Here is a 72,089-nt window from a genome sequence, read left to right as displayed (position 1 = left end):
AATGAGAAGATGTGTCCAAACATTTGACTCGTAGCGTGTCAAGACTTTCTGGAACAACATAACATCCCCATCAGGTCCCCATGACAATGCTAACATTACTATTGTTCTCAAGTAATAATGGTGACCATTCTCTAAATAGTCAAACATCATGAAGCAAAAATTACATCTGAGGCTCATGGGAATGCCATTTGTTCCAGGATCAAAATTTTGAAGGAAAGTGAAGTTTTGGCCTTGTGATCTTGATCAAAAAAGTCATTAGAGGATCGTGGTATCAATTTTAGCATCAGTCTCTCAGGTAGTTATTAAGATAATGATATATGATAGCTTTGGCCTTGTAGCAGAGATACTTCAGGTTCTACTCTTCTTCAACCCTAATGCAGCATTTCCTTAGCTTTGCCCACAGGAGGCCCTCTTTACCAAGAATTTTTCTTCCAGCCATATTAGCCTTCGATGTGTTTCTTTCGACGAAAATTTCATAAAACTTGCCACCTACCTGCCATCGCACAAATATGACATTGTTATTTGTTCAGAGTAAAAAGCAAACATGACTCGCTGGGAAAATGATCGGAATACAGTGGAGGCACAATAAAGCCAGCTTCAAAATCAGATCAAACAGACTACTGACGTTTGTCTTCTACATCAAAGCAACGTCTTCAAAGTATGGTTAAAAGCAGCTTCTTAAATAAAATGTTAGACAAAGACAGAGGAGAACATTAAAAAAAATCGATACCTCCTGAGTCTTCAGTTGCAATTATGTATAATTTGCTAGAGGCTGTTGGAAGAACACAGTCATTTGTTGCCTACCTAGTATACACAATGAGTTTTAAAAAGAAAAAAGTTGAAAAGATTTCCAATTCCCATCTTAGCTGTCTCACATGTGACTCCAATCCAAAGTAGGAAAAAACCGTTTTATTTTTCTACTCTTCGTTGCACAGGTGTGACCTTTCTTGAACATTCGAGCAAGGATAAATGACGTCTAAACGCACTACTCGCAAAATAGTTTAAGAGCAGTTGACAGTGTTACTGCACTACAAACAAACACAAAGTGTCAGCGATGTTTGCCATGCAAATCTAACATGCGCCCCCCTCTTTGTCTTTCCCGTGTCCCTTTTAATCCGCATTCTTCTGAAGTCTGAGCGCAAAAAAAAGACAAAGGTTTGTTTTCTGTTGGCAGGGTTTCCTGATCTGCTTGCTGCTAATTGACACTCACAAGATTTGTAAGTCAGAGTGAAGGCAAAGATGTCATAAAACTTTCATGATCAAACAGTGCTAGCGTTGGTGGCTGACAGTTTTACTGTGAAGAAGTCGCATCAACGCTGCAAGGCTCAGGTTTAAAAACTTTGTTGTTTTAATGAGTTTATGGTGTGTGTGAACTTCATGTGTGTATATCTTTAATCCTATGCCTTTAAGATGGTTCCCCTAAGCCTTTAGTCCTGTAAAGGAAATGTATGCTTGTGTCTTTTCAGGTGTGTGTGTGTCCGTGTGTGTGTGCAAGAGGAGGGAGGGTTCCCTTCTGCACTAACCCCAAAAAGTCATCTTCACTGAGGCAGCTACTCCTGATGAAGGGGAGCCAGATTTTGTTCCAAGCCACTAGTCTCTCGTTTTTCTCCCTCTACATCTAACCCACTCTCGTACTTGTTCTCCACCTCTGGCTCTTTTCTCTCTCTCGCTCTCTCCTACTCCACCTGCTCCAGCTCTTACTCTCTGAAAACTCTCCGGACTCCTCTGAAGAAGCTCATCTGAGAGTTACTAAAGTACTTTCTTTTTTTATGGTCAGAGGAAGAGGGAGAGTCTCTTTTGAGGCCCTTTGATGCAAAACTTTACATCTTCTTTGCTCCCCTTCACAGAAAGTTAGCATACACATCCATGGAAGCTGTATGCAGCTCTGCAAATAATTCTTCAGAGACTCATCTTTGGTGAAAGACTATCAAAGCCGGGGTTTTCAAAACAGATATTATTATGGATGGATTTCACCGCTGTGCAATATGCACCGACAAGTGGTTTTTTGTTTTTTTTTTAGCCCTGCAGCAAGTATGATGGATGGGTGTGCAGCTGTAAAAAAGACAGAAAAAAAATAAAGTGACACTCAGCGACATTAAATATACAAAGAGTCATGCGCACGCACACATACCCACACATGCAGAGCAAACCTGCATGAGGCGCAGCAGCAACAGTAGAGCTCGACAGTGCAGGATTGCTTCTAATTGGAAAGCCTGCATCCAGAATTCTAATGATGCCAAAAGCCTTTTAACATTCGCTTGATATTCAAAATGCCTCTCTGTAAGTGTTAACCGAGCAGGGTTTCAGAATGTCTCTCTCCCTCTTTATTTTTATTTTTTTGTCTTTTGAAGAAATGATTGTCATTTGACGGATATTACTCTGTGAAAATCAGAGAAGAAACATTAGGAGCAGCGTGGCTCGAGTCCACCTGCAACCTGCGCATGAAAAACGTTTTAGCATTTCTGAAGTTTGAATAAATGAAATGCGGTTGCATTTGGTGTCTGTGATACAATTTCACATTTTTTTTCGCTTTCTTTCTTTTTTATTTATTTTTTATTTTTTTTGCAGTAAATGACTCACAGTAAAAGCCCGATCAACTGGTTACACAGCTAACAGTAATGCGGCTCTCCGTGATGCTTCTCTTTCATACTCTGCAGCGACCTTGCACGCTAAAAGTCTCCACGCTCTTTCTTCTTCCTGACTGTTTTTGTAAGCATGAAAACACTTTTTCACTTGTACCCCCCTTAACACGCCCTTCCTCCCTCTTCGAGGTACAGCACTATTCAAAATAGACCTCCACACTGCATGTATTTGGTCCCTGTAAGCATTAGAACAAGAGCTTTTAAATAATGTATACAAAATCTTGGGATGCCGCTGAATGCTTGACACAGGTTAAAGGTGTAATGGGCGAAGCGGCAGGGGGTCTGGTAAAAATCCTCCTCTCTTCTCTTTAGCAATGAGAGATGAGAAAGAAACCATGAGCGGCGACAGAAAAGGAAAGAACCAACTGGATGTTGTAGCTGTAAATTAGCAAGAGGAAGAGAGAAATCACTCAGGTTTTATTTGTTGGAGAGCATGTACACCTGCCCAGAGTTTGCAATTAGCCGTCAATTAGCAGCAGTTGTTGTTTGGCCATCTGTCCATAAACGCTGCATCTCCCCAGTTATTAGAGCAGACGCTGTAGCAGCAGAATGAAGCGGTTCGATGTCCACTGATACGTGCACACATACGCCCACGCACGCATACACTTAGCTGTTTTTTCTGACCTCAGCAGGAGTGACAGTTTAACTGGCATAGATGTTGGTTTAACACACGCCAGGGATGTTGCAGACGGAGAACGGATAAGAAGGCCAGGGAGGGGTGGGGAGATGTTGGGGTCAGGCCTGCCTCCTCTCCAGTTAATTGGCCTAGCTTGTAGCGTGTGCTTGACAGATTGAATTATCAAGCTGCCTCCATGGTCTGCAATCCCCCCGCGGTATATCCTGGTTGACTATTAATGACCAGCTATAGCAGCCTCCTCTGTTCTGCGAGGCTCTGCTGCTGTTCTCTCTGTTTTCGCCTCTCCCATCGGTGACTCAGAACCTTAAGCTGAGAATGTCTCGGCGTGTGCCTGTCTCCGTCCATGCTGCTCGATGCCTTTTGGTCTTTCAAGTGTAGTTTTCTCACAGAAAAGAAAAAACAACTTTAAAACTAAACTTTTTCTAGTCGAAAAGTTGAACTTTCATTTGAAATTGTACAACTCGGAATCTTAATTACCTCTATGCAGCCAATCACCTCCGTTTTATTTTTCAAGTGGTAAAGTCTTGATGGGAAGGTATAGCCAGGGCGATGGAGCAGATAATGGCAAACAGTGAATGTAGGAAGAAGGTTGATCTACTCACTGTGAATTTAGCGATATAGACAACTCTAATGAAGAATCAACAGGGGTGAAATAGAAATAGCAGAACAAAGTTGCTACGTAGAGCAGAGTCCATTAGGATCTGTGTCCTGAAGGCTATTAGATTGTCTAAAACAAACACAGGCGTTCAACAAAGGTTAATTTGAATATTCATGCACTGCCTGAGTGCTTTACCTTTTATTTCATTTCTGTTCTTTCTGTTCTGTTCTTGTTATTTAGTTAATAGTTTAGTGACATAGATGGAAGGTGAACTTTATATGAAATATGTAAAATATATTCAGTCCATTTATATTGGCTTTGTTGTGGTGGATGAATGTGTTGGTTAAGTTTTATTTTCTTGGTAACTACATGACCTGCTATTTTCTAAGTTTTTTAAACTTATAAAATCATTTTGATTGTTCATCACTACATTATAGAAACATGTAAAAAAATCTAGTAGTGGAAAAGTGCATGGAAACAAAAACCTTTGTCTCTGTCAAAACATTTGGGAAAGACTGTACTGTGCAGAAGTGACTCACCACACATTTCTCTATGTTTTGTTTTAAATGGTATCAGAGCAATATTTTTGGGTGTTTAGAAACTTAACCCATGAATCATTCAAACATAAGCAAGCCATCTAACTCAAAGGGATGTACCAGTGTTGTGTGTACACATGACAATTTAGCAATAAATTTTAGATTTTATGTTTAGGCAGTTTGCTGCTAGTAACAAGAAACACACGATTTGTTTCCAGTTTTGTTGGTGACTCAATGTTAAATGCAAAAGATAACATACTCTGACAGGCTTGAAATTTTTGCACCAACATGGTGATTATTACGGAGTTATTAGATGAAAACCTGGCTTAGCTCAAATTAAAACATTTGAGACCTGAGTGATAAATCTGGCCCTTAACCCTTTAAATTTCAAATTCAAATTCAAATTTTATTTGTCACGTACACAGTCATACACAGTACGATATGTAGTGAAATGCTTGGACAACTGCTCGTGACCTAAAGAAAACAAAAAAGGAAAAGGCTATGAATAAGATAGAAAATAAATATGAAAAATTAAAAAGGGTAAATTTAACTAGGAAGGAATAAAATATAAATTAAGGTTAAAAATGAAATAACTGCACAACACAAATTAGAATGAAGGGTAAATTTAACTGGGAAGAATAAGATAAAATATATAAATTAAAGTTGAAAATAAAATAACTGTACAACAAAATACACAATATAGAACTATATAAGAATGTATGAAGAAATATAAATAAATATATACACAATAACAGCAGCATATACACAATAACAGCAGCGTGATTTAAGTAATGAAGTGAAAACAATGTCCAGAATGTCCAGTGTGTGTAAGAACCATATGTGTGGGTCAGTACTGGTGGTGTGATTGAGAGACCGTATCGCCTGCGGGAAGAAGCTCCTCCTCAGTCTCTCTGTGTTGGTCTTCAGGGAGCGGAATCGCTTTCCTGACCTCAACAGAGAGAACAGTCTGTTGTTGGGATGGCTGAGGTCCTTCACGATCTTCCTGGCCTTGGTCCAGCACCGCCTGCTGTAGATTGAGTGCAGGTCAGGGAGCTCGGAGCGGATGGTGCGCTCAGCTGACCGCACAACCCTCTGTAGAGCTCGTCTGTCCTGCATGGTGCTGTTCCCGAACCAGGTTAAGATGTTTCCCGTCAGGATGCTCTCTATGGTGCACGAGTAAAAGTTCCTGAGCACCTTGGAGGGCAGTTGGAAGTCTCTCAAGCGTCTGAGGTGGTAGAGACGCTGACGGGCCTTTTTCACCACGGTGTTGATGTGACAGGACCATGACAGGTCCTGCGTGATGTGAACTCCGAGGTATTTGAAGCTGTCCACTCTCTCCACTGGGCACTCGTTGATGACAGGGGTCTGGTAGTTCCTCTCCTGCTTAGTGCTGAAGTCCACTATCAGCTCCTTTGTCTTACTGACGTTTAGAAGGAGGTTGTTCCTCTGGCACCAGTTCTCCAGATTCCTAATCTCCTTCAGGTAGGCCGTCTCGTTGTTATCAGAGATCAGATTAAGACCTACCATAGAACCAAGTCCGCCAGAGCTTATATTTTTACATGTTGTAGTGCCATTTTTGGGAGCATTTCAAGTTCCTATACATCAATAAAACCATTATAGCCCAAATTTTAATAATATGTATGCATCAAGTGCATAGTAATTACATAAATAGCAAAAAAGTGCAATAAACTACATAAAAATTGAAAATTGTTTTTGTTTTTTTAACATATATTTCTAGTTAGAGAAATTTAAGAGGCTCATCCCTCAAAACTGTAAATACAAAAAAGTTGCACAAAATAGTTTCCCACCACAGGAAACTTATTTTGAGTGTCTTCATAGTTTTATTTTTGAAATATACCAATTTTTATATACTGCAGGAAAAACGAAAATAAATATTATAGTGCAAATTTGCAAAAAAGCAGCATATGCATCAGAATAAACTATTTCTAGCAGTGCAATTTGAGTCCTAAGCATCCCAGAAACGACACAGAAAGTCATAAAGTCAAACATAACTTTTAAAAACACCAGGCTCATGAGGCCCTAATGGTAAAAAAAAAAACTACATTTCCACGAAAATGACGTCACTTCCGGTTTCGGGCAGGTAATGGTGGACATGCGATAGTTCGCGCTGTCGTCTATTTCAATGTAGGAAGTGTTATAAAAAGCTGATCGGATCAGCAAAGCGTGTTTCTGGAATATTATGTTTTTGTTCCTGCCAGCACTTTTTATGCAGTTTTTGCAAAGCTATATGTGGAAGGAAACCGTGACCTAGGACAAGCTGATGGCATAAGATGTAAGTACAACTCCTCCAATTTCATATGCAAAATAAATTATTGCGCTAGCTTACGCGGTTGCAGTTCTACAGGCATTTAAAAGTAGTTGCGCAAAACAGAGCGTGCCCGCTCTGATCAGTTTTAAAGGGTTAATACAACTACTGTTTACCAAAGCCTCATCTGAAATGGTCTCTGTCAAGGTTTTGAGCGCAGGACTCATTTGCAGGACTCTCGCTGGGTAAAAGTCAGAAGGTGGTTTATTTACAAAGGTAGCACCAGGTGGAATATATATACAGACATACATACAGTGCAGAGAGGGAAATAGCGATCCAGGGCAGCCAGGGAAAGGTGCAGGTAGGGAAGGTCCAAACTCCTGTTCATGCAGCCAGTGACTCACAACAATCCACAATCCAGTCCTGTCACAGCTCACTCACACTAATGCTCACTAATTCAGGGTCCACGAGGAAGGGAAACAGGCGATGACTCATGGAAGTCTGCACACAAGAGAAGTTGATGTTAGCAAAGAGCGCAAAGAAAATGCGCTGAAATCACTAGGCGAGCTGGGTTACACATACAGAGGTTAGTACAACAATCCAGCAAAGAATCAGACTCCACTGGGGCCCTATCACGCATAGTGGTCACTACAGTGGACAGCTATTCAAAGGCTGTTTTCTTGTATTTGTGTCAGTGTTGCTTGCACATAACCCATTACATTGGACACTGATGTGTAACTCCATACGCTGCCACCAACTGGTCGTTTAATATTACTATAGATGTATTTCTTATGTACTTTATTCATCTTTTCATGCCTAAAGATGAATAAAAATATCCATCCATCCATCTATCTTCTTCCGCTTTATCTGGGGCCAGGTTACCGGGGGAACAGCCTAAGCAGAGAAGCCCAGACCTCCCTCTCCCCAGCCACCTCCTCTAGCTTATCCGGGGGAACACCAAGGCATTCCCAGGCCAGCCGAGAGATATAATCTCTCCAGCGTGTCCTGGGTCTGCCCCGGGGCCTCCTCCCGGTGGGACATGCCCGGAACACCTCACCCATGAGGCATCCTTGTCAGATGCCTGAACCACCTCAGCTGGCTCCTTTCGATGTGGAGGAGCAGTGGCTCTACTCTGAGCCCCTCCCGGATGGCTGAACTTCTCACCCTATCTCTAAGGGAGAGGCCAGCCACCCTTCGGAGGAAGCTCATTTCCGCCGCTTGTATCCACGATCTCGTTCCTTTGGTCACTACCCACAGCTCGTGGCCATAGGTGAGGGTAGGGACGTAGATCAACCGGTAAATTGAGACCTTCACTTTTACGCTCAGCTCCCTCTTCATCATGACAGACCGGTGCAGCGTCCGCATCACTGTGGCCACAGCACCAATCCGCCTGTCAATCTCCGACTCCCTTCTCTGAATAAAAATACTTAAGAAAAATATCCTGATTGAGGTTGTCATAATTCATGCATGAAATTGTTAAGGAAAGGAAATATGGAGAAAAGGCTGAGTTATGTCAAATTACACAAGAACTGGACTGAAAATCAGTAGCAACAGGCCTCGTGGAGCAATGGATCCAAATTTTAAGGTTTTTGTTCGAATTGTCATCAACATGTACAGATGAGTCTGGAGTATAGCAGTGAGTGACTACAGCTGTGTAAAACACAGCGGCAGCTCTGTCCTGGTTTAGTGCTGCATTTCAACCAGTGATGGAATAATTTATGAACTGAAAACACAGAAATGTGCCCTTCTATCTGTAATCCAGTCCAGTCTTTTGGCGGGACCTACATTTATTTATCAGAAATGTACACGTCAAATTTTCGGATTTTAGAAAATTTATGCAAATTTATGCCAAGCTTGCTTGTTGCTTGTTTTTGCATTCTGTTAATCTCTCTTCTCCACCGTATCTAATATTTAGCATTGTGGTCAAAGGCTGAACAGTTTGTAAATGTCCCAGGTGAGGACTTCGTGAGCCTTGTTGAGAGAATGAAGAGTGACCAAAACTTTTGTCAAATGAAAATGTAGCTATAACAGTGCTTGCAAAGGCTTAATTCCAAAAAGCCAGACATTGTTGTAATTTTATTAATGTGGTCTTGAACAATAGTTCTCTAGCCTTTGTGTGGGCCTTCCAAAGTCTTTCTTTGGACATTGGCTGCTTTTTCACTCATTTTCAGTCCAGTCTGTGTGCCTGACCATTTTCAATAAAAGTGTTTATTATTAAGCCACTTAACAGAAAATAACTATGTCATTCAAGCATAAAGGCAGCTAACTCAAATGATGAACTAGTGCTCAGCTCCTAACCATGACCCTGGAATGGTTAAGTGGACAAGGATGGATGGATGGACAATTTAAACTGTATCTTTATGCACTTTGTTACTACCAGGCTGCCATAAAACACATCATTTGAACAAATCTAAAGCTACATACATAAAGTATTTATTAAATGGAGTCATTCACATAGAATTTACTTTGGGAACCACCCATTTATATCAACATCTCCCCAAGTATATTTTATTTCTCTGTGACACAGCAACATAATCATTTTCACTGTTAAGTTGCTTATAAGTATTTCCTTCTGCCATTTCCCTGCTCATGTGTCCGTGCAAGGAGACTGGTCTTTTCACCATCGTGACAATTCCTGATGCCATTCTGTGATCAAATGGATTCCAACTTCACTTTCCTGGATTGCAGCTGGTGATGGTACTTTTTGTAGAGATCCTGTGAGCTGATGGGTCACTGTAGCCAGTACGGCAGCAGGTGGGCGACTGGTTCATGTGCAAGTGTATGCTGTGGGGTACTCTGCATTTTGTGCTTTGTTATGATCCACATGTCAAAGTGTCGTCCACCATCCGGTCGTTAGGTCTGACGTCACTAGCCGTGTCTGGGCCTAAACTCCGCCGCAGGTCCATATATCAAACGATCACAATCCGGTTGTTCAGTCTGACGTCACTAGCCGTGTCTGGACCTAAACTCCGCTGCAGGTCCGTATATCAAACGATCACTATGGCATTACTGAGAGTTGAAAAACTGTCTAAAGTCTTTCATCTTTAATAAAATAATCAGCGTTCTGCTCTACCAGGTGTAACAATTGAGTTTGACGTCCAGGCATCCATGAAAACGGAATTTATGACATTTAACGGAGTTAGAAGTTAGCAGGGAGTTAGCTCGCTAGCTTCTATCTAAATACAATATAGCATGTCCTGAATGCGGGGTTTTGGAAACAAATTAAAACGTACAGCTCTGTTATCACTTCCAGCATAAATGAAGACAGAAAACTAAAAAGCAGTGACGTTTGTAGGGTTACTGAAGTTGGGCTAGCTGGTATATAATGATGTGCTACGTGACCGCTAGCGACACAGCTATGTTAGCATAATATAAACAAGCTAATTTTTTTTCCACTCGATAAAAGTTAACGTTAGTGTTCTCGGTGGTCAGAAACAAATGCATGGCAGGATGCTGTAAAAGGACCAAACTTCAGCCAGGAGAACAACTGAGATAATCCATCCATAATACGAGGTTAGTCATTCATATACTGCTGCATGGGCTGGGCTGTAGTTACATCCTAAGGTTTTAAAAACTGAGCTTAAATAAATGATTAGCTGTAATAAAAGCCGAGGGAGGTCAACAGTGATCACTGACTGTTTTAGGAGCTTTTTGAGATTAAATAGAAGAAAATACAAAACATTAAACATGTTAACAACACAAAAGCCATATTAAACGCAGACTACTTTAGGCCCGGAAGTAGGATTTGTCATGTCATCACTTAACGACTGGATTGCCTCTATCCTTTGTTGTAGTAGGAAAACAAAGTATCAAAAAGTAAGAGTGATGAAGGAATTGAAAATCAGTTATAAAGTTCTTTTTATTTGTTTTCTGGAACCTTACCACTTTAATTTATCCCAGTTAAAACATATGTGTGTTTAACAGTAGCAGCAAAAATGACCACTACTTCACCTTTAAGTTTTTTGTATTCTTTAATACTACTCAACCTGGCAATTAAATAGAAACAGCATGCTATTTACCGGCAGTCTGAGCTCCAATCAGAATAAAATGAAACATAGAAAAGACACCCTTTTGTCCAGGCTGGCATATTTCTCAGTTTGAAACTGAGGCTGGTATAATGGTGCCACCTCCTGCTGTGGCTAAAACCAGGCTGCCTGCTGGCTTCCTGACAACCCTAACATTACTGCATAATCAGTGCTTACCATCGCTCACACCAGGCAGATACATGGAAATCTCTATCTCTCACACACACGCGCACACACACACATCATGGATACAAACAAAAATACATCAACTTGCATATAAATAGTGACTTGCGTACAGTAGAGGCTTGCACACGCTTCTTTCGCTCTCGAAATTACAAACAAGCACGCTCACATCACTCCACACATCACATGAGAACAACGAATAAGTATCCTCTGTTCGCCCACACTCAAACACGCACATGCTCACAGCTTGTGTGTGGGCCATTGTGAGTGACAGCGAGCAGTAGTGGTGGTTATCTGTGTACGCACAGTCGGTATGTGTCGTCTTAAAATGCCAACCGTGGGTGTCTAACTTGAAGATAAGATATTGAGATCTGAAAGCAAAGGCTTGCGGACCAACTTTGGCACCCAAAGTACATTGAGATAAACGTGTACAGTGTGTGTGTGTGTGTGTGTGTGTGTGTGTGTGTGTGTGTGTGTGTGTGTGTGTGTGTGTGTGTGTGTGTGTGTTGAGTGGTGACCAAAAAGAAGAGCGAGGAAGGAGGGAGGAAGATACAGGAAGAGAGAAGGAATCTCATTCCAATTATCTCTCCAGACCTGTCCTTGTGACAAATGTCAGATAAGACTTTTGCAGTGATAAAACCTACCTCACCCTCAAGACTTTTGAACCCTCCTGGACTCTGTACCACTAAGACTCTTGTTACATTGTCTTTTCTGATAGGCGACTGTGGTAGTGTACACACACACACACACACACACACACACACACACACCTATATATATATATAGCTGAATTAATTCAACAAATCTAAAGCCTTTCCTTTTGGTCTTTTCCTTCTCCACACCTCTTTATTTGACTCAGCAGGGTATCCATTAGACAGACCATTTCTGCAGGATAACATCCAACCTGCTGAGGTGTAGGCGAGCAAATGCCAGATTTGCGTACATGCAAATTTCGCTGGACCTTCCATGCAATTTATGCTCCCAATTGGTGTGAAACTGACATGTGATACACTGGGGCGACAGATAGTCATGCAATCAGTAGCAGGTAGTCCTGGAAAAACACTGTTTAGTGCTTGAAGACAGAGGTTAAAGGGACAGTCCACTGGTGGAATTTAACAGTAAACGAAAAGAATAACATTTAAATTGATGGATGTTGAAGTCACTGATTCAGTGGGGCGGAAAAGGAAAGACATGCAAAATATTTAACAAGGATCTGACTTGTAATTAATGCAGCAAATACCAAAATAAAAACTTGAACAAGAAATTAAAGTACTGGTGTGACATAAAAAGAGAAAATCTAAAATAAAATCAGGCAAAAGGACAATCTGATATCTGATAAATGAAATTCTAATTTAATTTGATGTTCTTCAGGCTTAAGATTAAGTAGATGATTTTTCTCTAAAAATGTCTACTTATAAAAACATTCTATATAGTGCTCGGACAGTTTATTGACAGTCCAAACAAAAAGGCTGGTGATCTGTTTGGACTTTCAAGTTAGTATAGTCAGTAACATTAATGTCTCTTGGGGAGAATTAAGATAAGACAATAATGATAGTCACTATTATTTTATTCAGTACTGAGACCGTGATTATTTTTCATGACTATTCATTGATTTTAGTGGCAAAAATTAAAACTCATATCAAAAACTGCACTGTCATGTAATCAGGAAACTGCTTTGACAAACCTCACATCTGGACAAATTTTTGCACATTTTGTCCTGCCTATTCACCTGAAATCAGCGAGTCCAAAGAAAGAAAATGTGTTACATTCAAAAATTGTGCAAATCTTTTTAAATTAATCTCTGTAGACAACTATTATAAAATCTTGCACAAAGCATAATGAATATGAATAAATTATGTTTATGAGATCTATGCGTAACTCATTTGCAGGTGTTGAAGCTGTATGATAAGAAATACGAAGGTTAAGAATTGTTCCATTTTCCCGACTTTAAATTTAAAGTTGAGTTAGCGTGACGTAAACCAGAAACAGAAACTTGATATCAAAGTAAAAGTCATGTCTTTTGAAATGTGTTTATGAAATGATCAAGATCCACGATCCAGTTCGAGTATTGAAAACACAGTGTTTCCCACTGCTTCAGCACCTTGAAGCCAGCTTTCCAGCTCCTTCCCTCACCACACACCTGGTTCCTTCCAGCGAATCCAGACGCTAAAAAGAGGGGAGAGTTCATTAGTTTCAATCCCTCTCACCTGTCCCCTCTGACCTCCCGGCACCGCCCTGTGAGCTTACCGTACCACCCTTCCACTGCAGCAGAGCTAGGGACCACGCCCAGAGTGTTGACTGGCAGAAACTTCCACGCCACCATTTCCTGGTTTCTGCCAATATTCTTTAAAGATATACGAATGTTATAGTTATTCTGAGAGTAGAAAATGATGATGTCATTATTTAACCTCCAAGTGAAACAGTTTACAAGCTAGCAGGCAACTTACCTCCAAAACTCTGTTTGACTGTGCAGAACTATCAGACCTTCATCTGATCCAGAATGCTGCAGCATTATTAGCATATCTTTGTTTTCTCCCTGTTAAATTGAGAATCAAATCAAAGTGCTAAATAATCATATTTTAAAGACCTGGTTGTACCAGATTATACTAACAGAGCCCATTGCTCAGGATATAGACACCCACTTTCCTTTTCAATAAGGCTTAGAGTTACGGCTGGATCAGCTGACCCTGAACGCTTCCTAAATTGTGCTTCAGTGGGCCCAGGCTGCTGGAGGCTTGGCTTCCTATCATACATTAAGCATTTCTACTTCACTCAGCTTTTTATCTTCTTTGTATGTTTATACACTACTACTGCTATTTAATCATTAGATATTATTAAATAGCAGTTATTAGAAACCCTTCCTCTCTCTCTTATAGTTAGTAAGTAAAAGTAAGTAACATTTTATTTGTATAGTACCTTTCAAGACAGAAATCACAAAGTGCTTCACAGAAAAGCTAAAACTGAAAAACAGAAATCAACCAAAAGCAAGTTTAAAAAGATGTTTTTTTTAGCTGTTTTTTTAAATGAAAACACTGAGTCCACAGATCTCAGGCTGTCAAGAGATTTATTCTAAAAGACACTTCTTCAGCTGAGAGTCAGAGAGTGGAGACACACGCTGCAGTTTTTACTTGCAAGGGTGGTCACAGAGCGCTCACATCAGAGTGGGGGCCCTGTGAAGTGCGCTCTGTTACCGCTCTGGTCTTTATTTATATACAAAAGTAATACAATAGTGAAGGAAGGGAGTTCCAGAGTCTGGGGGCCACAGTTACAAACGCTCTAGTCTTTGTCATGTCACCCTCCCTGGATGCCTGGAGGGTTCTTTCTGTTTAAAGAGAGTTCTTAATTTCTACTGTTGACAAGTGTTTCTCATAGGGGGTGGTGCCATTGTTGGGGTTTTCTTTCTGTTATTGGAGGGTCTTTACAACACAAGCTCTTTCACAAATGTCGTTTACGCATGATTACCACATTACTTCTGGTTTATTTGTCAGTCTGTAAAATATTTTATTAACATTGCCTTTGAAATTACCTGCTGAAATGTACATATATTCAAAGACAATACAATACAATAACCCTAACCCTTGTAACCCAGTGGTTACAAACATCAACAGTTAATAATTAGCAGTCATTAAATTTACAGCATAGTAGTCATCTAGATCAGAACTGCAGATGACTACACATGGAGCGAGACCAGCAGCACTTACTCTGTGTGGATTGCTACCTTCCAGTCAGCACTGAAAGAGTACTGCCTGCCAAAATAAAGATTTTATACCTGAGGTCTTCATTAACTACAGCAGTTTGTGTCTGCAGTATTTCAGCCGAAGCAACTACAGACTGTCAATCACGCAGTGCTTCTTGCCCTCACTTGAAAATGCCAAAACTCCTCTGCTAAGGTCAGCTTCTCTTGGTTGCTTGATGCATGATGCACACAGCTAGCCACAGACCCTTTGCAAAGTAGGACAGGAAATCACAAGAACCTCCCCTTTCATATTATGCAGGCAGTAGTCAGACCCCTGCAATAGTGTACAGAGTACCCATGGGACCCTATTACTAGTGACACCACCAGCCTCCACAACCCTAAAACAGCCTACAGAAAGAAAGAAAGGAAGAAAAGGAGGAAGCAATGGAAATTAGATGGAGTATATGAAGGAAGGTGGCAAGGAGTGACAAAAAAGTTGAGGGGGAGAAATAGTTGAAAGGAGGACGAAGCACCAGGTGTGTGTGGGGGAGATGGTCAGTGCTGAAATAGAGACGATATGAGCAGCAGGAGGAGGTCAGCAATAAGAGGATGATGCAGTACAAGAAGAAATAGTTCTGGGAAAACAATTGCTTTGGTTTGGAAAAATGGGGAAAACTGATTTTGTTGGAAATTTTGTTGGTTTCACAAACTTCACAGAACTCATTAAGCAGCCAAAAGATGTATTTATTTTTTTATTTTTTGCCAAAAGATGTAGTCTTCTGCTTCTAAGCCACCTTCACATCGATAAATGAATAGTTGAAACATGTGCATTTTAACTGATGATAACTCTGATATATTTCCACACCCATCAGTGCAATGTAATTACAGTATTCCTCACCATTCCTTTCAGTGTCCTATAATTGGCTCTTTGAAACACAGAAACTCAATGCGGTGTGTCTTACTTAGTGTATAATTGCATTCTTTTTCTGCATCCCTGTGCCTTTGGTCTGTCTGAACATGTCATTAAGCATCTGCCTGTACATTTAATGTAAGCACTTAGAGAAAAGCGTGCGCGTGTCCTCGCGTGTAACTAGCGTGGCGGCTGCGGCAGCAAGAGATTTTCCCTCCGCATAATTGTGCATCGTTGTTGAGACAGTCATTACCGTGACAGATGAGCTTGAGCTTGATGCAGTTTTTTCCTCTTCTCTCAACAGGCAGATGTCTCCTCTTGATCTCCGTCTGTTGCCTTTTGTGTTGCCACGCAAAGCGTTTGTCGGGATATTCTCCGAGTCAATTAGCTAACGAGCAGCTAACGAGGAGATAAGGCCAATTAAGATAATAGTGATTGTGACGATGGTAATTATGACAATGAGATTGGTGAGCCACCAGGTCAGCTTAAGGGAGAAGCATGTACCAGAGGCACGGGAAAAAAAATCTCTCAAAATAACTGGTTGCAATTAAAAAGACACGTCAAACATCCTTTTTTTTTTGAAGAGCTTATGTCGTTAACTAACACATTTGCTTTGATGGGGGAAGAACTGTTTGGAATTGCATGTAGTGACAGATTTCAGGCGGAAGAAAACAAAGCTGAGTAATTAGCGAGAAAATGTGTGCAAACAAAATACACGTCGGTTTGTAACTAATCAGGCGCATGTTAAGTTGTTGATTCAAATCTGTGTCTGGGGTAAAAAAAACAACAAAAAAACAAAACAAACAAACAAAAAAAACAAAACCAAAAATAACGTCATTGTACTTTTTTACTTTGGTGTGACTGACATCAGTGGCCCGTGTATCAGTGTGGTTTTAAAAGCCTGTGAAGATGATGGGAGTGCTAAAGCGCCTCAGGAGAGGCTAGAAGGGGTGGTGCGTGTGTGTGTGTGTGTGTCTTGTGTCTGAGTTCTTGTGGGCATTCAGTGGGTTCTCCCCAGAGGGTAACAAATGTGAAATGATTATTTCCTTCCTGCATGCACACAAATTTACTGTATAAAGAGCTCCAGTAGAAAATAAACAAGCCTTCTGTGAGACTACCGCATTCAAATAGTGAAAACTTATTGTAAATAGCATTCAGTATAAGAAAAATGTTTGTTTTGGTTTTTTTATCTGGATCCAACCTCCCCATTTTCAGTACACACACACACACACACACACACACACACACACACACACACACACACACACACACACACACTGTTGGATCAGTAATGCCATAACCTCCCTTCTAACCCTTTGAGCCACACAAAGACACACTAAGTGTCTCAGGTTAGAAATTGGATATGTCACATGCTCACTCTAGCGTGAAATACACGATGGTGAGAATTTTTTCTCCTTTTCTTCTTTTTTATTCTCTCTTTAGTTCTTCCACAGTTTGTCCCTTCCTCTAATGTAAACCTTGTCACCCTTTGTTCATTCCCCCCAGCTTTATCAAGCTAACAGTAGCAGTTTTATAACTAACCAATAGGTGAGACTGCTCCAGTGTGGCAATCCCTTGCCGGTTTCCAACCTTCTGGCCCAGTCAATAAAGGTATTGAACTGAACATGTTAGATTTAGGCATTTAATTCTCGATGATTGCTAGTTTCTCATTAAAGTGTAATGTTTTTTTGATCAATCTGTCTCATCAACCTTACTAGGTACTTCCCAGCTCAGTGGAGGATGGTAAAGTGAACTGTAGATTACAGGACTGGACCAGTTGTAGTAGTAGTACAGAAGGTCAACCAATAGAAATGTTAAGTGGATTATTAGGTACTTACTCTGAAACTTCTCCTCAGGTTGAACTTTTAGGTCCAGATTTACTAACTGCCTGTGCCACCACAAAACCTTTTTTTTTGCTTGTATCAAGATTTATTACAGAGGTGAAGCATCAGAGCTCCTTTTGCAGCTAAATTTATTGCATATGTTTTGTGGGATTTGCCCTTTGAGAAACACATTTTGGGGAGGGAACTGTATTTTAAATGATCACAGAAATGTGATTTACTAAGGTTTGCAGCAGGCAATTTATTACAAACTGCACCAGATTTAACACCAAAAAAAAACCAAATTTCTTATTTTGCACCAGATGCGGCTGTGACGGTGCTGATAGATGCATGACATGGGGAGAAGTTGTGAGAACGAGTGTGTACAACCTCTGTTCTGCAACTCTTAACTAAGTTGAGTGTTTATAGCAGAGGCCCACATTTTTCTGGCCTTCAATAATAGAGTCCTGATCAAAAGTTTAAGACCACTTGAAAAATGGCCAAAAATCATATTTTTCATGGTTGGATCATAACAAGGTTCCAAGTAGAGCTTCAAGATGCAACAAGAAGAAATGGGAATGAGACAAAGCATTTTATGAGTATGCAATTTATTGAAAACAACGCTTAAACTGAAACAGGCTGTTTTACAGCTGATCAAAAGTTTACACACACCTCCAAAAAAACCTGTAAACACCCCAAAAGAGAAAACATAAACTCAGTAATGACTAGCTCCACTGTCATTGTTGATCACTTCAAAAATTTGTTGCAGCATGCTTGATGCAAGCGTTTCCATGAGGTAAGTGGGAACATTTCTCCAAGTGGTGAAGATGGTCACTCGAGGAGCATCTACTGTCTGGAACTGTTGTCCATTTTTGTAAACTTCATTGCCATCCATCCCCAAATGTTCTCAATCGGATTTAATTGGACTCAATTGGATGCAAAATATGATTTTTTTGCTATTTTTCAAGTGTTTCTGTGTAAGAAAGCACAACCTAACTGAACCTATCCCAGAGAGGTTCAGTCAGGTCCCAGAATCACAGTACAAGACATAACGATAGGCTGTATATTTTGGGTATCACAGTTTTGGGTAATAGTTTGGCTTTGACGTGTTTCAGGGTTTTTTAAGCACATTTCTGCCCTGAGATTTGTCCACAATGAAAATCAGTGTTAACTGGTACAATGAATTTCTTTGTCTTTTCTCAACACGTGTTGAAAGCATTGGTATACTTACTGGAACGATCTGCAGTGCCTTTATTCACAGTACATTGTTAGTAAACTACAGTGGCCCCTAGAGACAAAGCACGTACAAACTCCAAAACACTTGCAAACTCCAAAACACAACGGAAGTGCTTCAGGACGCTAGGGGCAGTGTTGAGCTTTTGTTACCTAGTAACTACACAAGCCAGGAAGTACCAATGACCGGATTTGGGGTTTGCAGCCTTAAAGGCCGCATTTTAAGGCCGATTACGTCACAGCGACAAGAGAAGGCTGTCCCAATTCAAAGGCTGCTCAAAATGCGGCCCTCAAATGTGTTCTTAATTTCCCTGAATTTTAAGGATGGGTCGGTGTAGCCTTCATGGCCCAACATATCCCAGACTTCATAGTGCGGTGGTGGTGTGGATAATTTTGCCGAAAAAAAAACAGTGGAAGCGGAGCGGAGGAAGAGTAAACTTTCAGAAGTAAGTACTGAATATTATGTCACTTATTTATGCGCAAATATTTTTTTAATGAAGAACATTAAACCATTATTGTTGGCCATATGTCGGGAAAGTTATGTGACATTAGCGATGTCTGTACTTTCAGAATTTACTTTAAAAAAATATATATATATAGTCGACCTTAATCTTACAGAGATTGTGATGATTTTGTGGATATTTAAAGTCAGTCATATATCCACAAACACAACAAGCTGAAAGTCAGTGATGCTGCTCAGTTTGCAGTCCTGAACATCACGGCACAAGCAGGATCCACTGCACTGTTAATGTTAGCTATGTTATATTGCTGCCTCTGTTCGGTGGCGTCGAGCCAAACTGACTTTAATGTGTGTTTGAACGAGCTGACGGTTCACTCGTTAAGCTGAAAGAAAGATGCTTTAATCACAGGAGTCACACATGTGTCCACTGTACCATCTGGGAACTCTTCTTGTTTCGTAATAACACAAACATTAAATCCTCCTTCTTTTGTGCTGTTTTGTAGCAGTGTAAAGCGGAAGCGAATGGATGGATGGATGTAGCAGTGTATACACCTGAGACTGCCACCTGTCTGTCTGTCCTGCACTCGCTCTCTTTTTCTTTCTCTCTGATTGTGTAATAAAAGTATGAACATGTGTTTATAAGTTACACTTGTGTTTGAATCCTGCAGCTTATCACACATTTGATTTCCATGTGTGACAACTGCAAGTGTCCAGAGTGAGGACAGACTGAGGGACCCACTGCTGCACATCATCTGTGAGGCTTTGCACCCCTGATGATCCACCAGGACAAACTCAACAGTAGGGATGGGTATCGTTTAGGTTTTATCCGATACCGGTGCCAAATCGGTACTTTTGAAACGGTGCCGGTGCTCAAACGGTGCTCAAACCGGTGCTTAAAGAATGGAGAACACAAAATTGGTCCAAAAACCTCTCATGTTCAGCTGTTTTTTGTAAAAAGATAACAATGTTAGCCTTTTCTGCAGCTATGGGGCATATATGGTATCATTCTTGGCTGGAAGCAGTGCTTAATCGATGGAAAAAACACAAACTTTGTCCAAAAACCTCTCATGTTTAACTGTTTTCCACTTTTTCTTTGGTCATTTTAGCCTTTTTGGCCAGGGTGAAGGGAGCATCTGCCATCAAACAAGAAGACAGCTGCATGTAGCTATGATCATGTTTGCTAGTTCACCTTACATGCATTAATGTAATAACGTGGTTAGCCTACTCAACGTAAATTACACACGAACAACATTTAGCTAATCACGCATAAAAGAACGGCTGCTGCTGCATCATCATCCGTCATCATTTCTGCTACACTGGCAGGGCTAGGGGCCAGGACTCTCCTCTTCGTGTTTTTGGGGGATGTTGCATAACAGGCAACCCACCCGCAGTAGATGTGCTCGGTGTGAGGTCTCGCAGCAAGCTATCAAATACGGCGCATTTCTGGGCTTTTAAAAAAAACGCCATGCGTCGCCAGCTGTTTAATCGGATTCTTGGTGTTACCTCCTTTGACAGTATCACAGTATCAGCTTAAAGCACTTGTTGCAGGCTGCTGAGTTTGCATATTTTGCTGTGAAGTACAGCCAGACTTTTGACCGCTTCGCCTTGGACATTTTTAATCTGTAGCTCTGCTCTAAAAGAATGTACGTACCTGGCCCCGCCTACTATCCTCGGAAATGTAAAATGATTGGCTAGAAGTGTATCACAGCTCAGGAAAAAAAAAGCACCGAAATAAAGCACCGAAATGTGCGCTGCTTTTCGGTCTGGTTACTACCGTTTATGTCAGAACCGGTGCCATCATGGCACCGGACACCGGTACCCATCCCTACTCAACAGTGTGTGAGGAAGAGGAGGAGGAAGAGCCAGCAGCAGCTGACAGATGGAGAGAATAGACAGACTCTTCCCTGTTTGTGAAGGACTGCTAGAAAAGTTTAAAATAACTAATTGTCTGTCCTGAATCAGTCTTATTAGGTAATGTTAAAATAATTTTATCATTCCAGTGTTTTCAGTGTGGGAGAAAGTACTCAGGGCCTTCAATTTAAACACTATGAAAGGCAGCAACAAGTGTAATATTCAGAAACCTAAAGTATGTATCAGCAGCAGAATGGACCTAAAAATAAATATTTGTTCCAGTTCTATGAAGCTTTGAGTATTTTGGATCAGTAGCACTGCTGTGTTTGTTGCATCATATTGCTGTAATTGTTTATATGCTTTATATATTCTGAGGTAAGTTGATCTATAGTGTTACATCATATTCTATAAGGATGTTATGTGTTTGTAGACTTTCTGCCCAGTTTGACCCATTTAGCAGAAGCCAGCCTGTTTAAGGCTCTGATATCTATTCTGTGTGACTTAAAGCAGTTATGACATGGTCTGATTTTCTCACCCAATAAAGGAATATTTCATATATCAGTCTACTCTTCATTTTATCAGAAACAGTTATCACAGCTTGTACATTTTCTTTTTATAAATATATGTAAGCAATGAGCCAAATTTAGTAATGCCAGCATACTGAAGGAACAACATTTGTCTCTTATATATGATATACCTATATATGCACTGTCAAAGATACTTGTCTTTGAGTGAAGATTTAAGGTGATAAGACATATAAATAACTGCAACTTGAATCTGTACTGAAGCTCAGTATTTGGCACAGAGTTCATGTTCACTGCTGTAATAGCTAATAATGATTAATATAATAACTATAATATTGGCCATATTATATTTACATTACCAAAGTGATATGACTTTAGTCTCATGAACAACATCAGCTAATTCTTATTTACTAACTAATCTTGAAATAACTGTTCAGTACAGAAATGAAGCCCAAAAATCATGTTGTACTGTCCTGTGGTCTCAGCCTCAGATACTTATCAAATCACACAAAGCTCTTGTAGAAACAAACAAACAAACAAAATATGTTCTCCCTCATTTCTGTCAAACCAAGTTGTATGATACGTTTCCAGCGGTTAGTATCATGGTTGAACTGGAAAAATAAAAATAATCTTAATTCTAACCAATATAGAAATTATCTATTAGATTACATTAGTCTTGATACAGCCTCTGCCACCACATCAGATCAATTGCTCTGGGCTCCTTTGATCAGCTCCATCACCTAGTGGGGGTGGGGGGTCATAGTTTGGTCCCGCCTTCACTGTTGTGATTGGTGTGGGGGTAGGGACAGGCTTAGGGCGTCGGGGGGTTCCCCGGAGGCATCTTCCTTGGGGGGCTCAACCCGGGGTAGCGGTCATGTCCGGTTAGGGGCTCTGTTGGCTCTCAGGTGACTGTTTCCTCGCGGCTGCGTGCAGCGGGGCTAGGGGAGGGTCTGTGCTGACGGACGTGGGTTACTGACCTGGTAGCCTGGCTGCCCCTGGGTGGGTCCGGGATGGGCGTGAGGTTCTGGGGGCGCTCCGTCTCTGGGCTGGGACCCGGACCGGGCCTCGGGGCTTGGGTCCTGGTTGGTGTGTTGCCGGGGTTGTGGGCGGGTGGGTGCATGGGGGCCCAGCCCTGGAGCAGGGTGCCGCCGGTGCGTCGAGCCACCTGGGGGGCTCTTCAACTGGTGGGGGAGATTGTCACATCTTGCAGGAGCTTTCCTCTCCTCAGGAGCTCCCTCTGCAGGAGGGGGAGATACAGGAGAGGTGGAGGAAGATCTCAGCCTGGGTGTTTATTGTCTTATGTAGTCTGGAAGATGAGTGGATGGTGGGGTGGGTGCAGTTTTCTCTGTGGTGGGGTTGGGTGGACTGTCCCGGGCTCTGTGGGGCCGGGCGGCGCTGCTGCACTGGGCCCGGTCTGGATGGGCCTGGGCCCCCTTTCCCTGGCGGGTCGCAGAGTATGGGGGTGCCTACTGGGGTCAGCGGGGGAGCTGGCCCTAGGGAGGGGTCACTTGCCCCTCCCTTCCTTCCCTCCCCATCTCCAGCTGCCTCCCTCTTCCCGCTCCACCACAACCACCCACACATGCAGGGCCTTGGAGTAGGGGTATGTCACCAGGGTGCAGAGGAGGCTACCCCCCCCCTCTGTCCCCTTCTGGCTGCCTCTGCCTCAATTTTATCCCACAACTTAGACATTCACATTACTCACACTCTCATTACACATACATATAGGATCTTGGGGGTGGGCACGATACACGGAGTCCAAAGTACCATCAGGGTGTACACCCCACCCCTGGCATCGTTGCCCACCTCTCAATTTTAAATACACGTAGACATTGAGGGCTAGCAGGAGGGACCATGCGCTTACCTGCTGCTCTCTGGCAGGTAGCTCCATGCCCTCCTGGGTTTTAAATGCACCTTAGAACACACATGCATCAACATTACAATGAGCGGGTGGAGGGAGGTTTGGAGTCTTCTCTCACCCCCGTTCTCTGCGACCTGCTGGAGCAGGGGGGCTAGGACTAGGAGGAGGAGTTGGCCGTCCGACTGCGGTCTGGAGTGTGGAGCCTTCCTGCTGCTGCGGAGTCGGGGCGGTCTGCCTCCCCCCACCGCAGGGAAAAGGGAAACACCACCCGGGACTGGGTGCAGTTCCCCCCTCCAGGGGCGGGGGCACCTAGACCTGGTTTGTAGAGTACGCTTGGGGAGTGTGATCGTGTGTACAACGTCTCTTTATGTCTGTCTCCACGTTGGTTGAGTGTGGAGTAAGTGCATATGAGAGCATGAGGGTGGGAATGGATGTTTGTATCTGTGTGTGCCTGTATGTCTGTGTCTATATGTCAGGTTGGGTGTCAGGCGCCACCTCTCTGGGGACATCTCAGGCCCTCCAAGGTTTGGAGGCCTATCTCCCCCTACCACCACTTCCCCTGCCAGTGGCGGACCCCCTCAGACATCGGTGCGTTGGTGGTTCTTTGTGTCCAGGGATGGGCGTCCAGGTACACACCGGCTCACTCCTTGGCGGCCGCTTATCGGGGCCTGGAGCCTGGGGCTCGCTCGGGCCACTTCGGAGGTGGGGTGCCCCCGGCCTCTCGGCCTGGGGCTCGGTCACTCAGGCGCAGCTGGCTGCCGGCAGAGCTCACGGGCGCGTTACTCTAACTCCCCCTGGCTTCTGCTCCGCGGCTGCTGAGTGAGACCTCATCTGGGACTCTCCTCAGCTCTTTCCGGGACAGTGGCGCAGCTGCCCCTCTGTTGGTCTTCCTTGGTCTCTTGTGTTCTGGGGGCCTCTGGATGTCTGGAGTTTTGATCTCCTCCACACCTGCTTCACGCCCTGGAGGACGGGGCTGTGGCCCCCCCACACCCTCTAGCAGATTATTACATGAAGGAACCTTTTAAAAAACAAAAAACAAGCGCGTCCATGCTCACAGGTGTACACACGGGTGATCACACCCACAAACTACACCCTTTTTGGCTCCTACCTCAAAGCACACTGTGTTCTGTTGATCTTATGTGCTCCACAATAATGTTTAACATTTAGTATTTACTGTCATATTCCCATATATCATTGTGATGTTGTTTATTCTATTACTCTTGTTCTCTTCTGCTTGCTTTCTTTTTTCTTTCTCAGCAGGTGATCCAGGTGATTGATATATGCATTTTTTTTTCTCTGCCCGTTCTGTTGGTTTTTGTCTTTTGCCCTTCTCCCCGTCCCTCTTCTCAGCTGTTTCTCTTTCCCTCTTTCTTTCTCCCCTTCTTTCCCCCAGTCAAGTCTGTCCCGTATTCAGTAAGTGAAAATAAAATAAACAATAAAAGGTGAATCAAATGGACCATTACGGCAAGGCTGGGATGGTCAGTTTGGTAAAGTAAATCCGTTGGGCATCTTTCTTTGCCTTTAGACAACAATTCTGATGGAAAAAGAGCCAAACGGGACAGGCCAAAAAAAAAAAAAAAAAAAAAATAGTATCACGGTTGCTAGGCAACCTGGGAAGCGCGACGGAGACTAGACCGTCCCATACAGACAAACTTGCCGTTTTTTTTGCAAATCGAGCTCAACACTGCCCCTAGCGTCCTGGAGCACTTCCGTTGTGTTTTGGAATTTGCATGTGTTTTTGAGTTTGCGAGTGTTTTGGAGTTTGCAAGTGTTTTGGATTTTGCAAGTGTTTTGGAGTTTGCAAGTGTTTTGGAGTTTGTACGTGCTTTGTCTCTAGGGGCCACCGTAGTAAACCACTGAAAAGACTTTCTACCCAATGCACTAGTCAAATCTTCTCCCTCCAATGACTTTCTGTTTAACACCTGTAACTTTACTACTTTCTTACGTGCTCTTTTTTAAAATTTATTATTAATTAATTTGGTTTGAGAAAAGAACCATGTACAATATTAACATGAATGTTCCCATTCATTGCATTGTACCAGAGATAGCTTAAGCTAATTTGCATTTGTAGTCCCTTAGCAGGTCATACACAGAAGATCATAAAAGTGTCACATAAAAGGTATTATACAACACACATAACACAAAATAAAAACCCAAAAAACACACCAGTGTCTACAAGTCTGTGAATCTTTCAGCAGGCATTTAAATTTGTTTTATAAACTTGTGATAGAGCTGCAGTTCTGAGTCGAAGCTTTCACAGTGAAGCCTGATTGCCTAGAAGCTATCAGCCTATCTTCCTTTTTTTGCTTTCTTATTGATTTAATCTTTTTTTTACAGCTGTTCTTTAAACGTACCTTATAGATAACTTTAAGTTGAGTACTCCCATCTGTGCTTTTCTGCAGCTGTGGCCTCATCCTAATTTGCCGTGCTTGGCAAGTCTGGCCCTAACGTGGTAAACAGTGGAACTGGAATATCAACTCCCAGTTCCAACAGATTTTGTAGTATTTCATGCCTGCCTCAGTGGTAAGTTTTCATACTTCACTTATTAAATTAAAAAAGGATCTCAAATCGAATCCAATTTTTAATATGTACTTAATATGATCCCTTAAGCTGTTGCGTCTGTAACATGTGAACCAGGTGCACATGTACTCTTTGCCAAAGCAGAGATATATTCAGCAAGATAAAATCAAAGGAGAACAAAAGTGGGATGAAATAATGGGTCTGTATGTACTGCAAGCTACAGCACAGAAGATTATCTTATTTAACTGACAACAAAGCTCTTGGGGATAACACATTTGCACTAGATAGAAGAAAGATGGTACCATGAGATGAGAGTTTCCTTTTTGTAGGGGAATAAAAAAAAAAACCGTAGACGTACAAAACAAAACAAAAAAATGTCATGGATTAGCTTGCCAAGTTATTTTCACTTTTACTGTCTACAGAAAGAACACAAAGAGAAACAAGATCCAGTGTGACTGTGCATCTCTCAATGGAAAGACAGTTAGAAGAGAAAAATCTTAGGCGAAGAAAATATTTTAATCATACTATTTATGATATATCTATTTATTCATTTCAATGTAGTAAAATTATGATTTGAACATTTCTCCCATTTATCTGTGTAAGTGATAAAATATCAGTTGATCCACATGAATAACTGCAGTTATTCACACAGCCACCTTCTGAAATATGGTGGTGTTACTAGGGAGACCCAAGAAACTTAAAAAAGTCCAGACGCTTTTCTTTCCGAGCTCCTTAGACTGCGTAGGTGATATGTGAAATAAAGGTTAGCTCAAACTGTATTTAAGCCCTGTAAAAAGCTCACTTATTACTTAGTATTATAAAAGAAATTTGACTGCGTGTTAGTCAGGTGTTGTCTGCACCAATCAGAGAGCCCTCAGAGCACAGAGCACGCTTCTATCTGCTGCTGCATTTTTATTGTTTTCAGTAGCACAGCAGTTGTGAAAACCATATCGCAACTAACTGAAATTCAGGATGAACAGATAATAGAGATTTGTATGCGTCTCTGATTCATCCAGCAATAAACTGAATGAATTGTTTTGTGGTTGATGACACATTAAGAATACAATAACAGTGCAAAAAAGAAGCCTTGTATATATCAAAGTCTCATAAGGCCTGTTAAGATTTCAAAGAAGATAAGTGTGATCACTTTGATGAGACAGAGAGCCTTTAATTTCATGACATCCAGAAGAGATTTCTGGAAATGGATTTGGGTAAGTTAAGATGGAAAACATGTTTTTTTTCCTGCATCAAAAGAGCAGCTTTGGACTGTGGGACAACAGCAACCAGCAGCTGGAGAAGAAAGTGAAAAAGGTTAAGTTCACCTCCTGCAGGTGCCGTTCCTCTGCAGCGATTATCATCCTCCACCATGCTCTGATGGCAAAAGCAGATAGACAGCCTCCGCCTTGTATGTGTACTGACAATATTGCTTTTAAAGAGACGCCGTCCTTCAAGGCTCCCGAGAATGGCCCTGACATTTCAAGGGAACATTCTCTGAAAGGTGCTGTCTTCATTGTGATGTCTATTGAAAGTGACAACAACAGCTTGCATTTACTGGCCTCCCTTACTCTCTAACTTGGTGCAGATGGAAGTGCATTTGATGTAACGTGTTTTCACTTCTGCTCCCAATCTTAAGCCATTACTGAATATTACATTGTCTGGGGATACAGGACATTTGGTGGAAAGATGGAAATGATTTGATTTGGCTTTTATAAGAGAAACAGCAAAGTAGAGCCTGTTTTCACGTAAACCTCTGACAGTGGACAAACTAATTTAGTATAGAATTTCGGGTAGAGAATCTGTAGGAAATAGTTTATCTAAATGAGTCCACTCCATGCCTCAGCTGTAAAAATATGCTTAATATAAGGAAGACGTCTTCATATAATCCCTCCTCCCCGCCCCCTGTTATTTTTTATTTGGCGTCCCTAAATCTCAGAGAAAACTCACTTGAAGCAATAAAAGAAGTCAGCCAAAATTAGCCGCACAGTGGCGCTAATACTCCAAGGAAGAGCAAATGACAGTCATTTACCTTCCAGCTACCTATCATACAACAAACTCCCCGCTCTCCTCACTGTTCCTCAGCTCATTTCGGAGCAAATAGACTCTAAAGACAAGCTCTCATCTCATCCTTTAAAACCCCGGTGTAATTGTCCTCCTTTGCTCTAAGATTGGAGTTCACACCTCTTCCTCCACATCTTGCTTCTTTTATGTGTCTGATGTAGTGGTGAATCACACTCATCCATCTTTTATGCCCCTTTTAATAGACACTCACGGTAATTGCGCCGTTAACTTTGGGGACTTCTGGCTCGGATGTTCGTGAAAGACCAGTCCTGCGTTTTGGGGATTGGATGAGATTGGATGGTATGGCTATTTTGGGTTTCAACTGCTGTAATAATGATATGCAGGCAAGGTAAGCTTGATCTTGCATATATTACATGTCGGTTTCCAGTTTCATTCCAGTGCTGTCACATAACTGCATTCACCAAGAAATAGATACAGACTTAAGAGGTATTTGCACAAATTCATATGAGGCAACTAGACAGTAGCTTTATCGTGGACTGAAATGAAATAAATCTGCAAGGAAATTTAAGAATGCCAGAATTATGGAAAGGCTATGAAAGTAGTATCCTCTGGCATGCAGAGTGTTCAGCGCTTATATAACACCAGCTCCAGTGCATGCACACTCCACGGAATACCAAACAGGCTTTGACTTAAACAGCAACTTTTCCTAACCTAATGTGAAAGAGCCAATCTCTAACCCCATGCCACTGCTTTCCCACCCCATTCTCGGGGTTAAATGTCTTTAAATTGTGGGGCCAAAAGGCAGGATGAATGTGAGGTGAGTATGAGGGCTTATTGGGGCGTAGTTTGTGGGCTCTTGGTGGTGGTGTTGAAGGTGAAGCCATGGTCAAGCACAGCTGCTTGGTTGTCTGGATTGATCCACCGCCATGGATGGGTCCACCACAGGCTAATTTCATCCTCCACTGAGCAGCGGAGCAAAGGGGAACCGGCTGTCCTTTGAGACCCACGTCAAGCTCCCCTCTTACAGGCTTCGGATTGACATGGTTCCCTGAGGGGCATTGTTTGGTTTGGTGGTGGGGCACGAGTGGCGAGGAGGTGTCATGGTCCTGGGCCATGTGGGCCCAGTATTCTTAGTTTTCATGTATTTTGTTCTTTATTTAGGCCATGTTTTCTGAGTTGCCCTGTTGTGTTGTTCCCTAAGTGTTTTCCCTTCATGGCTTTTACCCCCTGTGTGCCCCTCTGCGTATCTGTGAGCCCTCGTCTCTCCTTATGTCTTATTCCATGTTTCCCCTGCCCATTATGTCTAAGTTCTCCCCGTGCTCTCTCTCCCCCCTGTGTGCCCTCTATGTATTTATGAGCCCTCGTCTCCCTTTGTGGTTGTTTCATGTTTCCCCAGCCCGTTATGTCTGTGTTTCCCCGTGCTCTCTCTCCTCCTGTCTGAACCTCTGTGCCTGTACATGTCATGTTCAGTTCACCCCGCCCTGTCTCGTTATGATTATCAGTGTCACCTGTGTTCCCCGTGTGTGCCCACTTTCCTCGTTTACCCTTTGTGTATTTCTGTCTGAGTCTCCCTCTGTTCGGCGTCGCGTTCTCCCTCATGTTGTGTGGATCTTCCTGTGTCTACCTGCGAGTGTTAGTTTACTTTTCCCCAGTTTAGTTTTGTATTTCCTGTGTAATGCCGTGCCAGCATTAAAGCTGTGTTTCTCGAGTTCATCCCCGTGTCTGTGAGTTTTGCATTTGGGTCCTCCTCCTGCTTGCCACACAGCGATCCATGACAGGAGGAGCAGGTTGGCCTGATCTCACAGAGAGTTTAATATGAGAGGCTGATACTGATGGTACATACTTGGGAATTTGGGTGTTTCAGAGAATGAGGTGCTTTGTTATCAAAGGAAGAAATAAGAAGAAAAGTCAGCCAGTCGTGCCAGTCAGCCGCTTCTCTATCAAACCTATAGGTTAAAAAAGATATGAGCCACATGATCGAAAATGTTTTAGTAAACTAAAATTAAGATAAAACCAAGTGTGAAAAAAACCAAACATTTTAGTTACATAGCATGATGATGAAAACTATCTAAATATTCTGTACTTTTTTAATATAGTAGGCAGCTGCATTTCTGATACCAGGGTCTCTTGGTTTCTTCTCATGCATCAACACATCTCCACTCCACCAAATCTCTCTGACCCTAATTTTTTAACAATGTCCGTGTTTCTTGGGTTGTCCGTTGAGATGCCATGTTGCTGTTACTCAAGTTTTACAAAATGACAACACTTTCTGTTGTCATTTTGTCTTTTATTTCACCTAAACTCAACTGAGGTGGTGTGTACAGCCGCAGTAGCCCAAACACTACTACGTGTTCCTCTTACCCTGTTTGTGTCACCATGACAAAGCTTTAACTCCATTTCTACCACAACTGGTTCGGCAAGGCACTATTCTTATTGTCACTGGCCTCTCATTCTGCCTGTCAAAAAATACATGGAATGAGTTCTATTGAGTTTCTATTGACCATTTTTCTATCAAGTAAAAGTTCATTTGAAATAGTTTAATATGCGTTTATTGGTTTAATCGTCCAGCCTTACTTTGTACATGTATACCCTTATTTTGGCCCACCTATGACAAATTTGTACATCACACTACGTTCACAGACCTTTAAGGCCAGAGAGCCTGACATTGTGTTTTTGGTGATATGCCTCTTTCTGTAGCTCAGGTGGTAGAGCAGGTCATCTACTGATCGGAAGGTTGGTGGTTCGATTCCCGGCTTCCCCTAGTCTGCATGCCAAATATCCTTGGGCAAGATACTAACCCGAAATTGCTCTCCGATGCATTCATCGGAGTATGAATGTGTGTGAATGTCAGTTGTGTGAATGGGTGAATGCACAAGTTGTGTAAAGTGCTTTGAGTGCTCAGAAGAGTGGAAAAGCGCTATATAAGAACCAGTCCATTTACCATTTAACTACTGGTTGAATTAATGTTAAATTTTCAACAGATGATGTGGTTCGGTTCATCCGGTGGTGTCCTCAAGTTTGCACTGGAGTATTTCACAGCTGAGTGTGAAGCAGCAGGAAACATAATTAGCAATGTTTGAGGTGATTGTTCTCAGCAGGATAAACGTGGAGTGCCCACAGAGTTTAGGTTTCTCAGGGTCTTGTTCACAAGTGAGGGAAGAGGAAAGCCAGAGATTGACAGACAGATTGCTGCAGTGTTTGCATTGCTGTGGATGCTGTACCAGTCTGTTGTGGTGAAGAGAGAGCTGAGAATAAAAGCAAAGAATCCGATTTACCAAGCAGTTTACCTCCCTATCGTCAGCCATGGTCACAAGCTTTGGGTAAATGGACTGATTCTTATATAGCGCTTTTCTACTCTCAAAGCGCTGTATACAACATGCCACATTCACCCAATCACACCCAATATCACAAGCACTGACACTAAACCGAGTGCTTTTTCTAACAACATTCACACACATTCACACGCCGATGGATTGTGGGTAATGACAGCAAGAATGAGATAATGGATACAATGAGCTTTCTCTAGACTTGAATGGAGAAAGCTAGCTAGACTCAGTCATAGAAGTTCAGTCATTCATGAGGGACTTTTCGAAAGGCACCTAATGAGGTTGTTTGGACTAAGTAGGACCATCACACCATAACGAATGAATTTAGCTAACGACATCACAATGATTTGTTTACAAAAACACGTTGACCTGGTATAACATGAGGCAAATTGACATTTTGTGAACAGAAGTATACTGAAAAGATTTAAAAAAAATACAGATGGTTTATGATATTCCTAATTATGTCTTCCCATTTAACTTCCATAGAATTTCTACCTTGATTTCTATCGGTGGTATTACATGTATGTAATACAGATGTAATACCACAGTATCGGTGGTATTACGGTGTAATGGTGTAATGACTGATGTCTAAAATGTGCTTGAACGAATTCAAGGTTCTTATCTCTTTTACCTGTGAGCTAGATTCGAGCATGGACCTTCATTATCAGTATTATTAGCCACAGTCAGAACAGCTCTTAGCCACATCGACCTGTCTACATGGATCTGACACTGCAAATTGGAAATATATCATGTCCATCAGCCATTAGCTCCATCCACTGTGTCAGCCACATTTACAACCATTTCATATTTATAAATAACACAATTAGGTGAATAACCTTGAGAGGGCTCCTGGCATTGTTTTCTATGATAGCCATCCACGGTAATTATGCATTGATTGAGTCTCCTGACAAACATGGGGGCTAAATGAGAGACAGAGGCTTCCATGGCTCTCTCTTGCTCTCTCCCTCCATTATGAGTGATAACTTTTAGGCCTGTCTGCCATGCTATGGTCTTAAATTACCCCAGCAAAGTGAGAAAGCAGGAGGATTGGAGAGCTGAAAAAAAGTGATATTTCATTATCACTTCATGACGTTAGTTACAAATACACAATGACATGACATTGGTAGCAGATAAATCAGATACAGTGGGGCAAAAAAGTATTTAGTCAGCCACCGATTGTGCAAGTTCCCCCACTTAAAATGATGACAGAGGTCAGTAATTTGCACCAGAGGTACACTTCAACTGTGAGAGACAGAATGTGAAAAAAAAATCCATGAATCCACATGGTAGGATTTGTAAAGAATTTATTCGTAAATCAGGGTGGCAAATAAGTATTTGGTCAATAAGAAAAATACAACTCAATACTTTGTAACATTACCTTTGTTGGCAATAACAGAGGTCAAACGTTTACTATAGGTCTTTACCAGGTTTGCACACACAGTAGGTGGTATTTTGGCCCATTCCTCCATGCAGATCTTCTCGAGAGCAGTGATGTTTTGGGGCTGTCGCCGAGCAACACGGACTTTCAACTCCCGCCACAGATTTTCTATGGGGTTGAGGTCTGGAGACTGGCTAGGCCACTCCAGGACTTTCAAATGCTTCTTACGGAGCCACTCCTTTGTTGCCCGGGCGGTGTGTTTTGGATCATTGTCATGTTGGAAGACCCAGCCTCGTTTCATCTTCAAAGTTCTCACTGATGGAAGGAGGTTTTGGCTCAAAATCTCACGATACATGGCCCCATTCATTCTGTCCTTAACACGGATCAGTCGTCCTGTCCCCTTGGCAGAAAAACAGCCCCATAGCATGATGTTTCCACCCCCATGCTTCACAGTAGGTATGGTGTTCTTGGGATGCAACTCAGTATTCTTCTTCCTCCAAACACGACGAGTTGAGTTTATACCAAAAAGTTCTACTTTGGTTTCATCTGACCACATGACATTCTCCCAATCCTCTGCTGTATCATCCATGTGCTCTCTGGCAAACTTCAGACGGGCCTGGACATGCACTGGCTTCAGCAGCGGAACACGTCTGGCACTGCGGGATTTGATTCCCTGCCGTTGTAGTGTGTTACTGATGGTGACCTTTGTTACTTTGGTCCCAGCTCTCTGCAGGTCATTCACCAGGTCCCCCCGTGTGGTTCTGGGATCTTTGCTCACCGTTCTCATGATCATTTTGACCCCACGGGATGAGATCTTGCGTGGAGCCCCAGATCGAGGGAGATTATCAGTGGTCTTGTATGTCTTCCATTTTCTGATGATTGCTCCCACAGTTGATTTTTTCACACCAAGCTGCTTGCCTATAGTAGATTCACTCTTCCCAGTCTGGTGCAGGTCTACCATACTTTTCCTGGTGTCCTTCGAAAGCTCTTTGGTCTTGGCCATTGCTGAGTTTGGAGTCTGACTGTTTGAGGCTGTGGACAGGTGTCTTTTATACAGATGATGAGTTCAAACAGGTGCCATTCATACAGGTAACGAGTGGGGGACAGAAAAGCTTCTTACAGAAGACGTTACAGGTCTGTGAGAGCCAGAGATTTTCCTTGTTTGAGGTGACCAAATACTTATTTTCCACCCTGATTTACGAATAAATTCTTTACAAATCCTACCATGTGGATTCATGGATTTTTTTTTCACATTCTGTCTCTCACAGTTGAAGTGTACCTCTGGTGCAAATTACTGACCTCTGTCATCATTTTAAGTGGGGGAACTTGCACAATCGGTGGCTGACTAAATACTTTTTTGCCCCACTGTACCGAAGTGACAACAGGAGCTAATAGCGGTTTGATAGCTAACTAACAGCTGGAATTTATTAAACTCCGAGATAATGACCTGCCTGCTTACATCCTTATTTCATAAACTTAAGTGAAGAATTAAAAATACATGCAAGGCCATTAAGATTCTGTGAGTAAGTCGTATTGTGCTCATCATTACATGGATAATATCACATTAAATAGTTCTAAAGCAATGACATTCTTGGGAGAATAATTTGAGTAGAATAATAAAGATACAAAGCCTTCAGCGCGTGTTCATTTTATATAGTCATTGTCTAATTTAGTTAACTGAATGAGCTATCTTTCTCATTTGTATGAAAGGCCTACCTAAACAGTGATGATAAGCACTAATATGCATTTGTTGCTATTGTTAGAAATCAATTATTAAGTGTCTGTTTAGAATAAACAAAAGATTTCTTATCAGTTTTAGCTGTATATAAGTAGGAATGCAGGGGCTATCCTTATTATTGTTTGGAGTCGATCTGAGCCAAGTAGACAAGAAATCAGTGCAGCAGGCCTTAGTGAGTGGGCCCATGATGACCTTTTTAACAAAAATACAGCAAAGTAAAAAATGATCTTTCTGTAATTTTTAAAAATCCTGAATATTCATGCAATCAAAGAAACATGTAAACACTGATTTATGTTCAAACAGCTGTCACGGTCCTCGCTTCAAGCAAACAAATCTGGCTCATATCTGTCACACAGAATCAGTAAGAACACAAAAGAAATCCCATAAAAATAGTTGAATCCCACAAAGCAACATCTGACCCAAGACTAAATGACATTTCAGTCCAAAGGTCATAGAAAATTTCCGGAAAGAGCTGTCCTCATGTGATCGCCAACTGGTAACCGTAATGTAGAGTGTCATAGAGGGGTTGAAGGCCACGACGCTGTTTGCAGGGATGTCACCCTTAATTCACAAGCACATACATGGCAATAACCTACAACTGATAGCAGGTGCTTACACATATTTAAAAGATACGTCTACCTTTGTGGTACATATTCTATAAGAAATCGCCTCCACAGAAACACACAAACATACACTTTCTATTATATGTAGGACAATTTTGCTTGTGGTAAAATGACCCTGTTGTCATTCATCTTTACATCTCTTCCCTTGAGGTTCTACTGGAGAGAGAGGAAGGCAGAGTGAGAAAGATAGAAGAAAGTGCCTGAGACTGCAAATCCGTTACAAAGGCGAGTCATTGATTCTGGGATGGGGAATTAATGAAGCTTCAGCCGGATATGACAGTACAGTGTCAGACGGTGAAGAGTTATGCAGGCCGTTGGGCTCTGGTAGCCATTAGCTTACAGATAGTGTGTCTGAGAATGAAAAAAGAAGAAGCAGGACAAGTTAAAAAAGCATTCATTAGAAGAAAGGAAAAAAAAAAGGAAAAGAAAGCCAATTTTCTGGCGTAACGTAGGCGCATCTTTAGGCATCACTGTTGCTGTTAATGGCAGTTTTCACTCAGAGCTGTTCAAAGTCTGCTCTTATCTCGGATAAACGCTCCGCAGCGTTGTTTCCTTTCTGATGAGTCATGGCTGTGATAAATCAAGTGTAATGTGTCTGTTTTGTGCTTGATTTTGCCCAGAAGTGTGTTTCAGACTATATCAAATTTTCTTTTATTCTGATGATTCAAAAGAGATTAAGTGCTTCTGTTACTGCTACTATCATCAGACTTGCTACATATGCATGTGGTTGAATATTAAGTGCATTGTTCATCTTTGTGTACTGTGTATGGGAGATTACGAACGTCCACACAAAGACAGAAATACACGGGAAGTATTTTTAATCACGCATTTTCTGCGTGATAAAATCTCAACACGAAAAGCTAAATAAATCATTTTATGCTTGATTGCTTTTCATGATAACAACATTTTTACACATTAAATAAATTTATTAAAGGTACAGTAAGTGTATTTTGAAGTTATTCATAGAACAGAGAATATTACACTCATAAACATTATAGCATAAAGTTTCAAATTAAATTTTCTTCTGATTTGTTACATTTTACAAGCAAAAGAGTTGAACAGGAGATAAGTAGTCGTTCCTATGCTAAGCCAGAGCTGTGTGCCTGAGGTGAATATGTTAAGGCCATCACACCTCACTGATATGATAGAGATCCAAGAGCAAAATAAAAATGTCTGAGAACTGAGCTATTGATTCATAGGTACTACTTACATACTCTGACCTCATTATTTGAAACAATGGGAATAATGATAAGCATCATAGGTGTAAAAATTCCCAAAGGCTATTTTTTGTGGTTTCTTAATATTTTATTGATAATAATAATAATAGTTTCAGAAATACTGTATATATATACTGCTCTGAACTCTGGATCTTGGCATCGCACTGTATTACACAAAATCTCCATCTGCCTGTTTGTTTTACCAAGAACCCAAATTGACACACAGGTACATCTTAGACCCCTGAGGATCTTTTCTATACTTTACTATATTGAAATGCCATCATCTTGCCTAGGAATCGACTACCAATGGCCTAAAATGGCCCATCTGTAGCTTTTATTGACCTATAACAATTTATAAAAAACACTTTATCATGGAAATAAATTTAGAAACATGGATTGTATTTTACTTTTTATGTAGGAAGATTTAACCTAGCGTGCACGTGTATCTGAAGTGTGAACTTTTGTATGATCTTGCTTGCTGTTCATATATGTGCGTGCCTTTATCTCTGTGTCATACTCACTTACTGGCCAGAGATAAATAATAGCACAAAGCCCCGAAGCAGCACCAGCACACATTACCCGATAGATCTGAAGTGACAAGTGCAGGGGGCAGATCCATGGCACACACGCTCATGTGACAGTCAGCGGGCTTGTTGGAAACTCGCTAAGAGACTCCGAAGTTAGCCGAGGATGTCTCAGAAGAGAAGAAGGCTCTTTATCGCTTTGATTTTGTTCTGATATCACTGCCAATATTTCAGTAATTCACCCCCCGAAAAAAAAGTTACAACATCTGAGCTGTGAAAAAGCGCAACAAATTCAATTCAGCGCTCCATACGGCTTGTGGGACGGCTTCAGACTGTAGCCAACAGTTGGACAAGTGGCTTTGAAATCCTCCAATACGGAGTTAAAAATGACAAAAGCTGTGGGAGCAAAGTTTTTTAGCGCTTTTTATTCTCAAGGGCCTTTCTTTAACAAATGATGAAGTCTTCTCTGCCTCTCCTACATGAAATCTTCGCAGTCCATCCAGCCAGTCAATCATCATTTCCAGGTAATATCTCAGCCACTTTATAACTGAAGGATATCTGCTATGATTTAAACTCGGGAGCAATTTAAAGGAAGTTTGCTAACAGCCTAATCTCGGTCGAGATGAAAAATGTCAATATTCATTCCTGTCAAAGAAAAATATGACACCTGAGATTCCCTGGAGGGGAATGAGAGGTGGGACATGCAGACACACCGGTCGAGCTTTGTCTCACACAACACACACACACACACATCTCTTTGTAGATCTCAAAAAAGCCTTCTTTTTTTCTAAAAGCCATGATAGGAGCTCATTGAGGAAAGCTGGCGGCACTGATTATCTGAAGGTATTCCTGTCTGACCTGGATTCGCGGGTTATTAGGGTGAAGTGCTCTGACTGCCTGGCCTCAGTCTCCTCCCTCACCTCCTCGCCCTCCACACCCACCCTTCCTCTCTCTCCTTCATCTCAAGCCATTAATGCGGAGGCATAGCCGCGCCCGCATCTAAATGTTTCATTATGGCAAGAGTGCAGATGCCAATTTCTTTGCCCATCTCCCCTCACATGCTCCTCTTCAGCACCCAGCCACCCCCTCCCCCGAAACAGCACCTCCAATCCACCACCCTCCTTCACCGAGGGAGGAGAGCAAAGCATGACAAATTGAAATAAATGAGAGAGGAGGGAAAAAAAAAGAAGGTGGCACGGGGACAATGCCAGCGCCCCGGCTCCTCCTTTGACTGGAAAAAGGAGAAAAAGATGATGGGAGAAAGAGGGATGCAGCCGAACAGATCAAGTGAGGAAAGAGGGACGGGATGGGGGAGGGGTTTGAGTGATGGTGAGAAAGGCAGATTATTTATCCAACTATTATTATCATTTCAGAACCAGCTGTCCTCGTTCAGCCCTCTGTTTCATCCTCCGCTCCCTCTCTCCGCTTTGTGTAATGAGTGGCAGTAATTGGTGGATCTTATTGACCTTTGCGGCTCTTCATTTCCACGCGTGTGTGCATCTGTATGCGCGTGTGCATGCCACAGGTTCCTGCTCAGGTTATGTACATTACAATATTCCTTCTCATTCGATCCAGCACAGAAAGCACTCTTAACAATGTTTTGCTATGTAACGTGACAAATTGGTCCGACCCTGTCAGAGAAGAGGATATAGGCAATAATGGTGTCTAGTCAAACAGGGCTACTCGTGTCAAAACAATTCCACTCTGGTCAGCTTTAACGCCTCCTCATCAAGAAGTTTGGGTGAAATGAGAGTTATTTTTAATGGTAACTTCCTGTGTGAAGGTTTATTCTTCGACTTTTTCTTTTTCTTCCACACTGTGATTTTTATTGAAAGTAATTGGCTCTGCTTGCTTCCAAAATTACCGCTACATCAATGCAATAACAAAAACTACCAAGTCAAACTAAACCAGAATGCAAGATTTACCACAATACAACAGTCCCAATTGTTTCACTGACTGATAACATATTCACTTGTGATGTCAAACCAGCAGGCCAAATAGCCCAAAACCAAATTAGAATTTGCAAACAAAAGAAGCCCCTTTTTTCATTATTCTTTAGGAGTTTGCTTTTCGTTGAGGTCCACAGTCATCTGTCCGTTTTCAAAGTGGAACTTTTATTTCTTATTGTGAAGCGAGAGAAATGTTTCAGCCTTTGGAAAAATGAAGCCGACTTCAGGACAACTGTGCAAAACACTAATTACAACCTTGACTATGTTTTGGCTGTTTATTAGAATAATACTCTCAATTTTCTTCCATTTAACAAAATGTATTCAGTATATGTTGAATTTTTATTTTCTAAAAATGTAAGAAAGAATTAAAATAATGTTTAAAAAGTCTGAATATTCTGTCTGTCTATAATAACTTCAAGTCTTCTGGAAAGGCTTTCCACTAGGTTTGCTGTGTTTATGGGAATTTTTGATCATTCTTCCAGAAATGCAGTCAGAGACTGTTGGATGAAGAGGCCTTGCTCATTGTCCATCCATCCATTCACTTCCACTTATCCTTTTCAGGGGCGCTGGAGCCTATCCCAGCTGTGTTAGGGCGAGAGGCGGGGTACACCCTGGACAGGTCGCAAGTCTGTCGCAGAGCTAAGACATAGACAGAGACAACCAATCGCACTCACATTTATTTCCCCATTCACACCTACCAATTTAGTGTTTCCAATTAACCTAACCCCACTAACTGCATGTCTTTGGACTGTGGGAGGGACCTGGAGTACTCGGGGAGAACCCACGCAAACACGGGGAGAACATGCTCATTGTCTCCACTCTAATTAATCCCAAAGGTGTTCTCTCAGGTTGAGGTCAGGACTCTATGCAGCCTAGTCAAGTTCTTCTACACCAAACACGCTCATTCATGACTTAATAGACTGTCCTGTTACAACACGGCTTCTCAGCCGTGTTGTAACAGCAAGGGGCCATCCCCAAACTGTTCCTACAAAGTCAGGAGCATGAAATCTTCCAAAATGCCTTAGTTCCTTTCACTGGAACTAAGGGGCAGAACCCAATTTCCTAAAAACAACCCCGCACCAAACTCTAATCCCCCCTTCACCAAACTTTACACTTGGCGCAGTGCAGTCAGACAAGTACTGTTCTCCTGGCTCTCCTGTAGGCTGGGCCAGCATGATATTAAACCTTATGAATGAAGAATGGGATGTCAATCAACTTCGTGTGTGTGTTGAAGGTATATAAGCAAATACTTTTGGCAATATAGTGTAACTTCATTTTGTACATTGTGGTATTGGGGTGAAAAGGGGAAGATAAAGTTCTGCTTTAGGGCAGGCCTATCTTGACATTGCTCGTCAAGAGAGGGTTCAAAACATCATCGGCAGCCAAAACGCTCAATCAAGCCTTCCCAATGGGACTTCACTGGGACAGCACCTTTTCATTGGCCGCAGCAGTTGTGAAGGGAGCAAAGGAGGTCGTGAGATGAAGACACAGAGTAAAATAAAAAGACAAAAATCAGAGGTGTTTAAAGTCCTGAATTAAACACAACTAAACATATTAGCAGTGAATTAACAGAAACTGTTCAGCCTCGTTGCATCAACTCTATAAACACTAAAAACAGCGGCTGCCCTTTGTCTGACTTACAGAGGAGAGCTACACGTGCTTAGTGTGACACATCTAGACTTGTCTCCTCCTGAAAACCCAATTTGCAAACGATGAGAAATTTAAATGGAACAATGTGACAAAAGACAGGTGTGACGCTACATTATTAGCATGTATACTTTCTCTAAGAATCACAGCCTGATATAAATGGGCTAATGTATTCAGTGTTTGAAATGTGAGACAAGAAGAGAAGAGAAACAATGTATTTTTGGATCCAGAAAGAAAGTGATAGAAGTCCTGAATCTGAATTAGCTCCAGACACCTTCATCTGTCATTTATTGCTCCATTCCATCCCCTCTTCTGCTTATTGTGCATGTGAGTGCCCAGCTGTGACAGCTGGAGCATCGGGAGAACTGGTGTGAATGTGTAATGTGTGTAAATGTCTTTCCTCTCCTGCTACTACTGTATTTGCTGAAAAAAGATACCGACTTGAAAACACAGAATAAAAAAGAAGCACATTAATACAAAGTTAGCAGTCGACTATAACCGGGTAATTCAGGATTGTGTCTTTCAGGTGTTTCTTTGATAGTCATGGGCACCTGTAAAATAAATGAGATTTAGCTGAGAATAAATAATGCTAAGATGTCTAAGGTAGTTTTAGTCTTTGGGCTATTTTAAATGCTGAAGCAGGAAATGACTTTAAACGCATGGTTACTGCTAAATGTACTATTTATAAATCAAAGTGTAATCAGTGCACTGTCACTTGGCATCTTCATCCTTCGGCTGACGCTTGCCTCAAGGCTCCACAGTACTGTTCAAACACTCTCACCAACTTTTTAATATGATTGCTGGGAATTTTTTTGTTTTCTTTTATACACAGTCACATTATGGAAAAGGATGTCCGCTAGACAACAGACCAGAGCTTGTTTTAATAGAAAAATTTCCATTACTGACCGAATCTTTTTTTTTTAACAACGACAGGGTGTTTGGCATTTTAGATTAGAACAAGAACATCTACCATTAACATTTAAAAATTCTAGGTAGATTTTTTTAAATAAAACATAAAATTTGACATTATCAAATGCAACCTAAATGCACCCGAGACTGTTGTCGGTCACAGATGGGCATAGCTCAACCCTGGTCCTGAAGGGCCACATGCTGCAGGATTTCCCTGGGGGTGAAGTTGGTCCTTGCAACATCAGGAGGTCCCATGTTTAAACAGTCTTGCTGACTTCTGATCATTTCCTGGGTGAAATGTACCCAAACTTCAAAAGTCTGGCTGAGGTAGTGCTGGTAATTCCACTCTGTAGTGTGACAGCAGAGCACGAGTCCAGCATTCAGAACAAAATGAAACAGGCCATGAAAAGTTGTTGGTCAGAGTCAGAGATGTAAAACCCATTCAAAGTGGTGCTGACATTAAAAGTGACCACATAGGGGTGTTCCTCCTCATATTTTTTCCATATTCCCATTTGCATTTCCTGTTCTGTGTACTGGGACGTACTGTGGGTAAAGTTGAAAATAAAACACTATTTTATACATTTCATTATTAGAAATTAAAATGACAAGTAACAAAACATGAGGGTAAAAAGAAATTCACAGACAGGGTTGTCTGTCCCACCTGTTTGAAAATGTGTTATTTTTTATGTGAGGTATAATTTTGCTGATTGAATGTTCCAGTATTTGCAAATTCTGCACTGTTGTTTTCATGAATCTTTATTGATATTTTAATACATATCAGTCCAAAAGTCTAAAGCCGTGAGTTGAGAAACGTCTGATTTGTGTTTATTTCCAATCTAACATAAACTGAAAATGTTGGATATAAAAAGGGCAGGTTTAAAACACATCTGACGCACAGTAGTTGAAACACTGAGAGAACTGACTGACAGAAAATGAGGTTTAAAGAATTTATGAGATCACTTTCCAGGGATTAACATTAGGCAAAATCGGGATATGCCAGTTCATCAAATGTTACGTCAATAAAGCCCTTTTCAGACATGGAATACACAAGACTGCTGGCTTCATTAGTCTGTCAAAGTAAAGGCATTTTGTCATTCACACAAAGGTCACTCATATGAAGACACAACAGCACAAACACCCACTGGATCTGTGAATTGGTCTGACCATTATTAAATTGAGGCATTTAAACTTTGACATGTGAAGTACGCATGTCATTTGTTGTTAGATCCATATAGAGCTTGTCTCTAAGTCAGGGGTCACTCCAAAGGAGAAACATATGGATGCATTTTGCTGCCTTCTTTTTATGTTTGTGATGAACTCTGAAGACAAACTCCTTAATGCAGATGGAATAAACTTCAGCTCCTCATGATGTTTTGTTGATACCTGAGATGAAAAATTAATATGAATATTTTGTGCGTTAAAATTTTTTTTATCGGCATTCCTAGTGGAGGCATTCACACCATGGAATTTCTCAAAACAAATTTGCAGCATTTACTTTTTCAAATCAAGTTAGATTTTTCCAATTTTTCACATAAACAGATCTGACCAATCAGACCACTGCATCTGGCAAGAAGCGCACCCTTAGCTCAAAACGCACACCAGTGCTGAATGCACAATGATATGACAACAGTAAAAAAGATACAGTTTCACCTCAGAGAAACAGCTGCTTTTCCAGGTCTCTGAAATGATTCCTCTGCCTCCTCAGATGTGGTCCAAATTCTGCCAACAAGAGCTTAAACTGCCCCACTGACATCCTGAAATATATCCAAAAGTGGTCGTGATACAGCTTCGACTCTTCAATCAAACTATGAAATTCTCCCTGCTGCTGCCTTCTTGTGAGACATCGATGAACCCAGAATCTCTTCTTCTTCATTTCCTTGTGTAGAAACATCAGGACCAGCTCATCATTTTTCACAATACACAGCAAATTTGCATCCAAAAAAATTCAGTTATCTACCCAGTTTTCCTGATTTCTCCTACTTCCCCACCTTCCCTTTTACTTCATGAACTCATGTTCACCTGCTTCCTTACCTCACACCCTCCTTACTTCCTTCTCCTTCCCATCATTCTCTCCCTGTTGCCCCCATTACTTCACCCCAGATACACTCTCTTTATTTTTACTCATGGTCTCACTACTGTTTATCTTTTCCTCACCTGTGGCTGCTCCCAGCTTCCTACTTTCACAACATGACTCTCACCCATTCATCTCAGGTTTTTCTGTAAACCTCTGTTCACTTCTCTCCCTTCCCATGATCTACTTTTATGTACCCCACCTACTTTTTTGTGCTTTTTTTTGTCACCAACCCAAAGGTCATTCATTACCTTCTTCCATTCAACTCCCCCACCTGCTTTTATATCTGCATGATCTGGGTCATCTGCCCCATACACATATATTTTCCCGAGACATAGAGTTTGTCTTACAAACCACCCTGTCACACAGAAAAACAAATCAAAACTAAACCATTTCAGCCTCTGATTCATGCTTTAGACATGACGGCAAAGGATCACGGCCACCACAGTCATGCACCAAATCCAGACAATAATCCCTTGCAAAGGTAAAATCTGAGCGAACATAGTTATTATGAACTGTGGGACCTTGAAAATAAAATAAAAACCGATCCATTATTACAAGCTGAAAACACAATAATCCAAAGAGTTTCTACAGGGCACTTCAACAAGTAGTTAGTGCACGTTTTCGAAACACACACACAACTGCTGGAAAAAACTAATGCAGTTGTGATCTGTGAGACTGGCTTTTTGCAAAATGGTAATAAGATTGAGAACAACTTGTACCATTTACAATTTAGGAAGCTCAATTATGACACACTAGTGGTTCAGTAAAATACAGTCTAATAATCAGTATCAGAAAGAAGAAAGTAGTTAGTGATAGGGCGATCGTGGCTCAAGAGTTGGGAGTTCACCTTGTAATCAGAAGGTTGCCGGTTCAAGCCCCGGCTTGGACAGTCTTGGTCATTGTGTCCTTGGGCAAGACACTTCACCCGTTGCCTACCGGTGGTGGTCAGAGGGCCCGGTGGCGCCAGTGTCCGGCAGCCTCGCCTCTGTCAGTGCGCCCCAGGGCAGCTGTGGCTACAATGTAGCTTACCATCACCAGTGTGTGAATGGGTAGATGACTGGATATGTAAAGCGCTTTGGGGTCCTTAGGGACTAGCAAAGCGCTATATAAATACAGGCCATTTACCATAAACCTTGTGCTGATGTGACGACCATAGGCTAGATATTATACATTTCCTGTTCATTAGGAAGGGATATAGTGCTTTAGGACCATAGACTTTATGTAAAAGATACCAAAGCCAAAAATACATCCACTGTCGGTTTTAGAATCTTCCTTTCAAAGTTTAAAATAATAAATGTAATGGTACCAACGTGTCCCAAAAACAGAGCAACACTAGTCATAAGAAGTAAGTGGTACAAAAAAGAAAAAAACTGGAGGAACATTTTGTAACTAATTAGGTTGTTTAGCAACAGCTCAGCAAAATGTTTGGGTATAAAAGAACATCTTGGAGAAGCAGAGTTTCTTAGAAGTAATGATGGGTAGAGGGTCACCCATTTGGATGAAACTGCCTCTGCAGATTGTGGAAAAATTTCAGAATATTGTTCCTCAATCTAAAATTAAAAAGCCTTTAGTATCATTGACAGTCAGATGATTACTATCATCAAAAGATCCTGACTATGTGGAAAAATCTCTGCTTGTAAGGGACACAGCTAAAATCAATATTTCATGCCTCAGGTGGCACTGCATTAAAGAAGAGCCATTATTCTGACACGGGAATCATTGCATGGGCTCAGAAACACTTCCAGAAATTGTTTGTGAGCACTGTTCACCATGCCACCCACAAATGCAAGTTAAAGTTCAGTCATGCAATGAAGAAACCGATGTGTGACAATGTGATGAAGATCCAGAAATGCTGCCGTGTTCTGTAGGCCAAAGCTCATTTAAAATGGACTGCTCTTCTGTGGTTAGACAAGCTGAAGATCACGTCTTTTTCAGGAAGACAATATTAAACTGCATATTGAAGTTATTCCAACAGCAGAGCTTTGTAGTAGAAGAGTCTGGACTTTCTGAAGTCCAAACTTTTGGGTGTTTTCTATGTTCTATTGTCAATAAAATATGATTTTATAACATTTGCAAATCATTGCATTCCAGTTTTTTATTTCCATTTTACACAGCATCACAACCTTTTGTGAATTTGGGTTTACGAAGCAGCGCGGTTGTTTTTTCAATCATTCACATGTATTTCATCTTAGAGTGACTAACCTTCACTGACCCCCAATTGCTGTAAACAATTGACCATTTTCTTTGCATTTGCATTTTGTTGCATTTTTAGCACTTTTATTCAATCCCCCTCTGTTCCATCTGCAGCCTATACAAACTCCACATTTCCTTTATCCATTTCAAATTCATTAAAGTCATGTAGCTTCTCAATAAACAGAAAACCTTTATTTTTGAAAAAGGCTGCGTAGGAATGTGGCGTAAATAACTCTTTTACCTGAAGGAATGCGGTAAGTAAAAATGTGAATGACGATAATTACTTTTTATGTTGGTCGTTGGTAACAGTTTATTGAAAACAAAAACCACAAATAAAAAATGCCATTTGAAATACAAACAAACAAAGAACTGAATAAAATGGAAAGAGCACAAATTATTCACCAAATAGATGTAGCCAGAGGTTTACTTTACCACACCTCTCCTTTTTATATAGTGCAGAGCATTCATGGCTCGACATCCTACAGGAGAAGAAGAGAAGAGAAGAGTTAGAAGAGAACAACATGTGGAGAGCAGATAGGGAGTGGGTGATGAAGATGGTCAGAAAGGTGTTTATAAAGTGAAGAGGCTGGAGAGACACATGACTTTATGATCTATTCATACACCTCTGCTCACCATACTTTATAATTCAAATGTGAGCACAACTTTGGGAATGATCTTAAAACTGAGGTCAAATATAACTCGTTCTCATTCTCGGGATGTCAACTACTGCTGTTTTGTCAAACCCACTCATATCTCAGAAATATCTGCAAAGTGTCCTTTGATGACAGTGCCTTTAAGCACTAAATGTGGATATAAGGAACAAAAAGAGTGAACAAATCCGCGTGAAGAGCGAGAGTAGAGTAAATACTGTCAGTCAGGAGAGTTCAGTTTGTGTTCTCTTTGGGAACTTTGGATTTTGCATTCAGTATGGCTTTGTGGTTTAGTTTCCCATTCACTTGTTATTAGTTAAAGGAAGTAATTGTACTCAGAATTTACAAAATGTACGTAAGAGTTTCACAGGCTTCAAACCTTCTGGTCAGTTGAAAACTTTCTGTGGAGTTTAAATCTTCTCCCACAGTCCAGGCTTGTTGAAGAGTCATAGGTGTGTGTGTGTGTGTGTGTGTGTGTGTGTGTGTGTGTGTGTGTGTGTGTGTGTGTGTGTGTGTGTGTGTGTGTGTGTTGGACTAGTAACATGTTTAAGTGTATCCCACCTCTTACACTGTTATAGCTGGAACTTTGCAGCTTTTGCTATAACTGAATATCAAAGGCATTGAAAAAGAGAACCTGTCTTAATTATTAAATTACTTACTCATCAGAACAGTTTTATGTTGATTACATTTATTTGCAGTGTTTGAATGTCAACAGCAGAGTAATAACTTTTCTTTTTCAGAAAAAACTTTGTTAAATATTTATATAAACAAAGATTTCTTTTTCAAGGACACCTTAACAACACAGAACATTTTTTCAATATAACATAACTCACAGCACAGAAGCACTGGCAGTACTGCGGTACAGTGAGGAGGCGGCTGGGACAGGTCAGTACATTGACAGATAGCTGTCCTGATGTTGTCTGTCAATTCAGATGATTCTTCATAAAAAAGCCATTCATCCTTGCTCAAGGTTTTCAAATAACCTTAAATATTGGCTTTGAATAAAAAAAGCAAAACAGACAGAATGAACTGAATATGCTTAATTCCACTCAAGGATAACTGACTTCATGTTCTTCCTTTCACAGAAAGGCTCTTTGTATCGCAGTAGAGTAATGGAAAATTTGGCTTTGAAAATATAGATAAATGTGATGGCTAGCTTTTAGACTTCAGCACTTTAACTTCTGGCTTAAAAATATATAAGTGTATATATATATATATATATATATATATATACTTTCAAATCAGTGAGCTGAAAGGTGGACAACATGAAAATGCACAATAACAGCCTGATTAACCCTTGTATGGTGTTCGGGTCTGTGAGACCCGTTTTCACTTTTTTTCAAAAGAAAAATGAAACAATTAATTATTTTTTCAACCTGAAATTCATTGGCTTTGGCTTATTTTCTGTGAAGAACATAAATCCGAACTAATTTTCAATGACCTCATACTGTACCTCCCCCCACGCATTTACATTACATACAAGGTGTTCGGGTCCACTGGACCCAGGTCTAATAAAAGTGTTGAAAGTGAAGGTCCTGTGTTCCCACACTCTGTCTTCCTCCTTTCTGGTGCTGCTGATAGTGTTTTCTTCCCCTCCTGCTCCCGCACAAAGTTGCAACATTGTTGTCTGCTCTTACATTCCCACACATTTTACCCTCTTTCTTGAGGGATCCAAATTGTATTTTCTCATTCCCTGTCCCTCCTGCTAATTAGGGGCATAATACTATAAATAAGACTTTGCCAGTGTGGTTCTTTATCACAACTGATCAAGATGGCAAAAGATTATCTGCTGCGAGGGCCATCCAATTGATTTTGGAAGAGAGAGGGGCTTCGGATGATGATGTTGACAAAGAGGTTTCAGAATATTTCACATTTCTGAAAATTCAGAGTCTGACAGTGACTTTGAAGAAGAGGATGAGGTTGAGCACCATTTAGTAACAAAACGAAGACGAGTACCCCATCTGCAGCCAGCTCCAGGACCAGAACAAGCCCACCAGTCAGCAAGTGAAGAAATATGGATGTCAATAACTGGTGAAATTGGATGGTCTTCTTGCCCAAGAAATGCAGAGCTGTTACTGTGATAAGCCAGGGCCAACACGGCTGACAGTTACTCATGTGCAGGACATCAAGTCTTCATTTGAGCTTTTCATCCCAGATTCCATCCAGAAAATTATTCTGGATTGCAGTAATCTAGAAGGAAGGTGTGTTTTTGGAGAGAGGTGGAAGGAGATGGACCAAATTCATCTAAGAACCCCAAAGGCCTACTTTGGGGTTCTTATCCTTGCAGGAGTTTTCAGGTCCAAAGGGGAATCGACAGAATCCCTGTGGGATGCAGAAACCGGCACGAACCTTTCCGTGCATCAGTGTCTCTGGAAAACTTCCACAAAATTTCCAGGATTATCCGTTTTGATAACCGAGATGACAGACCAGCTCGACGGCAGAGAGACAAGCTAGCTGCCATCAGGACAGTGTGGGATAAGTGTGTGCACCACCTCCCCCTGTTTTACAACCCTGGGCCTAATGTCACCATTGATGAGCAGCTGATCCCATTTAGTTGTGAAACATATTGCTTCACGTGTAAATGTGTTGTGTCTTTCCACTCACTCCACTTGATTATAACTGATTTTTTTTTATAACATTTTATAGAAAAACAAAAACGAGAAGCACATTAATTCATAAATATGATCTAACAAAGGTAAAGGGAAAAAATTAACCATGTTTGCTGTTCATATGGTTTGTAATTGGGATGAAGTGAACATCTGTTGAGTAATTTAACATAAAATTGTTTGATAGTGTTAATTTCAAAAGCCAAAACTCTAGCGGGTCCACCAGACCCATGAACACTGGCTGAGTAACAAAAATATGAACACCACACAAGGGTTAAATATACAAAAAAATATATTTTTTATAACATTTTAAATTGCACAGTGCATCAGAGTCAGCATTAGGGACATTAAAAAAGTAAATTGACAAATGAAACAAACAAAGACTACATTAAAGTCAAATTTTCACAGCTAAGAGGCAGAAATAGAAATTGTAATATTCACATTACATTCATATGCAGACTCAAACACGGACTATTAATATTTTCTGTCAGTGTGGTATGACGGCAAATGTCATTTACACATTCACACTTTCTGATACAAAAAAAACCCAACAAAAAATGCTTTTTGTTAACATAATAATTTAGGTAAGTACTTTCTACCCTGTTTCGCAGCTGCAGTTGCAAATATACAGAGCACTCCTCACTTTTCTTGATAAGTTTGTTGCTATGCCAACAGCAGATGATAAAGTGGCTGAAAAGCATTCCCGAATCATCTGTTTGTATTAGGGTGTTGTATGTTCCATTATACTCAAAGACATTTCAGCACATTTTGAAGGCCACATTACTTAAAATGGTCTCCAAAGGCAGCTCAACATTATTTTGTTATTACTATCTCTGATAAAGCGTCACTATTACTAAACTTGCTGTGAGATTTGTGTTGTCTTAACCAGTCTATTAATTTAAGAAAAAGCTACAGAAAATGCAAGCTTATATCAATAAATGTAAAAGGCTGTGACTAATATATACAGTTTGCATATTCTGTTGCTGCCTGTGTGGGTTCCCTGCAGGTACTAAGACTCTGCCACAGCCCAAAGACATGGTTGTTCAGTAAAATAGTGATTCTAAGTAGCGCACAGACGTGAATATGAGTCTGTATAGTTGTCTGTCTGTCTTTATTAGCCTTGCTGTCCACCCTTCACCCTATGACATTTCGGTTAGACTCTAGCCACCCCCTTGACAATGAACTGAATAAGTGTTTAAGAAAACTGATGAATGTTATGTTAACATGTGATGCGAATGACAATAACGCTCCTTGAATCCTTGAATGAATGTATTTATTAGCAGTTATGTTAGGAAAACGTTCCCGTGTCAATGATGTGCTCTTAGTATTAAGGAACACATCTAAATAAGATTATAGTTGCAGTGCACAGACAAAGGTTGTGATAGTTACAAGTAAAAAGGACACACATTTGTCACTTTTCATTGCTTTCTGATTTTGGCCTTGTAATCCTAGTTTCTCTTACTTTTGTACCTTTGTTGTGCTAATGTCACTAGCTTTGATTTTGCTGGATGCCCTTTATGGTTTATTATACAGATTTAGTCCAAAATAGTTGTTAAATCGGTTTCTTTCATTTTTATCTTTTAATTACAATTCGGGTACATATGTCATCATTCAGTACTCTGACTAGCTAAGTTGTGTATGTATACATGAGTGAAACACTTACCTGAACAGACCCTTAACTGAGGATCTTACGGCAGCTTTGATGAAATTTTTCTTATTAACCAACCAAAAATTATTGAGAATTGCAATTATGAAACTTTCATTTTAGATGGATTGTTCTGTAATACCCCAAGTGAAATAAGTTTATTATTTCCAGCTGCAGTGATGTGTTTTAAAGACAGTTCAGACTCATTTTGTTTGTCTTTTTGAATGTTCAAATACAAATAATCATGTTCATTTAACTGACATGGCTGAAATACTTCTTAAGACAAAGTATGAATGGCAGTAAAAAACAAAAAACAAACAAAAAAAAAACATAACAAACACAATCAAGCAAGCAGTTTAAAGAAAGAAAAGGTGCATCCATGCTACCTATTAATTCAATTGCATTAAATGTTATTCATATAGCAACAACTGTCACAACAACTGTTCCCTCAAAGCACTTTATATTGTAAGGTTAAGACCCTGCAATAATACAGAGAAAAACCCAACAGTTAGATGAGCAACCAGTTTGGTGACAGTGGGAAAGACGAACTCCCATTTTAAAGGAAGAAACCTCTGGCCGAACCAGGCTCAGATAGGGTGTCTACAATTTGCCATCTGTTGCGACCCCCAGCTTCTCGTGAAAGATGGAAAATAGTAGTTTTTCTTGAATGAATGGCAGTACAATTGTTTGTGTCTGAAACCATGGTGAACATGTCAGAGCAATGCCGACTTTTTCATGACTCAACATTAAAATATTTAGTCATAATAGGGATTTAGCAGCCAAGCCAAGAGTCCCAGTGGGTTTCACATCTGAAGTTCACTATAACTTTGTCTGTCATTGTGTGGTTTAGCCATCATGTATTCTGCATCCTGTGTTATCTCACAACAAGCAGCAGCACACAGAGGCTGCTCCCTGCTAGGAACAGACATTAACTTTGGGGTACTTCGGGGCGGACGCCAGAGAATTAGCCTTTGCGAATATGCATAAAATCACTTCAATAGACAGAAAGGAAAGAAAGAGGGAGGAAGAAAAAGACATTATCTGTGTAGCTGGCATAGATTTCATCGGATAAGACTGTATGTAGACATGTGTTTGAAGGTTTCGTCTGTGGGTGTTTGGGGAAGCAATCATACCAATTACTCTTTGTGTGTGTGTGTGTGTGTGTGTGTGTGTGTGTGTGTGTTATAATGAACCCGTTTCTCTTAAATCTTTTGCTCTATTCATAAAATATAGATACTACAGATTCCCATTAGAATTTCAATGGTTATTTATTATTTCTGTAGGATGAATAATTCAATTTTCATTTTTTGCAAAGGCAGCACTCAAAAGGATGAGACGATAATAGTCGTCATTAACAGCCACTCTCGCTCTCCCTCTCATCCCCTCTTTTTCTGGCTCTCCCTCGTTGCTGATTTGACAATATTTTATATTTTCACCCCCATAATAACCAATAGCCAAGTAAAAACTTTACAAATTACAAAACGAAAAAGAAAAAGTGAGACTTTTTCCCCACCGACCTTGATTACCATGTGGATTGAAACAGACCTATTATGTTAATTTTAAAATCATTATTTTTATTCTTGGGCTATCTAGAGAAACTTAAATGAGTGACTGTTTAACCCTTTAGCGTTTTGCTCAATTGGTAGAGTACATTTTCAGGCCCTATATCTAACTGAAGCTTTTAATGAAATTGACCTACCTTAGTGAGTCTTTTCTACCAGTTGTACGGTGTACATTTTAGGACATCGTCAGGTATCAGACAAAAAATTGTCAGGTGTCAGTTGTCAAAAAAAAAAAAAAGTCAGGTATCAGGAAAAAAATTGTCAGGTGTCAGTTGTCAAAAAAAAAATTGTCAGGTATCAGACAAAAAATTGTCAGGTGTCAGTTGTCAAAAAAAAAATTGTCAGGTATCAGAAAAAAAATTGTCAGGTGTCAGAAAAAAAATTGTCAGGTGTCAGTTGTCAAAAAAAAAAAAAAGTCAGGTATCAGACAAAAAATTGTCAGGTGTCAGACAAAAAATTGTCAGGTGTCAGACAAAAAATTGTCAGGTGTCAGTTGTCAAAAAAAAAAAGTCAGGTATCAGAAAAAAAATTGTCAGGTGTCAGAAAAAAAAATTGTCAGGTGTCAGAAAAAAAATTGTCAGGTGTCAGTTGTCAAAAAAAAAATTGTCAGGTATCAGAAAAAAAATTGTCAGGTGTCAGAAAAAAAATTGTCAGGTGTCAGAAAAAAAAATGTCAGGTATCAGAAAAAAAATTGTCAGGTGTCAGACAAAAAAGTTGTCAGGTATCAGAAAAAAAATTGTCAGGTGTCAGAAAAAAAATTGTCAGGTGTCAGTTGTCAAAAAAAAAAAAAGTCAGGTATCAGAAAAAAAATTGTCAGGTGTCAGAAAAAAAATTGTCAGGTGTCAGAAAAAAAATTGTCAGGTGTCAGAAAAAAAATTGTCAGGTGTCAGACAAAAAAGTTGTCAGTTGTCAAAAAAAAAATTGTCAGGTATCAGAACACAAGGTACCAGAGAGAAAATCTTCCTGCAGGTGGCGCTGTTGTCATGTCCCACCCGAATTGATTTCCAAATACGTCATCAACGTGTGACCGTGGGAGAGCGTAAGGTCATTGACCTCACCGGAGTTTTACCGTGGTTCAGGCTCCTAACGACACAAGGTAAGTTTAACTTTTTCTCCCTTTTGTTCATATTTTTGCCACAGTTGTGTTATATTAAGTTGCAGTTATGTTGTGAAAGTTACATATCAGAGACGGAAAGCCAGTTTTGTACGAAACCAAATCAGTACTATTTTTGTCTGGCTAATTCATTCTAGCTAGCGACAGTGGTGAAACGTGATTCAAATTTAAACTGTTCAGTAATTGTTTTGTATACATTTCAGCAAATGGACAAGCTGAAAGCTCACGAGCAGCCTGCATCCTTTCTGTCGCTCTTTTTCTTTATTTCTCTTTTCTATATTGCTACTGTCGGGATATTTTTTGATCCCGATATGTTTTTTTCTGTTGTTGTTTTTAGACTTTGCTGCAATATGTCATCTGACGATGATGAAAGGAGTATCCGACTCTGGCTGGTTCCCATGACTGTACCAAAAATACTTTTTTTTTTTTATTAAAAAAAGAGCATTAAAAATAAATGACTAAAGTACAACTTATTTATTAACTACTGTTCACCTCTTTCATATCAAAGAAGTGTATTTTTTGCTACACATGTTTTATTTGTGGGCACTGAATAGACGATGCTTTTAGTGTAATTGCCACATAAAAAGATTTAGTACTTTACTGGTTAATTACTTATGTTCAGTGTAAGAGGTGGGTGATCAATTAGACTGTTGTTGTTACACTTAACCTTTCAAGATATGATGATAATAACATTGTTCAACAAAGGCTTAAAACAAAAGGAAATCAGCTGTGCACTGAATTCATATGGGCATAAAATAAGGTAAGTCTGCATTTCAACAGTTTCCGTGACAACTCTCTAAAATGACAAAACATGCAGTTTGCATTTAATATAATGTAAGTCTGTGTTGTCTTTTAACAGTGAGAGGCATCTGAGACGAGTTTTAAAACTTCTAGGGTTGAAGCGAAGATGCCCCCAACGACCTTTTACTGAAATCCACAAAGCTGTGGAGGTAAGCGTTAAAACATCAGTGCAAAAAATATATATTTTCCTGAAGTCTGTGTCATGAGCTATTGTAGAAACAATAAATGTTATTTTCTGTAGTGATTTAAAAAAAAACAAACATTCAATTGTCTGTTTGTTTGTTTTTTAGAGTGAGATGAAACAGTGGTCTCCTGAACAAGGAATCAGGGCAATGGTAAAGCGGGTAAGGGATGTCAGAGGAGTGCGGCCTTGTTACAGGTTGGTTAAATAGTGTGTATATGATCAAGTGTTCTCTTGTTTTACTGTTGAGCTCAGAGTAAAATCTATTGTTACTGTAGAGACGATGTTGCTAATATAATGAGGTATATGGATGCAAGTGGTCTTCAGAGGAGATCTCCTGGAAAGAAGAAAATTCCCCGTCGGAATTACATCAGCCGTGGTCCAAATGACACACGGCACATTGATGGTATTTATTTTATCTTTTCAATTAACCTTCCAAACATGTTTTGATGGTACTTCTGTTGAAACAAATTGTAATTATTATTTGTTGTTTCATATAGGCAATGATAAACTGAAGTTCTTTGGAATGTGGATACATTTGGGGATTGATGGGTAGGTTTGAATATGGCATTCGCTACTTAATTTATTATATTCAGTGATAGTACAAAGTTGCTTCAAGATAAGGATGTGCGGTAAACTGAGGTGTTATCTCTCCTGAGTAGTCTAGGGCAGGGATGGGCAAGTCCAGGCCTCGAGGGCCGGTGTCCTGCAGGTTTTAGATGTGTCCTTGATCCACAGCTGATTCAAATGGCTAAATTACCCTCACAACATGTTTTGTAGTTCTCCAGAGGCCTGGTAATGAACTAATCATTTTATTCAAGTGTGTTTACCCAGGGTGATATCTAAAACATGCAGGACACTGGCCCTCGAGGTCTGGATTTGGCCAAGCCTGGTCTAAGGGACCAAGATAAAGTATGAATAGTGAAGGAGGATTCAAGATGGCGGTTTTTAAAAGGCTTATTTCCTGCTAGTCTTAAAGTTCCATTTCAGACTGGCAGTTAATTTCAGGGAGGGCCAAGACCAACACAACAAACAAAACATCCCTGATATAAAGTAAACAGAATTTAACTCCAAAGAAAATAAAATGTACAATTTACGATAACCTACCTAACCAACACATAAACAGGAGAATACAAGGGATTACAAAACAAAAGGCAGCTCTCCCCTCGCGTCAGTCTGAACACAGTCAAGAGTCACATTCAATTCCAAAGGCATGTAAGCCTACACAACTATGGCAGTCAAAATGGCCGGAGGAACCAGAAACAACGCCTAGACATAATACAATGGAAAACCAGCATACTCTTGGGGAATGTAACAAAAACCAAACATAGTGCCAAAACATGATTAAATCATATGTACAAGTGGCCACTTTTCTGTTTCTTTCTTTTCAGATTTTCCAGGAAGGTTCTATGGCTAAAGGTGGGCACATCCAACCGCAAGCAAAACTTTGTGGCCAGATACTTGTTTGAGGCTGTTCAAGAACAGGGTGGTATGCAATATACTAAAAAATGGGGGGTTAAAAAAGATTACATTTTGTTAATAAATTTATTTTTTCATCATTCACTAATTATCTTCAGTTTGTGTCTTTAGGCTGTCCTCAAATGATTCGGGGGGACAGAGGAAAGGTGAACCTTGTTGTGGGTCAAATGCAGATGGCATTTCACATGCGAGATCTTGGGAATCAGGCATGGAGGTGCTTCAGAATGGGGACATCAGTGCACAACCAGGTATGTCTTTAAGCTGGTAAATGACTATTTCTAAAGTAACAACCTGACAACAAAACTGATAATGTCATGTTTCTGTTGTTTAGAGAGCTGAATGTTTCAACAGTATTTTAAAGCGGACATGGATTAAGAAATGGCTGACAACATTTGAGGTAAAGCAAATCTTTCACCTGTAAAACCTATTAACAAAGAGTAGCCATCCAAATTTCGTTAAACATACGATGGATTAGTTTATCTGAAAACACAAGGCCAGAATCTGTGTTTATGTACATCTGTACCTTTTCACTAATGAAATTCTCACCTTCACAACTTATGTCTTTTTCAAAACAACATGCGTAGGCCATGATGGAGTCTGGGATCCTTGAACTGGACAATCCTGTGCACATGTAAGTCAATATTTTTAGACATGAAAAATAATCAAGCAGCAGTATGAAAGTATGTGGTCTAGGAATGCCTTTGTTTTTTGAGTACTGATTAAAATTTAGCTTTTACTTATTCTACCTCAAAGAAGCAGATGAACATATTAATTTTTTAATTCTCCTTTTTCATAGCAACTGCTTGCAGTACTCACACTTGCCACTGCTTCAAAGAGACTTAAAAACGGAGCAAACAGTTTGGAACACCCATGACATCCGCAAGCAACGCAATGCACCTGGTCCATTTGGGAAACCCGACCTTCTGTTTACCTCACCACCTCCTGGTATGTCATTTGAAAGCCTGTGGGGTTTTATTTTTTTGTTTGTTTTTTAACTTTCATTAGTTTACTTTTACTTTGATATAGCACTCTTCACAGGATAAAAACCACAAAGTGGCTTCACAATAATATAAAACAGATAAACATAAAACAGCACAATCGAACATACAGAATAAATGCAATCAAGGAAACGTAATGATGGAGGCAGAGCATTCCATGACCTGGGAGCCACCGCTTTGGAAGATCTCTTGCCTCTGGTCTTCTGGTGGGACTACTAACAGCCATTGATTAGATGATCACAGGCTGGGAGAGGGAGCGTGGGGTTCTATAAGATCAGAAATTAAGGCAGGAGCTTCACGATTCGGAGCATTGAAAGTCATTACTAAAATTTTAAAATGAATTTTCTAAAATATACTGGAAGCCAGTGTAATGAGCGTAAAACTTATAATGTGCTTTCTCTTTTGTGTCTTCCGAAGAAGCCTACTTGTAGTACAATAAGAGATTTCTGAATTTCTACTGTCAATACTAAAATGGCTTCATATTGACACCTTTAACTAAAAATTTATCTAAATGTTTGAGTGATATTTCCATCTTTAAGTTTCTGTAATAACATCTGTAAACACTGACTGCTTCTTATACAGGTTCTAGAACAGCTTTGTCATTATTCATTTATTTTTAACATTCAAAGTGAACATCTTTTCAATATTGTCTTTCATTCGCAGGATATGGCAATGTGCTGCACATTGTTGACCCAGACCTTTTAGACTATGCCAAGCAATTAATCTGTGAGAGGGAAGAGCCTTCACTGGTAGCAAACCAGGAATTCAGAGACATGTGCCAGAACATTTTAGAAAACAGCCAGTTTCCCTGCACACCTGATGGTTGCCTTGCTGCATACCTCATGCTAGTCCAAGAGCTCACAACTGCCATGAACAGAAATGCAGTTCCTACACTTTCTACGTTTGCCGAGGCAAATGACATATACATCTTTCTGAAGAGAGAGAGGATGGAAGGTGCACCAGTAAACATTTCCAATGACCAATAAAATCATACAACAGTGTTTGTTAACATTTATTTATCCTTGTTTAAAATCAACAGGTAATTTGAAAACTGTCTGACCAACAAAAAGTACAATAAAATGTTGAAATACAATTGACAAGGTGCCATCTTTCATAATGATTCAGTGTTTCATTTACCACAACTTTTGTTAACAATAATGTAGAACATAATTCACATTGAAAGACTTTTGAACTGCAGACTGTAGCAACATTACCACTTGTAGCCATATCGGCTCGTAAGATCAAGGCCTGACTTGAGAAACTTAACAACATCAGATGCGGAAGGCCTTGAGTCTGGGTCATAGCTCACCAAACCACCAAGAAAACTGTTTTTGTCACTGAGATGTGATAGGGCATGTGGTGGGGTTTTGGTGGCCATTAGTGCAGCCAGTTCTCTTTGTTTTTTAACCATCCACGGAGCGGAACCCGTCAGGATCTCCAGATATGTGGCTCCGAGGGACCACATGTCTGTCTGGAACGAGGCCTCTTCAAACATCAGTATGCATTCAGGGGCCATGTAAAGATATGTGCCACCAGCTGGACCAGTAGCCTGGGCAGTGAACTTACTCCCTTGACGAAGCATCACAGTGTCTCTTATGTTTGCCATGCCCCAGTCTGTCAGGACTGCCTTCTTAGAAGGGTGGTGAACCTATAAGGTATACATATGAGAACTTACCAGGTTGTCTAAAATTTCACAAATGTTATCAAAAATGTCATTCCAAAGACCACAGCTCATAATTGGGGAAAAAAAAAACCCTCAAAGCTTTTAGCACCCAGATCACCCAATCACTGCAGATTTATTCTGAGATTGTTTATTATACCCAACATTAAAATTAACAGATTGGTTAATGATCCAACCCGGTTTTATAGTCCTGTGCATTTTTTAATCCCCATTCCACTTAAGCAAGTGGTACAGACTAATAAAATAATAGAAACTTTCAGTTTGTAAAGCCTAAACTTACAACATGTTTGGGAATTTTGTAGGTGTGCAAGAACCAACATATTAAAGAAAAATTGGACTATTAAAGAAACAATGTAAGGCTTCTTACTTTAAAAAAAAATCCTTTATATGAATATGCCAGAAAAGTTTCTCATTGTTCAAATGTAGTGTTTAATAGACTGAAGAGAATAAAGTTAAATAAATAATATACTATTTTTATTTTGATCTTCAAAAACAAAGTGGAGAAAAAGAAAAATACAATATGGCTTACCATGACATTTGCTGGCTTTATATCCTGGTGAATGATTCTCTGTGCATGGATGTACTCTACTGCCATGGATAAGTCCAGTGATATGAAACCGGCATCATCCCCTTCAAGCTATCAAGACAATATATAATATTAATAAAACAATGCATAGCCAGGTGTGACAATCTAACATGTCTACCACTGGAAATGTATTACTTCAAATAGGATTAGTATTCAAATGCAACTGCTCGTAAGCTTTCAGCTTGTCCATTTGCTGAAATGTATACAAAACAATTACTGAACAGTTTAAATTTGAATCACGTTTCACCACTGTCGCTAGCTAGAATGAATTAGCCAGACAAAAATAGTACTGATTTGGTTTCGTACAAAACTGGCTTTCCGTCTCTGATATGTAACTTTCACAACATAACTGCAACTTAATATAACACAACTGTGGCAAAAATATGAACAAAAGGGAGAAAAAGTTAAACTTACCTTGTGTCGTTAGGAGCCTGAACCACGGTAAAACTCCGGTGAGGTCAATGACCTTACGCTCTCCCACGGTCACACGTTGATGACGTATTTGGAAATCAATTCGGGTGGGACATGACAACAGCGCCACCTGCAGGAAGATTTTCTCTCTGGTACCTTGTGTTCTGACACCTGACAACTTTTTTTCTGACACCTGACAATTTTTTTTCTGACACCTGACAACTTTTTTTCTGACACCTGACAATTTTTTTTCTGATACCTGACAATTTTTTTTTTGACAACTGACACCTGACAATTTTTTGTCTGACACCTGACAATTTTTTGTCTGATACCTGACTTTTTTTTTTTTTGACAACTGACACCTGACAATTTTTTTTCTGACACCTGACAATTTTTTTTCTGATACCTGACAATTTTTTTTTTGACAACTGACACCTGACAATTTTTTGTCTGATACCTGACGATGTCCTAAAATGTACACCGTACAGTTGGTTTACATCTGCCAAAAAATCCACCAGAAGGCAGTGTGAATGTAAACGGTTGACTCTTCTTATCCCTTTCCCAACCAGGAAGTCAGAAACAAAGAAACATCCAACATAGAGTGTTTTTGATGAAACTAAGGTAGGAAGATATAATTTTTTTTGATATATGATAGTGTTAGAGGACTTACTAAACAGATGTATGTCACTTGACAGCATTAAAAAAGTGAAATTAAATGTTTAAATTTTTTTTTTAAAAAGTGGTCAACCAAACGGTTGATTTGTCACTTTATGGTGCTACTGCTAACATAACCTAAATGTTATTAAAATTGATTATTTGCCATAAAATCAGACCACTAGACCCTTTTTGTTAATCAATTGCTGTTGATAAATCACATTAAGAGTTAGCACAGCACGGATATGCTGAAATAATTTCCTCAGTAAGTCATTTTTGTAACTTTCTGAGTTTATATTAGTAAATATGGTAAAAATCAAGAGTAACATGTGGAAATCACAAATATCATAAGTAATTACCTTTTAACCTCTTAAGCCCCAACGCCCCCTGATACGGGGGCAAAAGGCAGGAGATCAGTTAGGCTTGGGGCTTAAGAGCTTAACCAAATTACAGTAGCTGGTAAATTAATATTACTAAGTTGTCAAAATCACAATTTCATGTTTAACAAGTACTATATGGACGGTAAACAATTATATGGCTAAAAATCACATGGTCCTGTGGCATGATAGTCATGATAGCATCCACCTTAAACCACGGTGTGTTTGAGGTCATGGTTTCATATGAAGCCGCAAGGGCTGGCACTCTCCAGCAGTATATTGCCAACAAACCAGATGTGTGGGGCTTTAAATTGTTCTGCCAAGCAAGTTCATCTAGCATCATCCACAACTTGCTGCTGTATCAAGGGTGATCTACATTCTTCAGTGCTCCCCTCAGTGAAAAGGAACAGAAACCACCTCTAGGGGCCAAAGTTGTAAAAAAAAAAAAAACACTATGCTAACCCATAAAAGAACCTCAGCTCTTCACAAGTTTCAGCTTGGTCCAGAACTTGCACGCCTCCTTGGGTGTCCGGTCCATTGGTACTGTATGACCAAACTGCACTGGTGGAGCTCCCCTGATGGCAGACAAAGACCTGATGAAGAAGGGCTATGGAGCCTGTTATTATAGGTCTGATGAAGGTCTGATTGCAACAAAATGGTTTGACAACAAATGTGTCAACCTTCTACACAATGCCTCTGGGTTCATGCCTCTTTCATCGGTCAAATGGTGGAGCAAAGAGTCCAATGCAAAGATGACCATTCCATGCCAATCACTCATCCCTGTATATAATTAGCATATGGGAGGAATTAAGCTTTCTGATATGATAGAGAGAGAAGGAAGAGAGGATAAAAGACATGCTTTGGAAGAGAGCCAGATATTAATAACAAGCATGTTTAGGACCTTGGAGCTTCATGGACTATGGTAGAGATGAGAAATTCACCGTTTTTCATCAGTGGATTTTGGAACACCTAATTTAAAGAAGTGTGCATCAGCACATTTAACCGAGTTTAGATTAACTTCTGGATTCCACAAGTTGCGGGTTTATGCCATATGTGCAGTGTGGGTCCTCACCAGCTGTGTTTCAAACATTTTGATCTATTATAGGTATTTAGGGTGCATAGTTAAAACATGGGGGAAAAGCCTTTCTTATGTCTTTAATTGATTAACAAATGTTTGCTTAGGGTGATTTATCCTCAAAATTGACCTCATTCTCTATGCCGTTCCTGTACTGCACTTCCAGCTTGCCATAGCTTCTGTCTGGAATGCCTTTGAAATATGTTTTGGTCTGTCTGGTGGAATCTCGGGCATTGACTAGAGTGCTCACAATCACATTACAGCTGGAATGCAAAGAAGCTTTTCCCTCAGGAGAACAACTGGAGACAGGAGGAAACTACTAACCAGGCTCTGTTATGTCTTAAAAAAATTGTAGAGTTATTCTAGAATCCTGCCTTGGAAGATAATACTTGTATATTTAAAAAAAAATAGGATAAACATTTCAGTGTTTCAGACATGAATGTTGTGGACAACAGAAAATATTAGAATTGCTGAACTTCCAGCTCTTCTAAACCCTAACAAAACAAAAGAGAACTACTCATACTATACTGACTACATTTCTTCAAAGAACATCATGCAAGCCAGCAGGCAACTATTCACTACTATATAAGAGTGCAATATGAACATTACGATGTTGTGCAACAGAGAATGTTAAAAAGCATCAGCCAATGTCATTATAGTTGACTTTGGCTAATGTCAGGCTTCCATACTTACTTTCTGACCCCGCATGAGTCGGTGCTCCCTGAGTCTGGTTCTGCTGGAGGTTTCTTCCTGTTAAAAGGGAGTTTTTCCTTCCCACTGTTGACAAGTGCTTTCTCATAGGGTAACATCTGATTTTTGGAGTTTTCTCTGTATTATACCTCGGTGTCCACATCAACGAGGACCTCACTTGGAGTACACACACGGACTTCCTCATCAGTAAAGGCAGACAGCGCCTCTATCACCTGAGGCGTCTAAAGAGGTTTAAGATCTCCAAGAATATACAGAGGAGATTCTACACTGGTGTCATTGAGAGCATCCTGTGCAACAACATCATGGTGTGGTACGGGAACTGCACAGTACAGCAACAGAAAGCCCTGCAGAGGGTTGTGCGCACAGCTGAACGCACTATGGGAACATCTCTACCAGCACTGCAGGACATCTATGCTGAAAGGTGCAGATCCAGGGCCATCAGGATCATTAGGGATTCTAGCCATCCCGCCCACAAACTGTTCAGGCCACTGAGGTCAGGGAAGCGCCTCTGTAGCCTGAAAACAAGAACAGAAAGGTTCAGGAGGAGTTTTTACCCACAAACTGTGAGACTCCTCAACCAAAACACAAACCGGACAACATGATGGACAATCTCACACACAGTACATAATTTGCACTTTACCTTTCTTCTCTGAACCTTATCCGTACCTTATTATATACATCTGTACTATGTAAATATGTATATTTTTATAGTTTTCTCATTCAAATCATTACGGTGCAATATCTTGCACGTCATGGATATATATTTATAAGCACAAACATATGGACTTTTACATTGTTTTTTTATATATTTTTTTTACTTTTAACTTTTGTTTCTTTTCCTTTTTTTTCTTAGCTTATGTAAAATCCTTTTTAGCATGTTTGCACAGTCGGGGGGAGTACTTTTTTAGCCAGAAAAAACATTTCACTGTATGTTGTACCAGCTATAACTACATGTGACAAATAAATAAAGAACTGAATTGAATTGAATAGTAGTTTTTAACTTCCAATATAAAACATCATGAAATGGCTGTGGCTGTGATTTGGTGCTAGATTAATAAAACTGAGTTGAATTGAACTTTGTTTCTAACCCAGAAATTGCGTAATTTATTTCATTGTGTTGAGCCAAATGTGTCAAGACTTTCAACTAAATTTAATTTAATTATGTGAAAAAATAATATTAGATATTCTCCTAAATCTAATGTTTTTTATCCATGAATGTGTCTGATTTTAAAGTTAGCTACTTTCATTAAGCATGCCAGTTAGAAGGAAAGGTTTTTTGTTTAAGTGTAATAGACAGAAACTAACATGTGTTAAAGTGATTTGGGTACATTTTGAAAAGATCTTAAATGTATTTTTAATGCCTGAATATTTCATGTGGTTAGCTCCTGTACTGTAAAATTTTATGATGGCTCAGAAATGTGAAGAAATTAAGATAAAAATCATAATTGCTCAATATATCCTTAATTTGTAAAATTCTTATTGGATGAAGGTCCAGTTTCCTGTGCCCCCCCAATGATCCACACCTTCTCCTCACAGACAGGCCACCATTTCTACAGTAATAAAGTGACTCCTTTGATAAGCTGTCAGACACTACCCAACATGTGAAAGTAAATAACTCCGACTCTGCTGGCTTTTATTTAGAGCCTTGTAAGTAATGACCTTTCAAAGGGTTTGTGTAGGGGCTTTTGATATCCATGCTGTCATCATCCTTTCTCTTCACCTTTTCTTTTATTGAAGTGTTAATGAAAAAAAATTCAAAATGCCACAAAAATCACCTTTTAAAAGCCAAAAAGAACAGTGAGATGAAAGGCGATTGCAAGCTTTAAGTCTATGCTACGACAGTCGCAGTGACAGACGCTTCATTCCAACTTCTAACACGGAGCACCAACAAAGGCAGATCAGAGATTCTGTGACTTACCTTTTGTTATTCTTCTTCTGTCTATCTGAATGTTACTCACCTCTTAGGTTTGTGATAACCTCTTTACTTTTCATCGTCTTTTGTACTCTTCCCATCTCTTTGCATCAGGATATGACAGGTGAGCTGGGAATTGGAAATAGGATGCCTCAAAGAGGCCAGGTCTGAGACTAGAGGTTGAATGCTAACTATGCAATCTTTTACGGAAACTCTACTAATCTCACCTCATTTGTGCTCATGCGTTTGTTCTCTCCTATGGGATCTCTAAAGTTGCATCAAAAATGGATGGACTTGTGAGACACATATTCTATAACGGTATCCAAAATAACTAAGAAGAATAACTAAGTGCAAAGATTCTGAGGGCTAAAATATCACAACAAACAAAAGTAGTGTAGTAGTACATGTCTGAATTCTCAAGAATGATACATTCAACCTGCAGGAATATCCACCCTTTGTTGTCCTTTTGTAACTGCTCTGCTTTTCCTTCCCTCTGTGAAGTGTCTGTCTTGTATGTCCTAGGTGTTAATGCTAATTGGAAAGTGCAGATGCCCAGCGGAGATTGGTATGGCAGTTCGCAGCTCACAGATAATTGGCTCCAGACTGATGACAACCTGTTACATAAGGAGCCAACATGGCCGCTGCCATGGACTGAGGATACGTTTGTCTTTCTCTCATTTCAAACAGTCACACTTGTTTCTTATTGGCTTTACTTAGTAAAGGAGTTTTTTGGTGTGAGCTGCTATTTAGTGACATTGCTGTCTCTTGTTTGTGTGAGATAGTGAGGAAAAATGTTGTATTTGGGTTTGTTTCTATTGGTTTGAACATCAAATAAATACAACTTGTCACTTTTAATATTGTATCAAGAAAGTTGTACTCATGGCTGAGAATTTGCTTTATAATTTTATTTTATTTTGTTTTTTATATGTATATGTATTCTATATATTTATGTATATATATATTTAAAATATGTATGTGACGCGATAAAGAGCCGGCGCACAGCATTGCAGTCTGAGTGTTTTAATTTCCAGACTGTCTTTGGGGCAGCTTTCCAGCTGTCCTCCTCCTGCTCCACACCGCGTTCTGTCTTCAGATCAAATGATGGAGGTCAGCTGTGTGTGTCAGCCTCCCCTGAAACCACACCCTGAACCCACTACTCCACCCCTTCTCTGCAGCTGAACAACAAACCATATCCCCTGAGAATGTATTTTATGTCTTATATGTTTTTTACATTTTGAAAAATATTTTATATATGTGTTTATGTTTATCATGCATTTATGTGATTTTCAGAACTTGGGAGTTTGGGGAGGTCAACACTATAAAGGACGTATAGGAAGTTAAAATTAGCCATTTCAGCAATGTGGTAAAGGCCGAGGCCACAAGGTAGGCAAGTTAGAAAAGTTATATTATAAACATGTATCTAACCATTAAATCAATGTAAAAGCATTTTGTGTCAAGCTAATTTTAACACAACTCAGACGGGAACATTAGAAAGTCATTCTCAGACACAATAATAAAACTTAGTCAGATCCACCAGTCACTGTTTTCATTTTACTCAGGAAAAAAAAAACAGATTACAGCCATTACAATAAAGGGAGGCAGTTGCTACAGTCTACTTCTTCATAAAGTCTTGTACTGAACCAGAGTTCAACCAACAACCAGGGATCTAAATCACTTAATAAAAATACCCAATCTGTTCCCAACTATGCCATTTGAAGGAAGCCCTGTAATAATAATCTTTAAAGCCCCACATTTCTTTTCCACTTTTCATGTATTTAGCCCTTATTAATTCCTCCAGCTGGCTTTTGATGATGTACAGTTGCTATGAAACCAGTGATGTATCTATAAAGCCTCTATACAGACAATGTAAGTTTGCTCTTCTTTCAGCTTCCAGATATTGTGGCAGCTATTGAGTTTTGCGTTTCACTACACAGCACATCTGTGTTGCATTGCGTCTGTGGTAATGCAGTGACATTGTGGTTGGGCTAGACGCTATTCTAGGAACCGTAGGACAAGGGGCGAGGAACATCCCGGACAGGCCGCCATAGTGCTGCAAGGTCGACAGAGAAAAAATGCCAGAGAATGCAGACACAGGAAGACAGACAACCATCTGCACTCACAATTAACCTAATCTTACTAAGTGCATGTCTTTGGACTGTAGGAAACTCCACACTGTTGCCTGAGAGGCAACAGTGCTAACCACCAGGGAACCTTGCTGCCCGAAATTAAATTTGCAGATGTAGAATGAGCAGTAGGCTGATAAAAACTTTTGAAAAAACTTTATTGACTTTTCCGACATATAAAGGTGTTAAAATACTTTTCCTATGGATCTTACATGTCTACCATGGAATTCTTCATAGATTTCAGCCGCGCAGTGTCTCTTCATTATAAGGTCTTGGGCTACACACACTGCTTCACCATCTCTCCATCCTCCTCTCAACAATGCATCAACAAGAGCTTGAAAAACAGTATCCTGCTCTCTATGTCCAACACTTCCTGTTTCTGGAGTGAATGACAAATGCTGGAGCATTTTAATGATTCATCGACTAGACCAGCGTCTTCACAGCTTCACATCATTTAAACGCACATACATACACAAAAACAGACAAAAACACTGTCTGCTGTTTGCAAAGACAACACGACAGTCTTCATCATAAAAGTTCCCGTTCCCGTTTCTTCTAGCAGCAACTACTTTTTCATATCTGCTTTAGTTGGTTTGTGTTTCAGTAACACATTCATAACTGAGTGCACTGAGTGTGGGGGATACATAGAAAGACAGTTTGAAAATACCCTGTAAGTTCCACTTGAGCGCCTCTCATCCTGTCAGCCCACTGCAAGGCCAGGTCGCCTCAGGGTCAGCCCATCTCTGATTATCTCATATGATTGGCGGCTCTGTCCATGGCCACGGGCGAATGAGTCAGTACGACATCAAGCCTTATTGGATGAGCCCTGAGATCAGAGGTGAGGTCAGAGGTGGCAGAAGACCAGAGGGGGGAGATGTTAGCTTATGATTGGTTTATGAGTGACAGCTTGACACAACCAGGTAGGCAGAGAAGAAGAAAGGAAAAAGGGGTCAGGTACCACTAAGATGTATTCAATTAGTTGCCTTGGCAATCGTAATAGGATTAGTTTAATTTAGAATCAGCATGATTGTGATCTATTTGTGTGCTGCTGTTGCAATCTGCTTCTGGGGCTGGAAAATGTGACTTGTTTTTTAACCGGTAGATAAGATGTACTTTATATTTTCATACGTTTTGCTGTATTCCAGATGCATAACATAATGCAGCTTTCATTTGAAAGAAACTTTCAAGTTGTCCTCAAGTATGTTTGTTTTTTATGAGGGAATTTTAAGCCTTTATTTGATTGAAGAAGTGGAAAAAGAAGTAGATTTTACTCATTCAACCCCAAATTGAATGGAATTAGATTTGGTGGAATCAAATTGGGAAACCACTTCCTGTGGTTCATGTGTCCATGAGTTTGCTTGGTCTCATGCCTGCGTTGACTCTACCTGGGTACTCCAGCTTCTTCACACACTGCAAAGACATGCATGCTAATTAACTGGCGCTTCTACACTCTAAAAAGTAATTCAGAGGCTTAGTAAATATCACTATAAATATAAGTTAGATGAGCCTGATAAAATCTATGAATATCCTTTTAGTAATTATTTGAGTTTGATAAGTTGAAATAAATGTCTAACACGTTAACTTATGTGTTTGTGTTAAATTAAGGTATTCATTTACATTTATCTCAGACAAAAAATTCAAGTATGTAAGGCTTTGAGCTAAAATGGAAAAGGCTCTTGTCTTTTTAGTGCTTGTTTATTTTGAGTTATTGCCATGTTTATGAAAATTTAATTTTCATTTGGAAAAATGTTTAACATGTGGTCATTTTTCATACATGTATTATGAAAAACACAACTACATATTAGTTTGTTTGGTTGTTTAGACTTAGACTACCAGTGGAATACAATGACATTCATATTTGAATGTTAGAGGGTGATCGTGGCTCAAGAGTTGGCAGTTTGTCTTGTAATCGGGAGGTTGCCGGTTCGAGCCCTGGCACCGACAGTCTCGGTCGCCTACTGCCTTCTGGTAGTGGTCAGAGGGTGCCAGTGTCCGGCCGCCTCGCCTCTGTCAGTGTGCCCCAGGGCAGCTGTGGCTGCAATGTAGCTTGCCATCACCAGTGTGTGAATGGGTGGATGACTGAATGTAGTATTAAGCGCTTTGGGGTCCTTAGGGACTAAGTAAAGCGCTATACAAATACAGGTCATTTACCATATTTAATATGAAGTACAATTTTGATTACATTTAGTTTACAATATTAAGTAAATGGAACAAAATTTTGGATTAACTGACCATCTGTATTTCAGTTACATTGACCAAGCATGTCAGTGTTATTTACTCAATTTTTTCATGTTTGTGTAACAACTACAATTATTCATTTCAACTTAATATGTTTAAGCTTTAGTTATTCAATTGATCAAGTATATTGAACAGATTTGAGTGGTTTCCAGTATACTCAATATTTTTAAGTGCAAAAGTGTTGCGTCAAAAATTTTAAGTAAATGTCAGTGTTAGTTTTTACAGTGTACAGTGGTCATAGGTGAATGGTTGTCTGTCTTTCTGTATTAGTCCTGCGATATTATAGGCAACCTGTCCGGGGTGTCCCTCACCCATTGCCCCACAACAGCTGGGATACACTTTAGTCTCCCTGAGATGCTTAAAGTGAAGCTATGCTTTTAACATTCATGGATTTGTCTAAAAAGGGATGTGGGGTGTACTCAATTAGATTGAACTAACACTACAGATTTAGATTATTATTATTACACAATGAAAAGTAATTAGGTTGGATTCAGTTACGTTAGCTGATGAACATTATGGGTAATTTCATTGGAAAGCATTCAACTCCTACAACTATGCTAGACCCTGCTGTTCTGTATACACAACATACTATAACATTTTTCTTTTTTTCCCGTAAGAATTTAAATCATGACACATTCCAAAGATTGCTCAGCACTGCTCCACCACCTTATAATTGAAATTAATATCAACAAACAGAGCCACACAGCCCTCAGTACTGTTTTCGATGTTCTCGCAAGTAATTTCGTAACCTTCAGTGAAAAACTCCATACCCCTTTTCTCTGTTGTCCAGGTTTCCGATATTCTATTAAAAGGCTGGTGAATCAACTTAGGTAATGTTTGATGTTGTGAAAGTTGGCATGTAGGTGTCTGCTGTTAAAGTGAATTATTGAAAAATTTATTTTCTGTCCGTCTAAAGGGTTGCCTGTCTAATAACAGCAACCGTTTTTAATCTTCACGAAAAAGTTGTTATCAGGGTTTATGTCATTTTGCATTTCCTGCTGATGGGGTTCAGTTTCAGATCATCTTGCAAATCATGAACAGTTGGATGTGTTTTAGCTGTGTCGGTTGCTATGAAGAAGTTGTCATAGCTGGTTGGCAATCATAAGTTCCTTTGTTTATTTAGCTGTACTGCTGCAGGGATGATGTGGATGAATAAAGAGTTTATTATGCTGCAAATAGGCAGTGTCCCTCTTTGCTCTTGCAGCTTTCATTGCAGCATTAACGCCTTCCTTTTCCTCCTTACTCCATCTGTAAAGTCCTTATTTAGGTGTATTTTAGTTTGACTTGGCCCAATGGAGGATAATCATTTTGTCCTTGCAGTTTTACATTAATCAACAGCCAAAGCACTAACGCTGAAGTTTTGAAATGCAGAATCCAAAACTATTGATGTCATAGTGATCTTTTATACTCATCATGTATCTAATTTGCATTGTGTAGCAGTTTATCTGTGCCCTTTTCAAAAACATCCAGTGGGCCAGATTGGAGTCCTTGCCAGGCCTGTTCTGGCCCCCAGGCCTTATGTTTGACACCCCTGCATTCAAACTACAGGAGTTGCTTGACTATGGAAACCCATCCCATGAAGCTCCTGGTGCACAGTTCTTTTGTTGATGTTAATACCAGAGGAGGTTATTGAGTTACTTAGTCAGCAGAAGGCTGGACGCTTTTTACGCACTACGTCTCTCAGCACTTGATGACTGCTCTGTAACTTTATGTGGTCTCCCACTTGATTCCTGAATGCTTCCACTTTGCAATTATGCCGCTTACAACTTGATATGGATGATGAATGTACTGTAGCCTCAAAACGATATCTCGATACATCAGGAAATTTGCAATAATGATGTCTCTGACTTTATATGTTTAATAAATACTGAAAAACATCTTATCAGTGCTTGCAGCTTGCAATCAGCAGCATTTATTCATGCACTCAAAATCTAGTCCCTTTTCCATCTTTCTATCCTTCCATCCTAGGGAAGGTAGGGAATGGCGTTGTATCACTGACATCATCACCTAAAACTTTATACTGGGATTATCCCAGATGATATGATGTGGCACAACCCAAGTGTTTGATTTGAAACACCTCTGGCAATGGGAGTGAGAACACATATTGTCTAGTACTTTTAAAATCGAATATGCACACAGATTTTAAACTTTATAACATTAAAATCTGTGAGCTACTGTACGAGACTTTTACACTGACTTCTGTCGCAGTGAGTGAGGCACTTTAACTCTATCTGGAAAGCTGTATATTAGAGAAAACTGTGGACACACTGAGCAGCTGAATGAAGGTTATGAACTGCAGTGTACACTTCAAACATGGAAGTGAGCTTCTCTAGTACTTACAGTGCAGCAAACAAGTTGTGCGCCTGTCTCCCCCACTAAACTCCCTCTCCCATGCTCTTAACAGCTGCACTCAACTCATCTTCCCTTTCTTAATCATTCCTGCACTTCACCCTCACTTTCATATGCTGCCTCAGATCTCCACCTCCACCCACACGTTGCTTCTTTAAAGCCTTCATCCTTGAGTTTCTCTCTCTGCTTTTGCTCAGACTTTTCCCTCCTTTTCTGCCATTCTACCCCCCAACCTACCTCACTTCTTGTCTTCTTTCTGTCCATCTTCATCTTTTTACACCATCTCTCTTCTCCTAGCCTCTCTCAGCCTCTAACTAATCAGTGTCTCATCGCGTAAAGCTACTTGTTACAGCTGGGGGGGAAAAGGCTGAACAAGCCAATAATCTCCACCATTGCTCAGGTTCATTGTCCAGCTCAGGTAAGAGTTCAAGTGTTTCAGAGGGCCGCTCAGATCACATCAAATCCCTGTCTAACTTAACCCCTGAGATTGTTCCAAATAGCACATTTCTCATTAAAAGTGCCTGAGTACTCCGTCAAATGTCAGAGCACTGAGTCTGCAAAATTTTAGCAGCCCATTCCCTGGATATATTGAATCTGAAAAGAGAATGTCAGGGCAAGGATTTGATGGATTACTGACCTGACCAATGGGATTAAGTTCAGTCAGAAGATGTTAGTATCAATGAGGTGCTATGGAGATGAATAAAACACGTTATTAAGACTAAAGATGTCTGTCCTTTTACAACATTCAGAATTTGAGAGGAGCCATCAGGTTGGATTTCACTCCAAAAACAGAAGCTAAGAAATCAGGCCAACAATCGTGGAAAGAAGTCTTACCCCATTCAACCCTGATGTGCACAAAACTAAATTCTAATTTAATAATTAAACTACACTAAGTACAGTCACATGCTGCTCTTTTTTTTTTTTGCTGTCGTTAAATAAAAGTGAAGCTCAAAAATGTGACAAACTAAACCCTAATTAAAAGTTTATTATTCCCTTGGGAGTAATTTGGTGGGTACAGCAATAAGCACTGAAATCTGTAGTGGAGATGAAAGTTACTTAAACAAACATATTTCTAATCCTGGGATAATAGTCCTCAACATGAAATATAAAATGTAAACAAAGTTAACTTCAGAAAGTCCAGATGAGCAGAGTCTCTAAATGGTCACGTGTACTTAGATAAAGTACAGATGTATACAGATGCTATGTTGAAAATGACTAAGTATATTAGTTATAACACTATAATATACAAAGTATATCAAAATATACTTTGCATTTTCTATTTATATATATAGATGTGTGATTAACTTTGGTGTATTATTTATTTATATTTAACTTGCGAAAAAAGTATTATTATCTGCTAAATGTTTCACTGCCAGTCCCTAAGTGTGTATGTCCACTGTTTGGGCTACAGTGGGCTTTTAAACAAACTCAGTTTTAAATTGTCCAATTGTCCCCATGATCACTGGTGGATTAGTGATGAACAGCGATGTGCAAGACTAGCCACCTAGACGATTACACATTGATACCCTTGATTTTATTTTATTTTTTTACAAATACTATATAATACTAAATAGCAGTTTTCTCGACCCCTTTCTCTTTT

General features: G+C 40.1%; 2 protein-coding genes across 2 annotated transcripts; one reads left to right on the top strand and one right to left on the bottom strand.

Moving 5' to 3' along the window:
- Positions 1–52,836: 52,836 nt before the first annotated feature.
- LOC146610711 (uncharacterized) lies at positions 52,837–57,426 on the top strand. The gene is made up of 13 exons (XM_085344792.1): positions 52,837–52,895; positions 53,251–53,288; positions 53,589–53,673; positions 53,773–53,863; positions 54,005–54,093; positions 54,174–54,301; positions 54,396–54,447; positions 55,287–55,384; positions 55,486–55,622; positions 55,706–55,771; positions 55,959–56,005; positions 56,171–56,319; positions 57,036–57,426. The coding sequence occupies exons 2-13, from the start codon at positions 53,264–53,266 to the stop codon at positions 57,356–57,358; spliced, it is 1,290 nt and encodes a 429-aa protein (XP_085200918.1). The 5' UTR covers positions 52,837–52,895; positions 53,251–53,263; the 3' UTR covers positions 57,359–57,426.
- Positions 57,427–57,570: 144 nt separating this feature from the next.
- On the bottom strand, positions 57,571–62,331 carry LOC146610710 (uncharacterized). Its single transcript, XM_085345042.1, has 4 exons — positions 62,261–62,331; positions 61,287–61,419; positions 58,583–58,690; positions 57,571–58,020 (listed from the first exon to the last, which is right to left on the bottom strand). Exons 1-4 carry the CDS (start codon positions 62,329–62,331, stop codon positions 57,583–57,585), a joined length of 750 nt encoding a protein of 249 aa, XP_085201168.1. The 3' UTR covers positions 57,571–57,582.
- Between the last annotated feature and the right edge of the window lie 9,758 nt (positions 62,332–72,089).

Source organism: Diplotaxodon limnothrissa, linkage group LG20, assembly GCF_057381915.1.
Source record: "Diplotaxodon limnothrissa isolate DT_005_m linkage group LG20, D_limnothrissa_male_GT1.1, whole genome shotgun sequence".
Classification (NCBI taxonomy): domain Eukaryota; kingdom Metazoa; phylum Chordata; class Actinopteri; order Cichliformes; family Cichlidae; genus Diplotaxodon; species Diplotaxodon limnothrissa.
This window is presented reverse-complemented; position numbering and strand designations above follow the sequence as displayed.

What these genes read in the sequence shown, in the direction of transcription:
- LOC146610710 (XM_085345042.1), bottom strand. Translation starts at nt 62,331, where the DNA reads ATGGCTAGAATCCCTAATGATCCTGATGGCCCTGGATCTGCACCTTTC. An exon ending in ATAGATGTCCTGCAGTGCTG is followed by an intron (nt 61,420 to 62,260) that starts GTAGAGATGTTC and finishes TTTGCATTCCAG; the next exon opens with CTGTAATGTGATTGTGAGCA. An exon ending in GGAACGGCATAGAGAATGAG is followed by an intron (nt 58,691 to 61,286) that starts GTCAATTTTGAG and finishes TTGTCTTGATAG; the next exon opens with CTTGAAGGGGATGATGCCGG.
- LOC146610711 (XM_085344792.1), top strand. Translation starts at nt 53,264, where the DNA reads ATGTCATCTGACGATGATGAAAGGA. An exon ending in ATCTGACGATGATGAAAGGA is followed by an intron (nt 53,289 to 53,588) that starts GTATCCGACTCT and finishes TAACCTTTCAAG; the next exon opens with ATATGATGATAATAACATTG. An exon ending in ATACATTTGGGGATTGATGG is followed by an intron (nt 54,448 to 55,286) that starts GTAGGTTTGAAT and finishes CTTTCTTTTCAG; the next exon opens with ATTTTCCAGGAAGGTTCTAT.